This window comes from Vicugna pacos, chromosome 11 (assembly GCF_048564905.1).
Source record: "Vicugna pacos chromosome 11, VicPac4, whole genome shotgun sequence".
Classification (NCBI taxonomy): Eukaryota; Metazoa; Chordata; class Mammalia; order Artiodactyla; family Camelidae; genus Vicugna; species Vicugna pacos.
Window position 1 is genome coordinate 169,829 of NC_132997.1, and position 72,089 is coordinate 241,917.

At 45.9% G+C, this 72,089-nt stretch overlaps 1 long non-coding RNA gene across 1 annotated transcript; it reads right to left on the reverse strand.

Annotated features, from left to right (window-relative positions):
• Window positions 1-32,238: 32,238 nt before the first annotated feature.
• On the reverse strand, window positions 32,239-41,197 carry LOC140699121 (uncharacterized). The gene is made up of 5 exons (XR_012077120.1): window positions 41,004-41,197; window positions 39,461-39,626; window positions 36,137-36,194; window positions 33,260-33,637; window positions 32,239-32,550 (listed from the first exon to the last, which is right to left on the reverse strand). It is a non-coding gene; the product is annotated as an uncharacterized lncRNA (long non-coding RNA).
• Between the last annotated feature and the right edge of the window lie 30,892 nt (window positions 41,198-72,089).

A 72,089-nucleotide genomic window follows, 5' to 3' on the forward strand; every position in this document is an offset into this window, starting at 1 on the left:
TTCCCACTGGAGTGCTCTCCACAACAGCTCACCTGATGAGACCTAAGGGCTGCTTCTTGTCTATGCTTCGAGGAAGAGCCCATTCCCTGTGCCGAAGGCCCTGTTCGCTGGGGCAGCTGAGGTCCTCTGAAGGAGGCTGAAGTTGCACTGGGAAGCAGAAACAAACAGGTGAGCGTCACTGTCACAACGTGTTCACATGTTCTGTTGATAAAATGTGGTGCTAACACTTCGTGGTCATTTGTAAATAAGGGGCCCTCACTTGCCAGGAGGGATGGAGGTACCATATAATTTTTCACAATTCTCACCCAGGATTAATACTAACCCCTTGAGGGTCATTTGCAAACGTGGGTGGAAAGGAACGCTTGGATATTACAGTCCTGGGACCACCGTGGGTACCGGTGAGAGCCTTGCAGATGCTTAATGTCCTACAACCGGGCCAGTCTTCCACAGCAAAAAACTAGGCCACCCAAGTGCCCAAACTGCTGCAGTGGAGGGACACCTGACGGTCCAGCCCCCTCCTTGGACACCCTGAGGAACCTGGACTCTGGCAGGTTAGGGGCAGGGTCAATTCTAAAACCCATGCATTTTTGTCCCCACAATTCAGTAGTTATTCGGTGACAGCATATGGAATATAAACAACAAGGAAACTTGACATGAGGTTATATAATTAGCTTACTCAAGAACCAAAATTTAAATCCAGTCATTCTCCTTCCCACCTGACCTACTTTCCTTTCTCCTGTACTAGCACCAGATTATTACCCACCCAGCCTTAACATGGGTCCTGACTCCACTTATCTCCCTCCCAAACACCACATGAGATGATTCCTCAGCCTGGATGTGTGACCAGCAATTACAACAGGCTTTAGTGGAAAAGAACTGATTGTGCGCTGATGTCAAATAACACTGTAGAATCCTGGTGCCCCACATTAGTAATCATGACAGCTGTTTGCAAGTGACCCCAAAGTTCATTTAAGACTCTCACTGCTAATTTTGCTGGGACATAAATATAAAACTTGTGGACTGCTGGGCTGGACTGCTATGCTGGGTCTCTGATCCAGGAAGCTCAATGTCTGCTCCCTGCACCCAGCTCCCTGTTGTGTTCATGCATTGCATCAAGCAGCTGTTTAGTGTCCATTTTAACATCTTAAACAGTGCATTTCAGTATTGTCTTCATCCACAAATACGTGTACCACACAGTAGTAATGATCAATCTTAGTCTTTGCTTTCTTTGTTCTTAAAGAGTCAGATAAATGGATAGCAAAGATAACAAAGTCATAGAGCGCTATAATATAGTATTTCCTTTATTTCAATGACAGGATTTATTTAAAGAGCTTAGATATAACATCCTTGCATTTATGGCATCATTAAGCGTCTGAAGCTGTTACATTTAAAAACTTCATTTCAAGCGAGATGTTATCAGTTAGAGAAGCGCTCCTGAATCTGAGGGGTTGCTGTCATCTCAGATGGAGTCCCTAAAAAATGTCAGCACTCTGCAGTATTGCCATCATGACAAGAACACAGACAGATGAAATTTGGAAAGCCCTGTGGCTTTCTAGTGCACAGACAGAAAAGGGTATTTCAGAGGGAAAAGCCTGAATTACAGAAAACGATAAATGAAATGATCTAACATGCATTCCCCTTACAAAGAACTAATACTTCTTTGGTCGATAGTAACATCTGTCAGTAATTATGAAAAGAGCTGACAGATGCATAGTACTGAATATTAGCCAGGGCTGTAGTATCATTGACACAGATTCATTAATACCCATAGCAACTCTACGAGGTGGGTACTATAATTATCCCCATTTCATTGGTGAGGAACTTGACAGACAGAGGCTAAATGACATTTACAAGGTCGACAGCAAGAAACCAGCACAGGTGTTCCAGCCTGATTCTACGCTCTTGGCCACTTCTCTCTTTTTTTTTTTTTTTTTTTTTTTTGTTGGTGGGGAGATAATAAGGTAATTCTAGTGGGGGGTGTGGAGGTAATTAGGGTTATATGTCTATTTTAGAGAACGTGATGGGGGCTGAACCCAGGACCTTATCCTTGCTAAGCATGCACAACATCACTTGAGCTGTACCCTCCCCTCTCGAGTCTATGCTGTTAGCTGCTAATCCTCACTGTCCCACATGGTAACTCTGGGGGGACTATAGTTCATTCATTCACTCGTTAAACTCAGCCTTCACGGTGCCTGGGATTCAGCAGTGAACAAGACAACATGCTTCCTGCCTTAAATGTGCTTGTCGCTTCCTCACATATTATCTACATTTTACCCAGGAAGAAAGAAGGTCAAGAAGATTAGCCTTTTCCTGTTAACACCGGAGGATACATGAGGTGCTTTATTTCATTTCTGCCATTTGACTTACACCATGGGGAGGGAAAGCTGCCTTGCAGATCCTGGAGCTCACAAACCTGTCAATCCCAAATTTTTTTTAACACTGTCCCTTACTTGATACTTGATCTGAGAAAAGATGAAGTAAACCTAAAAAGGTTCTAAGAGAGCGTGTGGTTTATACAAGGTAACTAACCAGCCACTGTTTACTATCCTAACAGGAATCTGTAGGCATATTTCTTTTCTTTCTCTTTTTTCCTACTTATGGGCAGCTTTTTAAAACCAAACCAAACCAACCAAACCAAATCACTGACAATTCAACAGCAGGTTCTAAATCACCCCCAAGACAGCAGCTAAACTCAGTTAAGTCTTACAATGTGGCTTCTGGTGGCTGGATTGAAGAATGTATCTCTATCCTGAATATAAAAGTCATTGACGGAGCTCTTCGCAAATAGGGCAATGAAAAACTCTTGTTCCGGTTGTTGATACTTTCATCCACTTGGAGGACTTCCATCAAACAGCTGAAGTTATCAAAGGCTGAGGACCGGGTGTTCAGATCGTTGGGCTTCAGAGGCAATATTATGTGCAGTATCTCAGCGTATGTACAGAGCACCTCCCATAGGGTGTGTACTTTTGCAAATACAAGCTTGTCATCCAAAACCTATATTGGGAGAATGAAAACACAAACCAGGAAACTATTTTCACATTTTTAGTACACAGATTTTTCTTACTTTGCTGGTAGTTAAAGCACCTGTGTAAACACACACACATATGACACTGGTAAAAGTGAAGGTATAATAAAAATAGATATGCAAACCATCATACATTTTTGCCTTAAAGATAATTTCTTTGTTCAAATTACTGAAAAGTTATTTAAAATCCTTACAGTTCATTCATAAAATAACCAATGTTTTAAATGAAGAAAAGCAAACTTGTTAATTTTTAGTCCAAATTAGTAACTAAAAATAGAAACACCAAAATATTCTTTGCAGTGGTATTGTAATGACAATTTTATAAATTTATGAAACCTAGGACTATTTACATATCTGTTCAATATATTGTTAAACAGCCATTAAAAGGGATTTAAAAGAATTATATTTATTGATATGGAATATATAATAAAAGGAGAAAGCATAAAAATGTGAAATATAATTTTCCTTTTTGGAAGGGAAAAATATCTTCATTTGAACAAAAAAAAGTTTAGAAGATTTTAAGATTCTTTATGTATATTTAAGGTACAGATGATTTTTAATTCCACTGTTCTTTCATTTTCAATTTTTGGGGGGTAAATTTTTATAATAAAAAATCTTTAAAAAGTTTCTTGCATAAATACATTAATAGATATATTTATGACTATATTCTCTGGCTATTAAAAAAGATCTCCTAGCTGTGGATCTGAAACATACATTCCATAATGCAGATTCTGACTGACTCGCCTCCCAGCCCACAGCGAAGGCAAGGCTAGTGTGACATGTTTCAAATATCATTCCAGGAAATATGCAGGCTCCCAGCCAATGGCTGCAAGGGGACTGACACTGATCTGGTTGCTCCCAGCTGGAGACCATCACAGATGAGGTTAGATTCACAGGCTCATGTTTCCTCTGTCAAAAAAATCAGAAAATGTTAGGCTTTTACTTTCACCAGGGAACAAGGAGTTGTTATTTTTCATGCAAAAAAATAAAAACAAACCAATTTGAACCTGATGAAAAGACATTTACTCAAAAGAGCACAGTAGCAATGAAGGTGCTCTGGCTGGCAGGGACTTGTTGGATTCCTGTGAGTGCTGGACTCCTCACATGGAAGTCCCTTGGCACTCCAGAAGGCCTGTGGTTGTCCTCATGGGCTTGTGGCCATAAGTGGTGCACAAAAGTCTCTTGCTTTGCCACAATTTCAAAGCCTTTTTGGCTTATGAAAGGTTTTGCCCTCAAATGGAGTTTTCTTGAGTCCAGTCACTGAAGTCATTTACCAGAGTCACAGTCCAGATCTGACATTCTAGACTCTTAAAATCTTGCAGACATTCAAATGTTTCAGGTTTGGATGTGTATTCACCTGTGCAGGCCTGGACCAAATCCGATAAAGACACCCGCACAAGTTCAGCAAAATGCAAAGAAATTTTTCTCTCTGCAAGACTGAAATGTCTGTGAAGGTATAAAAACTTCTGCATCTACAAAAATAGGGAACAAACTCATCAATTACATATCTATCCATAATGCATAGACATTAAAAAAATACTGTATTTACTCTTATTAAATTCTATCTGGTTATGCCAAATTGTGTCCTAAACTGTAAGGAAAGTATGTAAATGTAGAGAATATTTTACCTTTTTAGAGAAAAAGGAACCCTCCTACTTGGTTGGTGGGAATGTAAATTGGTCCAGCCACCATGGAGGACAATATAGAGGTTCCATAAAAAAATGAAAATAGACTTCCGTGTGATCCAGCAATCCCATTCATGGGTATATGTTTGGAGAAAAAAATAATTCAAAAAGACACATGCACCCCCAATGTTCACAGCAGCACTATTTAAAATAGCCAAGACACTGAAACAATCCAAGTGTTCACTGACAGATGACTGGATAAAGAAGTTGTGGTATATTATATATATATGTATATATACATATATATACACACACATATATACACATGAACACACACACAAATGGAATACTGCTGAGCCATTAAAAAATAAAATAATGCCATTTGCAATAACATGGATGGACCTACAGGGTATTATGCTAAGTGAAATAAGTCAGAGAAAGAAAAACAAATATTCTATGTATTAACTTATATGTATATCTAAAAAATAAAACAAATTAATGACTATAATAAAACAGAAATAGACTCACAGTTACACAGAACAGACTGGTGGTTACCAATGGGGAGAAGGAGGAGAGGGGAGGCAGGAAGTGGGTAGGGGATTAAGAGGTAAAAAGTACTACGTATAAAATGGATAGGTTACAGGGCTGTATCATACAGCACAGGGAAATATAACCATTATTTTATGGTGACTTTAAATGGAATATAATTTATAAAAATGTTGAGCCTCTGTTTTTTACACCTGAAACTAATATGATGTAAATCAACTTCTCAATTACAAAATTTTTAATCAAAGTTTTCTTTTCATATTATTTGCAATAAGTCAGAAGCCAGCACTGTCAATAGAAACATAGTGCAAGTCACAATGTTCCAGTAATCCCATTTAGAAAATAAAAAGGAACAAGTAAAATTAATTCCAGTAATAATTACATTTATCCCAAAATATCCAATACACTATCATTTCAAAAGTGTGATTAACACTTTTAAAACTTATTAATAATATATTACATTATTTTTGTTGTACGAAGTCTTGAAAATCTATTATATATTTTCCACTTATAGAACATCTCAATTCACAATAGCCACATGTGGCTGGTGGCTACCATACTAGATAGAGCAGATTACACAATTCACACATCTGATAAATTACCTGCTCTTACTTATTTAAAAAACTTGCAGAAAAGGCTTTAGATATTCCCTCTATCAAACAAAGCAACCTTGACGGGTGGGGAGTATCTTCATTATAAAGTAAAAAATAACGGTAAGAGAGCCATGCTTACATGTATGTTAATGTAACAATACCTTCTTAATTCATTCAGGACTTTACAATCTTTCTTCATATGCCAAGGATTGACTGTCACTGTGCAATGTTTTTCACTATAATCATCTTTGGGATTGAGAGGCTTCTGATGACCCTGCTTTCTGCATCCGTACATAATAGAAAATAACAAAACAGAGAAAAAGACCTTATTAAAGATAATTTAAGGGGGAGGGTATAGCTCAAGTGAAAGATCATGTTCTTAGCATGCACAAGGGCCTGGGTTCAATCCCCAGTACTTCTTCTAAAAATAAAATAAATAAATAAAAAACTAATTACCACACCCCAGCAAAAAATTAATTTATTACTTTAATTAAAAGTTAAAAAAAGATAATTTAGTGCAGGCTTATCAGGCAACAGGAGCTACAATGAATGCCCCCCCATTAATTTAGAAGATGTCTGACAGTACTTCCCAACATAAAGGCTAAAATATAATTGAGAACACTTCCTGATGGTCAGCATCAATTTAACAAAAATGTAGATAATTACGTCCTTGGTGTCAAATTTTTGTCAGAGTTGGGCATAGAAAATTTAGTAAAAATGATTTTGCAGCTATCTTTGAAAGAAATGCTGAGAAATGATCTTTTCTGTTGGAAATTAGCCTGCTTTTCATTCTGCAGTAGGCATAAGTGTTTACAAACCAGGCAGGAACTGAATCATATTTTACATATACTTTAGAAACTGATTTGAATTTTGCTCTCTACCTGCAAGGCTATGTCTTACGTAATTACATAAGCAGGCCACTATACTAAATTTTGTTTCCCTGTTTGCTTAATCCTCACAACAACTCTGTAAGCTGCTATTATTACCCCCATATAACAGATAAAGAGCTTGAGGCAGAAAATAATTTGGGTAACTTGGTAACTGGTGGAGCTGGGTAAGACTGCAGCCAGTCTGACACTCAAGCCCATTCTTGTCACCAATGTCTGATACTGTTACCTACATTCAGCAATGACCACTAATTTCATATTTAAGTGTGTCATTTCTAAAAGTGCAAAGCTATATTACTACTGCTGTGTAAATTATCCTTTTGAGATGTGATTGCCAAAAAAGAAAAAAGATAATATCATGGTGCCACTGAGGGGAGGGCGAACTGCATATGGATGGACACAAGGGGACTTTATGAGGACAAAGATGCACAACTCAAGAAATAGCTAAAATGGTTGACTTGTACAATTATAATGTGTAAATTTTATGGTCTGTAAATTACACCTTAATTCAGCTATTAAATTAAGAAACTGGGATACCAAATTAAGACTAAAACATATATATATATCACACAAAGAACAACAGGCAAAGATCATTATTTACTGTACCATTTTCCTTCATGCAGCTTCCTTTCCTCACCTGTTCCTGAAAGAATGATTCAGTTTAAAAAGTCTTTTAATTTGTTCAGCAAATAATTTTTGACTGCCTACTATGTACCCATGACTAGTCTAGGCACTTGGAATAGATCAATAAACAAAACAAAAGTCCTGTCCTCACGGAGCTTGATTGGAGTCTAGCTGGGATGGGGGGTGGAGATGACAATACACACAACAGAGCAGCAGAGGAGGTGGCATGTTAGGAAAGAGGAACCATGGAAAAATGAAAAAAAGGGCAAGGTAAAGAGAGTTGAGGGTATGGGATGTGGGTGATGTTGTATTAAATACCAGAGTAGGCCACACTGAGGACTGAGGTTACAACAAATACTAGGAGGTGAGAAGTCCCAGGTGAACGGAATAACCATCACCAAGGTCAGCCTGCACCTCGCATGTTCCAGAATGGGTGCATGGCTGGAGCTGCAGAGAAGGGTCAGTGCAGATCCTGTAAGGCCTTGGAGGACGTAAGGACTGTGGCTTTTACCCGGAGTGAAATCGGGAGGCACTGCAGAAGGACGACAGAATCTAACTTAGGTTTTCGAGGATCACTTGACTGCCGGGCGAGAATAGTCAAAACGGATCAGAGATGAAAGGTGGGAAGCCTCTGAGAAGGGCTGTGCAGGAGGAGAGGACAGTGGCTCAGGGCAGGGAAGCAGCAGTGGAGGCAGGAGCCATGGTAAGAAGTGGCTGGGTTTTGGATATATTTTAAAGGCAGTGTTAAACAAGATCTATTGACAGAATTCATGTGGTATGTCAGTGAAAGTCACAATAACTCAAAGTTTTATGACCCAAGCAGCTGGAAGGATTAAGTTTCCACTAACTGAATGGGGGAGGCTGCAGGAAGAACCAGTTTGGGGGATAGGAGGACCAAGAGCTCAGTTTTTACACATGTTGGTTTTAAGATATCAGAGGTTCAAGTGAAGATGTCAAATCAGCAGAAGATTGTAAGAGTCCAGAGTTGGAGAGTAAAAGTCTAGCGGGAGACAGAAATGTGGGAATCATGGGTCACACAGGTGGTAGAGGAAGACATGAAACTCAAGTACTTAAATATTAAGATAACCTGGCATTAACCATAGAAGTTGTCCTTGAGGGCCTGCCTACTAGGTGTGGATATCAGTCCTATTTCCCAACCACTCGAGTTTTAAAAAGGAACTTACAAATGAATTCGTGCATGACACTGCCTCCAGTGGGTGGGGCCAGAGCTGGAGTGGGAGAATGGGATGGTGCACGCTACTCCCTACGGCAGAATGTATGTGTGTGTGTGTGTGTGTACGTATGTGTGTGTGCGCAGGGGGATGAGATACACCTGGCTTAAGAAAAAGAGCTAGTGAGTCTAGAAGCTGAAAGATGAAAGAACATCCAGATCAGGTAGAGGGAACATGGGAAAAACTGTGTACTGCAAGACATATCCCCATACTGCCATTTTCCACCATCCTTTCATCAGGAACACAGTTGGAAAGGGGGGAATTATGTAGATACGTGTGATGTACACAAACTTTCTGACTATGTAACACTGAATATCTACATATGTAGCAAGTTAATGATATTTAAATCTGCTTCAAGTTTAATAACAAGTTCACAACAGAGGGAAAATAAAATACTGAGGACTGGTAGAAGTATCCTAGAAGGCCTTTCAATGCTCAGAATGGAAGCAAAAGCAGCTTCACCCCACAAAGATGTCAATAAGAGTCAAGAATGTTTATAGTTCCTTAAGAAATTGAGAGTTACAACTTCCTGCTTTAAAGAATTAACTTCAATACAGATACCATAGTATAAGCAACGTCTATACTGGTGCTTTCTTAAAGCTATTTTTAGTTCCTGCTTGTTCTGGTGTACTCCAGAAACTCTGCAAAGAAAACCTACTATTCAAAGGCTTAAGGGAATAAAAAAAGAAATAACACTGCATTCTTTTAAGTGTTCTCTGTACTGAAAGTCACTTGCAAATGCAGCACCCTGCCACAGGTCTACATTTTTAACAATAAATTCCTTTGCGCAATTTTTCAATTGCTATGTGACTTTGTGTCAGTCTCTCACTCAGAAGCAGAATGGAGTACCAGAAAATGACACATCATGTGTAAAACTACAGATGTGGGAGATGAACGTGCACCAGGAAACAGCTAAGTGGGAGGGTAAGGTTTACCTTTTAAGTTACCGTAAGTGCAGTTACAGCTGCTCCCTGCTTCCCCTGTGAAGTGGAGAACTATTCTTTTCCAGAAAAGCTCTCATTCTGAGAACTGCCTTCTTTAAAATATTTGGAGATTCTCTTTGAAGGCTCTTTCACTTTTAAGTCTTTCCCCAACTCTACATCCCATAACAAGTGTTAAAATTATCCAATAGCCTATTGTTACAGAACATATTCTACAACAGCTGAGGTTTCCCAGGGTTTGGATCCCAGAACTCTGCTACCAGATAATCCTAAAGCCTTCCTTCCAGAACTGACTCTTCTGCCAATTCCCAGCTGCGGGCAAATTCGGCTTCTCAGACCAGGTAACTTTCTAAATCTGCCTACAAACACTCTACTGCCAGTAAAGGAAATCTCAGACAGGAAGAACTCAATGTCCCTAGTGAGGGTTGCCTCCTTCAAACAATCAAGATGTCATCACCAAGCAAATATTTAAACCTACTACAAAACTTCTGAAGACACCTTACAAACAATATAGTTTGTATAGATGCATACTATTTGCTCTGGAATAGTGATTTCCAATGGAGGGAACAAAGGACCTCATGACCCAAGCAATTTTTTAAAATTGCACACAGCCGTCCCTCATCACGTGAGGATTCAGGCAAGCCCGTCTTACAGGCCTAGGTGTAACAGAATGACAGTACCTCTAGGAGTAGGGTGAAAAGCAGCGAGATAGACTTTTAGTGAAAGGGGGTGATGTAATAGGTCCCATCACCCACTTACCTCCCACCACAGGACAATCATCTCAGATTGAGAACAAACACTTTGGGAAACAGAGGTTGTTTATGATTTTATGGTAGAAATAATGCCCTGAGTCACGTGAAGTTGTGGCTGCAAAATTGAACAGTGGACCAGACATTTTCACATTCAGGACATAAATAGCCCCTGGGTAGCCACCATATCTGCTCTCCCCTTTGCCTGTTCACCCCAAAAGCTGCAGGACTCTCCTGCTTGCAATGACCCCCACCACTTCTCACAAATTCTTGCCAAGTTCACGTGAGAATCTGGTGGTGTCAAAGTCACCATTTGAACTGCTATGAAGCCCCTCAATTACTTTATATCCCTTCTATTTTCTCTGTTGTCTTCCTAGCTACACTTGCATTCACAAGCTGGTTACCGGTTGTGACATTGCCTCTGTAACCAGTCCAGGATATAGGAAGTAGAGATTCAAGTGTAACCAGTCCCAGAATACTTGTCATGCCACTCTAGTTTCCCAACAAAATACTCTGGCATCCCTCATCTCACCAAAAGAACCACCGCATTACTTAGAGGTTGTAAATGTAGAGGGCTTTCTCTATTGGGAAACGCTGTGGCTTGTGGTAGAGTTGTGATTTCAGTTTTTGCAATAGTTACAGGCAAAAAGACATGGTCCGCAAATTTCCTTCAAGCATTTGGAATTTAAACTTTTACTAGATACAGAGCCGGCGGACTAACCGTAATCTATGAACGTATGGTCATATTATCAATTATTGTTCATGTTTGCCTTACAGACATGTAAGAACTTGAATTACACCTGCATCCTGTAGGCCTTTAGAATTGGATGTGAAGCATCCTGTGAGTCAAAAACCTCCTATCCAGTCACAGAACACCTGAAAGACAACATCACATTAATGCCACTGAATACATTAGTATAGCCCATGTATGGTTAAGTTACATCTCCAATTTCTCAGAGCTGGAAAGGAGATGTCTAGAAAAGCTGGAAAAGCCCAAGTACCAAAACAGCTCAAAAGTTAAACAGACTCCTGCACCTCCCAGAGCGGAGGGCGGAGGGGGCATTGGCCACCACTCTGTCCTCCCCCAGGACGTGGCATGTGGGGAAGCAGGCAAGAGTGAGTGGCTGGGACTCGGAGGTGGAGAGGTGATGAAAGCAAGAGTGGAACTGCTCTGGTCCTAGAACAACAGAGCTGTAAAAAGCTCGGCTTCATTTCAACACGCTCCCTCTCCCACTTTCCCTCCCACCTACTTCACAAAAAGAAAAAGTCAGGCATTTTCTGCCCATGATGGTGACTACTACCTGGAAAGGGACCAGGACAAAAACAGGTCATATAAAAGATCAGTCTGATTTTAAAGACTATGTTATAAACAATGAAAAGCATTGTCACATTGGGACACTTATGAGGCTCTCAAATAGGGAGGAGGAGGTTGAGGATCCATTTCCAGCACTTCCATGTCTTTTATCACTCCTATTTCTGACCTTTCCTTTGCCACTTTTTGTAGCACTGCCATCACTGGCAGGTAAAGGGGCAGGAATGTGACTTGGCCATTTGGCCGATGGGGCTACATTTCCCAGCACTGGAATGAAAAGGCACTGGAAGACGATCAGCTGGACGATGTGAACTGTGGTCCTGGCCTGTGCCAAACACTAACCAGGTGACCCTGGGTTAGGCTCTTAGTCTCTCTGGGCTTCCGGCTGTTTACTTATAAAAGAAGGTTTTGTCATTGCACAAATATATCCAATATGAATTGTAAGGTGAAAGTCAAACATAATGACATTTCACCTGCTTGCCTCAGGGAACTGTACAAGCACTGAACGCTATGTGAATGTAAACACAAACTTAAGAAAACTGTTGAGGTAAAGTGCTAAAATGAACATGGAGATAAAGTTTTATGGCTTTTCTTGGCTTTCATTTTTAATTGCAACACTGAATTAACAGTTATTGGCTATAATCCACACCACCACCCCTGCGAATAAATAAAGTAGATAAGCACTGCCTGGATGCCTGCTATTGCCCGATGCTATGCAGGGTGAGGGGTATAAAGGAGGCTGAACAAGGGAGTCTTCTCCAGTTACGAGGTAAGTGAGGAGACACATTGGAAACCACCTGGGAATGGTACCAAGTCAGTACTCAAAGCCAAGATTACAGGCTACCTATCATAAACAGTGCAGGAATACAAAGAGGAGCTAGAAGTATTTGGAGTAAAAAGGGAAGACTCTATGAAGGGGATGGGGCTCCAACTAGTTCTCAGGGCAATTCTAAGCTGTTTTAACTGAGGACTGGATAGGAAAAGGCTGGTGAATCCTGGTTTTTAATAAGGCACAGGTTACCCTAGGAGGCTAAGTTACATAATTATTGGAAAATATAAGGTAAGTCCAAAATGATGAAAGGTCAAGACTACCTGGCTCAGGTCTGGTTGTCATAAGTCTTTGACTTGACTCTAGATGTTGGAGTGTCAAAACTGTAGGTTGACTGAAAAAGGGGGGAGAGAATATCCAAGAATTCAGCAGAAGGAAAAATTAATGTATCAGGGATGAAAGCTCTTCATCAGAGTATCAGCAATCTGAAGAGACACTTGAAACCAAAAACATACAGTTCCAGAAGCCGACAATATGTGGAGGGTGGTGAGAGAAATATAAATCAAAACCATTCCAAGCCTTTGGGTATTCAAGACCGGAAGAATGATTATCCCACTGAATAAGTGAAGACGCTGCAAGAAAAAAGATTAGGAAATCAGCTTTAGACATGATGAATCTGACATATGAGCTAAGAGTAGGAGTTCCCTAAGAAGCTCAATATTCAAGTCTGAAGCACAGATCTAGAGTACAGGCTTAAGATGCAGATGGACAAGACATGATAAACCTCCTAAAGAAAACATAGGCAAAACATTTTCTGACATAAATCTTAGCAACATTCTCCTAGGGTAATCTACCAAGGCAATGGAAATAAGAGAAAAAATAAACAAAAGGGACGTAATTAAACTCATAAATTTCTTCACAACAAAGACAACCATAAGTAAAACAAAAGTAAACAACAACCTACGAATGGGAGAAAATATTTGCAAATTATACGACTAACAAAGGCTTAATTTTCAGAATATATAAACAGCTCATACAACTTAATAACAAAAAAAACAAACAGCTCAATCCTAAAATAGGCAGAAGACCTAAACAAGCATTTCTCCAATGAAGACACAAATGGCCAATAGGCACATAAAAAAATGCTCAGTATCACTAATAAACAGAGAAATTGAAATCAAAACTGCAATGAAGCATCAGCTGACACCAGTTAGAATGGCCATCGCTCAGAAGTTCATGAATGATAAATGCTAGAGAGGCTGTAGAGGGAAGGGTACCCTCTTACGCTGCTGGTGGGAATCCAGTTTGGTGTAGTCATTATGGAAAGCATGGAAATCCCTGATAAAACTAAAAGTAGACTTACCCTATGACCCAGCAATCCCACATCTGGGTATATAACTGGAAAGAACTCCAATGTGAAAAGATACCTGCACACCAGTATTCATAGCACCACTGTATAAAATAGCTGAGAAATGGAGGCAAGCTAAATATCATAACAGATGACTGGATAAAGAAGTTGTGGCATATTTATGCACTGGAATATTCCTCCACCATGAATAGGACAAAATAAAACCATTTGCAGCAACATGGATGGAGCTAGAGATCGTCATTCTTAGTGAAAGCAGCCAGAAACAAAAAAATAACAAATGATACCACTCATATGTGCAATCTAAAAAAAGAGAGAAAAAGACACTGTGAACTCATCTACAAAACAGAAACAGACTTGCATACTTAGTAAACAATCTTAAGGTTACCAGGGAAAGGGGATGGGAAGGGACAAATTTGGGAGTTCAAGATTTACAAATGTTAGCCACTATATATAAAAAGAGATTTTAAATAAAATTTCTTCTGTATAGCACAGAAACCTATGTTCATTATCCAGCAATAACCTATAATGAGAAAGCCGATACAGCCACCAACTGAGGAAACAAGAGAAGAAAGGAGAGTTAGTTATGCTGGGCTAGAGCCCACTTCTAAAACCCTTGTCAGCCACTTAGGCTGCCCCGAGTACACTGAGCCTTCCTCCCAGGGACAGGCTGACATGACATGCGTCCTGCAAACTTGGGGCAGCGGATGCCATCCCCAGGTATGGCCCTAGGGTAGATGGGAGCAAGTCCACCTGCTCCCCTTGGGGCAGCACCCCTCCCCGCAGCCCCCGTCACCTGACTGCACCGCGCCTGCCCCTCAGGAACCCACTGACTTGAAAACAAGTGATCCACGAACCTGGGGCAGCGGCAGGGTGATAGGCAGGGAACTGGCAAGCTGGTGGACTTGCCCCCATCTCCCCCACGGCCTGTCAAGGGCTTGGCCTCTGCTGCTCCAGGCACGGTCCGCAGGTCAGCCTGCTCCCGGGAGGAGGGCGCTGTGTGGTCGAAGGCAGTGGCGGGTTATGGGGTCTGCCCTTGGGAGCCCGTGGATTTGCTTCAAACTCCCCAGCGCATGGCCTGAGCTTGGCCTCTGCTGCTCCAGGTTCGTGGAACTCAGGTTACAGGTCAGCCTGCTCCTGGAAGGTGGGTGCTGTGCTGTCAGGGAAAGGTGGCAGCTGCGATGGCGGGATTGGGGCTGCCCTGTGAGAGCGCGGGGGTTGCGACCATATCCCGCTGCTGCTGCAGCCATCCCAGCACACTCATCGCACCGCGCCCACCTCCCAGGAGCAGACTGACCTGTAATCTGAGTCCCACGAACCTTGGGCTTTAGAGGCCGCCCCCAAGGTCAGGCCATGGGGAAGATGGGAGTAAATCCAGGGGCTCTCATGGGGCAGCCCCCATTCCATCCGAGGCCCCGCGACCGCACCGCACCCACCTCCCAGGAGCAGACCGTGGTCTGAGGGACAATCGGAGATGCTCCGGAGCCGTCCGGCGCCCTCCCACCTCCCTGGGCTGTACCTGCTCTCCTAAACCCGGGTTTAAGCGGCGGCACAAACGCGGGGTTCAGGAACTACTAATAGCGGGGTTACCACGAACCACAGCGGCGGCTGGGACCCGCCGCAGGGTCCTAACGGGACGCGTGGCCAGGACCTCACCTCCGCATCCCTCCCTGTGCTCATCCTCAGCTGCACAGCCCAGGCGTCACCCGCCGGATCCCCGAGCAGCGCGCCCCCACCAGCGCCCCCTGAACTGCCCGGCAGCGGCAGCCAAGCCGAGGGCAAGCGGCGGTCCAGACCCCAGGCCGTGTTCCTCTTTCAGGAGCTGGTCCAGGAGCAACCGGCTGCCGCCAGCTTCCACGCGTTCTGGGCGGCTTCCGGCGTCCGCGCGTCTGTGCGTCTGCGCGTGCGCGCCCCTCCTTCTCCCGCCTGCAGAGCAAACTGCTCGGGTGGGTCTCCTGCTTTACTGGCCCTGGCCACTGGGGCCGGGAGGAGCCAGGTGGGGCCCCTCCTGCTCGTCCCGCCGGGTCTCCATCCCCAGAGCCCTCACCCCGCCACAGACTGAGTCCTGGCACTGAACTAGAACCGCGACTGTCCTGGGCCAGGCCCCACCCCGCCAGCCCCACTTCCCCTGCTCACCTATCCCTCCCTGTTACTACCCTCCCACCCCTGGCCAGGCCCAGTTTCCCACCAGACCTTGAAGACAGGGCTTCTTCTCCTCACACCGAGGTCCGTGCCCTGACACTCCGTCCTGCTAGATCTTAACCTATGGCCCCTACACCCTCATGCCTCACCACAGGACCCCCAGCTTCCTGAAACTGTCCCCCTCACCTCTGAGCCAGGTCAGTTCCACTCTGAGTGGGCCCCACACTCCTCAACCTACACCCCCTCACCATGGGATCCCCCTCACTCTGAGTGCACCCCTACTCTGAGCTCATTCCCTCACCCCTGATTCTGTGGTTGGGGTGGGGAAATCCGGGCTCCAGTAATGATGACTACTGCCACCAGTGGGGGACCCAGCCTAGTGTGCACCTTCATAGTTAATGTCTGAGGCTACAGGGCGAGGCAGGCTGGGCTGAAGGCGGTTCCAATTCCCACCCTGGCACCCTGATCCCTGCACCCTGTGTCTCATCTGACCCGATGGGTCAGGGTGATCCCAGGCTGCCAGCCAATGGCCTGTGGGCCTTGGGTGGTTGATGGTCCTCATGGTGATCTGGACCCCTAGGGCGGAGGCACTGGGCACGCGGACCTTTGGGGTGAGGTAGTTCAGAGGGTCCACTTGAGCCCAGGGATAGACAGCAGATGGTGGGCTGTGTGCATGCGGCTGTGTGCGTGGCCTGGGCTCAGCCCAGGTGGGTGCAGGAATCTTGTTCATTCACACCAGGCCAGAGGGAAGAGGGACGGGGCTTTCAAAGCATCAAAGTTAGGAAGCCAAGACTGGAGAGCAAAATAGGAAGGTGCACTGTCCAGGCCACCATGGATCCCGCCGCTACGCTGGTCCCTTGCATCAGGGGAGACTGGCAGTTGACTGGTGAATGAGACATCCCCTACTGTGATATAGTTTTCAGGCAATTGAAGGGATTTTCACAGGTAATTTTAATCCAATAATTGTCACTCTATCTGCGGGAGATCAGGTCCAAACTCATGGGGAATCTGGAAGGGATCCTGCCTGAACTCCAGCCTGGGACAGTGGAGGACCCACCCAGGAATCATCCTCTTAGCTCTCACCAAAAGTCACTGTAATAGAGAAGAACAAATCTGACTCCATATTGGATATGTTCATTTTCCTTTAACCTTCTGCCGTGTTTTCTAGGCTTAGTCTTGCTTGCTCTGCTCCTTTTGTAAAACAATGTTGCCTTTAGCCTGAAATAAACAGGAGAGCCTATTCTCAGGGCTCTGAACTTTAAGAATATTAACACTTCCGCACTTCTATAAAGATAACAAGTTGCAGAATAGAAAAAGTTTGTTTTGTTGCAGGTTTTACAGGGAAACCATGATCTGACACACGTGGATAGCTGCAAAGATTCCATGAACAAAGAAATCCTACAATAAGAAGTTTGCAACAACCAACCACAGCCCCTCCCCTTTTTAGTAAAGGAGCGTGAAGTCTGACGGGTAAGATGGTTCTCCAAGTCTGCCATAATCTTGGTCTACAGCTGTCTACGTAGACCAGGTCATAGTGCCTCTGTAAAATCTCTAACAAAAGCAAAAGTTATTTCCTATTCTGCAACTTGTTGTCTTTATATAAGTGCAAAATTGTTAATATCCTTAAAGATCAGAGCCTTGAAAAAAGGCTCTCCTGTATATTTCAGGCTAAAGGCAACATTGTTTTACAAAATGTGCAGAGCTAGTAAGACTAAACCTAGAAAAGAGGGCACACGGTTAAAACCAAAAGGACAGATCTTCTATGGAGTCGTATTTTTTCTTTTCTATTATAGTATATTCTATTTTTGTTTTAAGATAATAAGAATAAAGTTTAGCCTTCTCCCATTTTAAATTGTGCAATTTTCAGGAGCATTAAGTGCATTCACAATGCTGTGAGACCAACACCACTGGTTTCAGACTATTTCCTTCCTCAAAGTAAAAGCTTGTATACAAAGCAAACCTCACATCCTACCTCCCCCAGCCCATGACAAGCCCTAATCCCCTTTCTCTCTATATATCTTTACCTATCCTGGAGGTTCCTTATCAAAGAAATCATATAAAAGGTGTTTTTTTTTTTGTCTGCCCACATATCTTAAGTAGGGACGGGTGAAATTTTGTTTGTTTTTCATGTGAATTAGCATTTTTGTATTTTGAGAGGAAAACCAGCTGGATTAAAGATGAGACGTACCCTTTTAGTAACTCTGGCATAATCTCGGGGTAGGCACTGCTGTTCTAAGTGTGAAACCAGAGCCAGAAGGGAGATGCTTAGCTCTTCTTGTGGCAAAATAAAAGCAAACCAAAACAGAAAACAAAGGCCAAGAAAGACAGCTGGAAAGACAAACCACAGCCTGGAACAACTTTCCTCATGACCCAAGGGCGGAGAAAAGCTTCACATCCCTGTGGTCCAAAAACCTCTTGAAGCCCAGTGATCTGAAAAGAAACTAAACACACACAGGCAGTTCCAACGAGAGGCAGTGCTGGTGGCCGGTGTGTGCTAGAGATGCTCGACCTCTCAGGTGAGGACACAGGCAGACAGACAGACTGCAGAGACAGCATTGGCCACCATCACACTGGTAGGTCTTTAGCCCGGTGACAACCAGCCCTGGTGACAACGTGAGCAGGCAGAGGCCCCAGGAGGTCCCCTGGAGGGAAGAGAAAATGGACGCTCCTCTCCGGCAGAACAAGGTGCAGGATACATCAAATTGCGACAGGTGCATCCCTTCCCTAGCAGTGCTGAGCCTTAGAGGAGATCCCACCAACGTTCTTGCACAATTTTCAAAGACAATTTTTCTTCAGTAACATGAATTCAAAATAATCAATATGTCATCAAGGGATTTTCAGAAGTGACCTGCCGTGGGCCCGAAAAATACACACACATAAATACACACATATGCACATAAATATATACATACATATACACATATATACAGGAAAAGAGACAGACAGACTGATACACAGAAAAGCAGGGGGAGACAGAGAAACAGAGAGAGAGACAAGACAGAGAGAAGGAACACTGGAGCTGGTAATGAGTGGAACTCACGCACATTTTCACAAGTCAGTCTACATGTCAGAACCTGGTCCCAAAGTCCATCCAACTTCCAGGGGAGAGTGTGGGGATCACACAATGGCGTGGGAACAGAAGGCAAAAACTAGGAAGCCATTGTGGGGCAGCCCACCACAGAGGCCGGGATGAGACACTGGGCCTGTATGTCAACATAACAGAATGACCTAGGAGGTTGTATGCCAGAGCGGATGATGTCAGAGTTGTATTTAATTTCAGTCTCATGACTGGGAGCTGGGAATCAAGTAGCACGGAAAGTGACTTTCTCCAGACCCCAGGGCAGACCCCGGCTCGTGTGGCATGTGCTCTGCACTCCGCCATCCCTCTGTGGGGTCATTCCTTTGCTGAGTTTGTGCATGAGCTCCCTGTGATGCCAGCCCGTGGGGGTGGCAGATGCAGCAGGTGTTTCTAGGTCTAGAGAGAGGATGGCTTCTCTAGGAAGCAGGGGCCAGAACGATCCCCACTGTGCCGATGGGGGATTGGGGAGACCATGAGAGGCACGTGGCTTGTCCAGGGTGATAGCACTGCTGAGTGGGGAGAGCCAGGTCTGAACCCAGCTGTGTCCTCAGAGCTGCGGCACTGGTTGCATCCAGGACTCCCCAGGGCTATGGGGGAGGCTAAGTTGGTGTCACTGTGTGTGAACATGGCAAGAAGTGAGAAATGAGAGATCAGCAGCCCAGAAAGGCCCTTGGGGAGCTTTGTGTAAGGAGAAAGCTTCGGTAAGTGGACCCCAGGAAGTGACCTCACTTCCCTGGCAATAGAGCCCAACAGAACTTGGAACCGAAGTCACCAGGCACCCACTCTGTAGAGAAGTCCCTACTCAGCTCACCTGGTTGGAGACAGAGGCATGTTCTGCTGCATCCCATTATCCTGAGGCCGCAGTCCCTGGAAAGCCCGCAGCGAGGGGCTGTACCAACGCTGCCGGCGCTGGATCAGGTCTCACTCAAGGTGCCTCTGGCCTTTTGGCCAGAGAGACCCAAAGGTAACACAGGGAGGCCCAGGGCAGGCCAGCACAGGATGGGCCACCACTCAGATCCCACCCAGGTAGCCCCACAGCCCTGTCCTGTCTGGCGGAGGTGGTGCAGTCATGTTGGGGATGGGTTTCTGCCTCAAGCAAGAGCATGTCAGTGGCCTGGGGGCCCGGTAACAACCACAGCCCAGGTCAAAGCTGGCTGGCTGGGATGTGGAGAGCCGGGGAAGCGTCCTGCTGCCCGAGGTGGAGCCCATGCTCTCTGGGTATGTCTATTCCCTCCCGGGTGTCTGAGCTGAAAAAGGTCCCAGTCTGATCTGGCAGCAGAGGGTCGAGTGGATAGAATCAGGAGTGTTCCTGGCCGAGAAGGGCTCTGAGATTTCTAGGCTGGGTCAGCAGCTGGTCACTGTCATTGCATAGCCAGATACCACATACTGAAAGGAATCTGATGAATACGAACACCAACGCCCCCTCCCCAAGTGAAGGGCTGGTGTACTACTCTCCTGAGGGCCAGCGCAGGCTCCAGGTGGGTCTGGATAATGAGGGGTCCCCACCACCAAGGCCCAGAAATCAGTTGGGCAGGCCTCCGACCCAGACATCACCCAGGACTCTCCCAGGGACCTACCCGGGGCTGACGGGTAGCTCAGCACACCCGGCTCTGAGCTAGAGCACCGTGCCCACCTCGCTGCAAGTCAGGTGGAGGACCAGGAGCCCCTGAAGCTGATCCCGAAGGTCAGAAAGTCAGGACTGATGCCTGTGTGTAGGTGAGGGAGGGGTGAGGGCTGGGCCACTCAGGGAGGCTACTGTTGGGACCAGAGAAAAGAATGGCCTCAGACCACCTGTCTGGAAAAATTCAGTCACAGAACACATCCTGTGGGTACTTTCTGGGTGGGAGCTGTCTGGAAAGTTCTGGGAAGGTTTCTGTCTTTCAAGAGACACATGGAAAAGGAGGCTGGTTTATAAATATTTCCTCTCTCACAGCATAAACTTTTCCACAAGACTTAAAACTCTCTCCACATCCAATAGTTACAGAGGAGGCAGGGGCAGGGGAAGATGTCAGAGGCCAAGAAAAGGACGATCTGGATCCAGCAGGAGACCCCGAGCTCCCTCTTGCCGCACCTGCAGCTCCTCCTGAAACTGCTTCTGCACCTGGACTGCTGGGCAACGGAGAACCACTTCAGGCATCATCACCACCTGGGGAAGAGCCCCCTCTGCACCCACCCACACCTTCTTCTCCAAAATGTTCTCCAAAATTCCACTGTCAGTACCCCCCCCCAAACTTGACGTCCCTTCCGCTGGAGATGTTTTTGTTTGGTTTTCTTTAGTTTCCTTTGTTTGTTTCACATCATTTATGGCTTCCTTTATTTTTCTTTTTAGAGTTTCATGTAATAAAATATAGACTTTTCCCCTTTTAAATTGTGCAATTCAGGAGAATTAGGGGCATTCACAATGTTGTGCGACCATCACTACCATCTAGTTTCACACTATTTTTCCCTCAAAGTGAAACCATGGATCCAGAGAGCTCACTCCCCTCCCTCCTCACCCAGCCCCTGACAAACCCAAGTCCTCTTTCTGTCTGCGTGTCTTTACCTCCCGTGGGTGTTCCCTTTCAATGAAACTTTATGAAAGTTGGCTTTTTGGGCCTGCCCACTTGTTTTCACCTGGGGCTGGTGATTTTTTTGTTTTCACTTGAAACAGCATTTTTATTATTTTCAGGGGATATCCAGAGGGACTAAAGATGTGATGTACAAAATGAAGCCCTTTTAGTAACTCTGTGCATAATCTCATGGTAGACACTGCTGTTCCCCCTGGGACATTTCAGCCAGAAGACAGAAGGGAGATGCTTAGCTCTTCCTGTGGCAAAAACAAAACCAAACACATCAAAAAAATTAGAAAAAGCCCAGAAAAACTGCTTGAAGGACAAACCACAACCTGGAAAATGCATTCCTCATAACTCAAGGTTGGAGAAAGGTTTCCCATACCTGTATTCCAAAAATGTTTCCAAACCCAATGTTCTAAACAGAAACAGAACAGACATGGGCAGTTCCAATGAGAGGCAATGCAGGTGGCCTGTGTGTGTTAGAGATGCTTGACCTCTCAGGTGACAACACAGGCAGAGGGAAACACTGCAGAGACAGCACCGGTCACCATCACACTGGCAGGTCTTTAGTCAGGTGACAACCAGCCCTGGTGACAATGTAAGCAGGCAGAGGCTCCAGCAGATCCCCTGGAGGGAAGAGTGAAGGGACGCTCCTCTTCAAGAGAACAGTGTGCAGGACGCATCAAAGGGCCACAGATGCATCTCTTCCCCAGATATTCTGATCCGTACAGTTCATCCCACTAAAACCCTTACACATCTATTCAAAGATGTCTTTTCAAGGGTGTTCATCACAGCACTGTTTGAAACAGTCAGAATTAAAGCAAAACTAATGTTGATGGAGAGGGGATGGGTTCCACTCATTCTGGTTCATGTGGATGAATGAATGCTGTGCAGTTGGAAAAATGGGTGCCCGGTCTCAACCCAACGTCAAGGGAGGCCTCAGGGTGGAAGTATGCAGACCCACTGTCTGCACCCAGAGTCCCATCTGCACGACCACATATGTGTGAAATCAACATAAATGGAAATTGATCTAATTGTGAATGTGTGAGAGAAAGAGATGGAGAGAGACATACTGAGAGACACAGAGATTGAGACATAAGTACCAAATCATCCATGACAGTCACTTCTGAGGGTGGAAATTATAAATCTCTTCTCTTTTAGGCAATATTTCAATTTTTTGTACTGTGTCTGTATTACTCTATTAATTCTGAAAGGATTAAAATCCTATGTTAATGTGACCCATTCATTACTCATCTATGGAGTAATTAAAGTACATTAATCCTATTTTTAAAAGAATTTGAAGCCTTCTCAGGACTCAGTTCCATGTCAGCTCAGGCAGCACAGGTTCTCCAGGAGGTCATGTCTCTTCTGAATCAGCATCCCATAGAGGTGAGGAAGAAGTACCCGACTTGGACACTGAGGACTACAATAGATGAGAGATTCTGTCAAGAGAAATTAAGACCTGCATTCACAGAGAATAATCCCATATTCATGGAGCAGAAGGCTTCATTCTACTAAGATGACAGTAGTCCACAAATAGATCTAAGGATTCAAAGTATGCCTACCGAAATCCCAGGTGGTGTTTTGCAGGAATTGAGAATCAATCTAAAATTCACGTGGAAAATCCAGGGTCTCAGAATACATGAGTGAATCTTGAAAAAAAGAACAAAGTTCGAGGAACGGAAAGTCAGTTGGAACTCACGGTTAATACAAAAGCACTTTAGCTGAAGATACCTGAGATTCAATAGATGTAGAAGGAAACCTGTCATGGAAGCCAATTCTCTCCTCTCCCTTTGCCCTATTATGTTAGTTTGATAACAAAGCCTTTAACTTTCACCATTTAACATGGTAGTTACTTTTCTGGTTGGCTCCTGCGTGTGTATAAATAAACCGTTTCTCTCGTACATCTCCTCTTTACTTCTGTGGGCTCTTTGGGAGGGACCCTGGATGATGGGGACCTTCTCTTTTCTCACCTTCTTTAGTGATATCTTTTATCCACGGTGAAGTGATTAAAAACAAGGAAAGTCTCATTGATTTTGTGTCAGAATTGGAAAATGTATACCTTTGGAGGCCCCCTGGAGGAACAAGGGGGTTCAATACTGCTGGGAGAATTTAATGGTTGTCTTGTCCAAATGCCTAACAAGACGCTAATTGCAAGTTTTTGGTTTTTTTTTTAAAGATTCTTACCCTAAAACAAATACCCTATCTAAACCCCTTGGATGATCAAATAGAAAGAAAAAAAGGAGAATCACGTCTGGCCTAAGAACACTTCCTTAACAAAACGGAAGGACAGGATCAGATTCAGAGCAAAAATTAAAATCCATTTATACAATCAACCCTCCCACTCTTTTGTACACTGTCCTTATGTTTCCTGCCAGATGGCGCCCTGGAGAAGGCCTTTTGCCCGGAACTCGTGCTCATTTTCAGAGCTCGGCCAAGCGGGAGGTTGGTCCCCAGGGCCTGAGAGGGGCTAATTGTGAAATCTTTTCTGCTGAGACCCAGCGGACTGAAGGGAACTGTGTGCTCTGAGGGAGAGAGAGCACACCGAGCCTCTGTGGAGGCATCTCTGAGGTCATCCCAAAGGCACACATCTCTAATTCTGGACACGGGAATTTTTGATTGGCATCTTAGATGGAAATCTCCTCCTGGATAGAAAGAAGCAGATTCAAGATGTTGCAATTGGATGGGCAGGACGGCCTCTCGAATTAGTCGATGAGGAGGACACGCAATTCTCTGCAGAAATAGGAACACCCATCCCTGCTCTGCTGAGTTCATCTACAGAGAAACAGAGACGCGGCTCTAGGGGGAATTCAACACCCACCAACACTTCTTACCGACATCAACGTCCCCACTTTATTCTCCTGTCAGGTCTCTGCACAAAAAGTGCGGCTCAGCCCCAAATGTCAAATACCCATCACCCTGAACCGCTCTGTGTCTGTGTCCAACTCGAGCATTAAGGCCTGTGACCGTTACTGTCAAATCGTGTCCCCCTTTCAGCCCGTCTCCCGCCATCATCCCAGCCCAACCTCGGTGTCTCTCTCCAGGTCAGCAGCATTCTTCCCACTGGCTTTCCATCAGCTTACCTTGCCCTGCTTCCATTGCTTATTCCCCATATGTTACCCACAGCGGTCTTATTAAAGTATGAATCAGATCAAGTCGTTCCGCTTTGCAAAATACTCTCGTGATTTTCCATTGTATTCAGAAGGATATCCAGAGTCCCTACCAAGGCCCTGTGTGATCCGGGCCCTCACCCATCTCTGCAGCCTCAGGTCTCACCGTTCTACTCCAGCCCATCTTCACCGCCCAGACGGTCCCCTCCAGGACAGCTGTGTTTGTAACTCCAAGTCTCGTACTTACACTTCTCCCGGCCTGGGAGGCTTTTCTTGTCTGTTACCTACGTGGCTTATTCTTTTGCTTCACTCAGGACTTTGTTCAAATTATTTTACCCTCAGAGAGGACTTATCTGACCACATTATTTAAAATAGCACACACATATTTCCTTTTCAATCATTTTCTCTCCTAAAATGATTTATGTTTCTTTGTGGCAATTATTAGTACTTGGTAGTACATAATATATTTATTTGCTTATTGGTTTATTGTCTATCTTTCTTACTAGACCTATATTCATGGAACCACAAATAAGTGTTTCAAGCAGTAACTTTCAAACCACCTTTAAATGAATTCTTTTATAAGTTGAGAATTTCAGAGGTTTCCACGGGTTGCTTAGTGGAAAAAAGAGAAAGGATTCAGGTTGAACTAGGTTATTAAGGACCTGGGAGTTGGTTATTTTATTCATAGTAGTGTGTACCTGTTAATCCCAAACTCCTAATCTAGCAAAAGACTGAGCTGATTAATATGTATAAAATCGTTTTTTCCTTTTAAAGTTGGATTGTTTGAGATCTCTTTTCTTCTTTGTATTTTTCTTTTTTTAAAAAAGAATTTTTTCTTATTATTTTTTTACGTTGAGGTTCTGGGAATTGAACCCAGCACGTATACTACCCCTTGAACTATACCCTCCCCTCCAAAGACAACTATATTTATACTTTGACAATACCATACTGAATTAAGAATTTTTTACTCAATTTTCCCTTCAGAGTTTATCACTGAGGGAGAGAGTCAGAGGAAGCCCTGGGCCATCCCTTCCTTCTCAGCGGGTTACTGCACAGCAGAGGAGCTTGGCTGTCACCAGGCCCAGCTCACCTTTCTGCTCTGAGGGCCGACTCAGGCCACTTCTCTAAACAGCGGCGTGTTAGAAGCAGCAGAAAGCCAACTAGCAAGCAACAATGACAAAACTGACCCACATGCAGTTGGACATCATCTGCTCTGAAATAAACCTCTTTAAGCTTTTCTTTCTATTAGTGGATGGTTTACAAAAATATTCCCAAGGAGATGACTCTCACTCTATTTTTCTGGATTTCTTGGGCCTTCAATGACTTTAAATGCAGGCTTGATTTTCTGCACAACGTCTGCATTGAAGGCAGGCAGAACACGTGAACAGATCCTGCAGGCCACGGCTGAGGCCTCGGGTCAAAGCATCCTTGTTGTGTAGAGCCTAAGTTCATGGGACCATCCTCATGACTGCTGTAATTAGTTCTCATCCAAGTGTCCCACCGAAAATGTTTCTAGATGGAAGGTGGTCTGATGCAGGTGAGCAGTGTGTATGTGGGATGCAGATGGCAGACAGACTGGAAGGAGAGACGGGAAATGTTTCCTCAGGCTTCAGTTTGGAAGATTTCTGATTTTCTTATGGACATTAAACTGGGTCAGGCTGAAGCGCCTTTTGCTCTAAGACGGGGTGATATACACGTATGCCTACAACTTCTAAAAAATATGTTGAAGTTGGACGTGACAGCCTAGGGGACAGACAGCTTAGAGTGACACCTACTTCCCAGGATGCCTATGATCTAGGGCTCACAAAGAGGAAAAGAATACACATATTTTGCCTGTGTAGTTCTATGTGAAATTATTTTGACCCTTGCCGGATGGTGTAAGATCAGAGATCATGTAGTCTTTCTTACGTCGCAAAGACAACAATTCTTTTTGATGAGTCAGCAGACTGCTTCAGATGGCCCGGGGTCTGTGCCAGACATTAGCTGTCTAGACAAATACCACACAGCCCCCCATCCCTCAAGGAGATCACAGTGTGTCGTGGAAGAGACAAATTTAAATAGGTTTTCAAAACAATGTGGTAAGACTCACATGGCTTCATATATATTGTATGTTCAGAGGGGCTCTTGCACTGCCTGGGGCTGGGTTCTAGAAGGTAGGGAAGGTGTCAGAGAGGAAATGCTTTCTGCACTGACATCTGAAGGATTCCAGCAAATCTCTAGACCAGCAGAGTGCGTGGTGGGGACGGGATTCTCAGCAGCTTGCGTGTCTCGTGCAGACCCCTGGTCATGTCTAAGAGCACTTTGCACTTAGGGAAGGAAGGTCAGTGAGGCTAGAGGCTGTGGGGAACTAACGGAAGCTGAGGCTGAGGAAAAGCAGCAACTAGGTGATGAGAAGGTGTGACGTTAAATCAGGGAGCGTGGACTTCCTCACACACGCAGCGGGCAATTCTTTGGGGTTTAAGGAGGATAGTGATACAGATTAGTCATTAAATTTGAGCAAAGTGGATTGTTCACTCTAAAGAACAGCACTAGGGAGACTAGCAAGGGGTGGGAATTAATGCAGTGGGAAGCAAGAAGCAGGGACTTAGTTGGGGGATATTAAAGAATAGAATTGTAGTACTGACGGGGGTGAGGGGGTAGAAAAGTAAAGGAAAACTCCCGGATGTATATCACTGAAAACAGATGGGATAGTGATGCCATTGTTTGAAGAAGTAAACCTATTTCTGAGCGAGTGTAAATTCAAACACACAGAGCTTGAGATTTTTATGGGCTAATGAAGTGGGAATGTCTAATTGTCAATTATAAGTATATTTCTGGGACTGAAATGAAATGTCCTTGCTGGAAAAGATTTGACAGTTAATCAGTGGACAGAGAGAAGTTGAAGCCACGGGAATAAATGCCACCCCCTGACAGTTTATCAAAGAAAAGGGAAGGAGGGCCCTTCTGGTTCAGAAAATATGGCAGACCAGAAACGTGAAGACACACTCACTAAAGACAAATAAAATCGTAGGACACAATGCCGCCAATCTTTGTTTTTTTTTTAACTGTCACCTTTATTGTGTTATGATTCCTATATAGTAAATTACGCATATTTTACATGTACTATTTGATGAATTTGATAGATGTCTACACCCAGAAAACCATCACCACAATCATGATAGCTAACATTTCCATAACTCCCCAAGAGGGACACATTTCCAATTCCCATATTTATCCCTTCCCATCCCCTTCTCTCCCTGGTAACCGTAAGTTTGTTTCTCTATGTCTGTGGGTCTGTTTCTCTTTTGTATTTAAGTTCATTTGTTTCTTTTCCTGATTCTAAATATAAGTGATATCATATGACATTTTTCTCTTTTTCTGGCTTACTTTACTTAGCATGACTATCTCTACGTCCATCCATGTTGCTGCAAATGGCATTATTTTGTTCTTTTTAATGGCTGAGTAGTATTCCTTTGCACAAATATACTACTACATCTTTATCCAGTCAACTGTCGATGGACACTTGGGTTGTTGCCATGTCCTGGCTATTATATATAGTGCTGCCATGAGCATTGAGGTGCATGTGGCTTTTTGAATTAGAGTTTTCTTCTGACATATGCCTGGGAGTGGGAAGGCTGGATCATGAGTTAAGTCTGTTCTCAGTTTTTAAAGGAAATTCCACACTGTCTTCTCTAGTGACAATGAAGCCCGTTTTGTGAAAGCAGAGCCAAGCTCAGAAAGAAATGGGTATTTCTAGGGGCCAGACATGAAGCACAGTGAGTGTGGCCTGTTCAAGAATCAGAGGGCAGTCTGCCATGGCTGGAGGAGAGTGACAAGGGAAGTGTGGTACAGGTAGGATTCAGACCACGTGGGGACATGGCAGGCTGGGATAAGGAGCCTGGGCTTCCAGTTATCCCTTGGTAACCATGGGGCACTGGTTCCAGGACTCTCCCCCGACGTCAGCATCCATGGATGCTGACGCTTCTTGTATAAAATGGCATAGGACTTGCATGGAACATATGTGCACACTCCCATATACTTTATATATATATACACAAACATTTTTTTATTGAGTTATAGTCATTTTAAAATGTTGCATCAAATTCCAGCTTAGAGCACAATTTTTCAGTTATACATGAATATACACGTACATTCATTGTCACATTCTCTTTTGCTGTGATCTCCTGTGTACTTTAAATCATCTCTAGATTACTCACGGTATCTAATACAACATGAATGCTCTGTAAGTAGTTGTAAGTGTATGGCAAATTCAAGTGTTGCTTTTTGAAACTTTCTGTTTTTTCAAGAATATTTTCAAACCACAGTTAGTTGAATCTGCTGGATAGGGAGCCCCTAGTTATGGAGAAACCCCAAGCTCTTCCTTTCCACCACCTAAATTTCCACTGCAAGCACTGAAGGGGTCCAAACGTAGAACAGCGCCATCTACCTGCAGGAAACGCTGAGGAATTCCTTCAGCTTATGTAGCGCAGGAGAGAAGGTATAGGGACAACTAGTGGGAAAGGAGGGCCTGCCTGGAGAGGAAGGAGGAAGGACCGCAGTGGAAACCAGCTCTCACCCTTACTGGAGCTAGCTGATAGCAGTGAGGGACGCCGAGGAACTGGAGACACGTCACATGGGGGGCAATCCTGGCCACAAGGTGCAGGGTTCACATAGCTGGAACAAAGTTTGCAAGATCAACATAACAAGGGGGGAGAGGGGCTGCCTCAGTCCCGGGATCCTGACAACGGCCACAGCGCCGTGACCCCAGCTCGTGCGGCTACCCTAGAAAGCCAGAAAATGGAAACTCTGAGCCTAGTTATTGCAGATTCCACCGCAGCCACACGGATAACTAGACCTCTAAGCTGACAAAATGTAACCACCAGAAACAGGAATCTTTCCTTTTCTCTTCATTTGGACCTTTGGACAGGGAGCCACACATCTCTGAAGGGAACCATCTTTAATCCAATAGAGAGCTCACTTTTTCAGGAATAAGCATGGAGAAAAAGAGTGGGGTGATGTATTAAAGCGGAAGTCAAAGCGGAATCCCATCTGAGAAATGGTAAAAAGATGCATCTCAATGAATCCGAGTTATGGCGAAAAGAAGGAGGAAGGTTAAGGAAATCTCTATCCACAAGACAAGACTAGCCAGTCATAAAAAGACAGCACTTTAAATCAAGAAACCTTTTTTGTTTTTTTGGTGATAAAAAACAATGCCATACTTTAAAACAAGGTTTGGGCCATCAACAACACGCTGAGAATTGTTGAGAAGGAGAACATAAAGCTGCATATAGACATGAAAGTGTTCCAACTCCACTGCTCGATAAAACTTAGCCAATCATGTGTCCAGTTAATTTGAAAATCCCAATAAGTAAATAACTCAAAAGTGGGAAAAACATGGTATTAAATAGTGGTAGTGAGCAATGAAATCCAAGAAGTTTATACCTATATTTTCATTGTTAATATAACAAACTGAAAGCAACTGTCTAAAAAGTAGTAACTGGAGGACACATACACACACACACAAATGCACACACACACAATCTGGAACAGCAGAGAGTAAAATATGCTTAGTTTATCATTATTGAGGAACAGGATCTATTAGATTATTTCAATTTTGATATTGGTATAGGAATACTGGTCCAATTACATATAAAGTTATGAACTTAGAGATGATTTATAACAATTTAGAGAGAATTTTCATTAAAATGCAATATAGCTTCCAAATCATTGAAGAGAAAATTAACAATAAAATAATTAGTCAATCCAGCTAATATGGAGTAACAGAGACCATATTTACCATCCTAAAATAAACCACTAAATGGATATAATATATGAAGCAATGATTTATAAGAGAGGTGAAAACGATCATCCGCTAGGACCCTGTCCTGCCACCCCCATACCAAGGCTGCGAGGCCTCCTACTGCCATCACCAAGAATATTCACAAAGAGGCGACATTTCCTTCCTCGGCTCCTACTGCAGAGCCAGTCCTGAGCAGTCCTTTCCCAGGTTTTGGCAGGCAGCTCCCAAAAGTGCTCTCATGGGCCTTGGTCCTTTTTGGCCACTAGCAAAGGGATCAAGGATGAGCAGCAAGCCTCCTTTCTCATCCAAGACCTAGGAACCTATCTGACTTCTGAGCAGCCCTTCACTCTTGTCTGCTATCTGGTACTCTGTGCCCGGCTTCCCGAGTCTCCGGCTTGGGCAGTCTGCAAGCTGGCCACAGCCCATAAGAATCTGTTCCCCCGCCAAGAGGCCACGAGTGATTGTGTGTAGGGCTTCAGGCCTATGAAGCAGCATGGCTTGGACTGCATTCTGGCCCTGGGCGCGCGAGCTCCATGCCCTTGGTTGAGTCAGTTAGCATCTCTAAGCTAATTTTCCTCATCAGTAAAATGAAAACATACCAATATGGAAAAAAATCAGAATCGGGGGAGGAATAAACTTCTGGTGACTGAAGATTTTTTTAATTTTGAATTATACAGCGAAAGACATCATACAAATTTTACTACTTCAGAATTCTAAAGGACAGATTCTACTGTTAAAACTAATGCATGCACATACACACACACGTGCAGACAAGCTGACTCTGCTCCACATACTTCCCTACACACACACGTACATAGACTCATGTACCACACACACACATACCATACACACAAACACACACGTCCTCAGGTGCACACACAAACATAGCATACTCACAACCACAAACATCCCCAGGCGCACGTGCACACAGCCACACACACACTCACAGTCATGTACCACACAATTCTTCAGTTGCATATGTGCGCACAAACACGTCATACACACCTTTGGCGTTATTCTAAATCAATTTACAATTGAGGGCCTCAGTGTCCATCGTTTTATCCACTCAGAAGAACCTGACTTCGGAGCGTGAAGCAGGAGCCCCTCCTCTCTGGAGACGGTCTTTGCCACTTACAGTCTCAGCAGAGCCAACATAACTGCTCTGGACCTTTGGAAGTGCAGTTCCAGAGCATACCTGGGAGCTCACTTCCTATATATCTGAACATTTTAATTGCAGGTGGTTCTAAGGTCCTGCCTTTACAAATATACATTCATTTTAAGGGGGAAGGCCAGGTTCAAAATTAGAATTCCCAGACTCAGGGGAGTCCTGCAAAGAAAGTGAGTGTGCTGGGAGAGGTGATTCTCAGTCTCTGATCAATAGCCTGACCCTTTTCTTCCCAATGCTGGGTCCATCCCTTGCCACAAGGGGCCTTGGATGTGCACAGGGGGACACTCAGATTTCACGTCCTGGTTCTGTGCATACCCTCCATGCAAACAGCTGCCCTTTGGCCTCTCTGTGAGTCCTGGGAATCTGAACTCCGGGGAGAGACGGTGCAGGCACTAGAAATGGGTAAGGGGCTGCTGAGGCAGGGTATTCGGGGTCCTGGGATTCTAGAGTACGGGATGGAGCCAATGACCCTGTCCCCTTGGCCCTGCTGGCCCCACCTGATGGAGGGCGTGGCCAGATGAAGTGTCAGGGCCAGGGGGACCCTCTGCAGTGCAGGACCCAGGGCAGCGGGTCCCCTTGCCGGGGTCTAAGGCGAGAAGCCATAAGGAAGTTCTGAGGAGGATGTAAGGTATCCTCATTCCCATTAATAAAAAAATCTTACCACAGGCGTGCGTGCGAAGGGTTTTATTATAACAAGGGAAGGCACTTGCCAAGGTCTGGCCATAGAGGGCTGGTGGGTTTGCAGGTTGATGAAGAACCGAGAGGCCGTTAGCTTCCCCTGGGTCTAAACACTGCCTGAATTCCTCCAGGTGATACTTAAATGCAGTGAGACATGGAACCCTCTTAAGTTGTTAAAATATTCATGGTGAGCCATTCAACTCTCTCCTCATTCTTGGCTACCAAAGCACGATAAACACAGGTGGGAATCTCCTCAGCCTGTTTGTTGGTTCACTGTCCATCTGGCGCCCCCTCTTGTAGGAGCTTGTATCACATCACCCAGGGCTGACCCATCTCAGGATTACAGCTGATTTTCCGCAGGTGGCATCACTTGCTGGTGACACGAAGGAGGCATGTTAGCCACCTCCCAAACACTGAGGCTTCACCTGGGAGGAGCCTGCAGACCCCCAGCCCAGCCTCTGCACAATGATGCTCCTCAGTGTCACTCCCGGCTTGCTGCCCTGGCCTCTAACTCTGGCCAGAACCTCGCTGGATTGTTGATAACTGTCACCCATGCACCACGTCTAAGCTTGGGATCCAGATGTGACCATGGTTCTTATTTTCTTCCCATCGATGGATTGTTTGATCTTCGTGTAATCGTGTCGGCAGGAAGGCCAGTATCGCCCTCTAGAGGCCTCCCAGAGCCGCCTCTGTCTATAACTGTCCTAGCGCCCCAGGGAATCGGGTCTGAAGCCTGGCACTCAGACACGAGGATGACAGCTGGAGAGACAGGAATCCACTCCTGCTGTGGCTTCTGCTGAGGCTCGATGTGGCCATGAAAACAGATCCCACAGGCCCTGACGTCACTTTACTCGCTGCAGGGATGCTCCTACACTGCCGCGTTCCCCCCAGAGACCGAGGGCTTTCTGCTTGTTCCCGAAGGCCCCACCCCCGAGGGTGCACTGGGTCCAGTGGAGCGTCCAGCCTGGTTCGCAGCCAGCCCTTAGGGCTTTCGTGGGGCCTGGAACATCAACTACCCTCCACTTAGGGGCCCGTTTGTCCTTTCCAGCCAACAGACCTAGGTCATAAGCACTTTAACTCACCTGAGGGTGTTTTCCTCACTTCAGGGGCACTGAGGACTGGGTTTCTTCACACTCCAAGTGCCCCCGGTCTGGATGCAGACAGTCTGGCTCTCCCCCAAGTCCTGCAGGTCCCGGCCACACCTGCTGCTGGTCATGGAGTCTGCTGTGTTCTCTTCCAGGACAACAGGTGCACTCTGCCCCCACCCCGCCCCCACCAGCGGTGGCAGAGGCGGCGTACAGGCAGGTGAGCTGGGGCCTGAGACCTTGCCCGGAAATCAGTGCCCCAGAGGCCGCTGGTGACTAGAGGGACCCCGGGGCAGAAGGCAGCATGGGAAGGGAGGAGGAGGAAAGTTCAGGATAAGGAGATGAAAGGGGGAACGGATAGCACTGTGAAGACCTCTACCATAAAAGGGAAGAGAAAAGACAGTGAGAGCTGGAGCGGTGTCGGCGTTAAAAGTTGCGGGCTATTTTTTTTTAAATTTTACTAATTAACAATATAATTGATAGATTTCTTACTTTATTAGAGATTATGTGCCATGTCATATAACAGGATATAGTATGTTATTATTTATTAAATAACACATAACAGAAGGTATACTAGCATATTATGTTCTGTTCATTAGCAGATCATATATAATACATATGTAATGTTTATATACATAATATATAATTTATGCATCTATATAATATATAACGCATAACAAATAATGTAAGATTATGATTAACATATAATATAACAAGATTACATAACAATAATGATGTAATTTTACCCATTGTATGTCTCGGTTCATGACACATTCTCATCTTAGGTGCCTGTCAGAAGTATTTACGTATTAAAATTAATATTATAAGACACAGTTATGAACATATCACCTAGCATCATAACAGGAATATTGACATTGACATACTGTGTCCTTTTTCCCTATCCTGCCCTTGGCCTCTTCTCACATAAAGTAACCAGCATCCTGAATCCTGGCTTACCCTTCTCTGGTGTTATTTTCATACACACAATATTTAAGATCAGTTAAAACAAATGAACTGCAGGTACATGCAACTAATTGGATGAATCATACACTCTATGTTAAATTGAAAAAGTAAGCCCTAGAAGGTAGCCTATTGTGTGCTATGCTTTTAACTGTGTATATATATATATATATGTCAACTAAACTCACTAAATTAAGAACAACTACAGCTAGAGTCCAGGTGGGAGAGAGACAGATAAAAGGTGAGGTGAGCAAATTTGCTGCAGGTGAGCGAGTTCCTTTCCAGTAACATGTCATTCTCTCTGAAGCAGGAGGCAAGGCCATCTGCTGGGAGTCAGGGAAGAGACAGAGGAAAGCTTAGAGGTGTGCAGAGAGCAGAGAATGTTGACACAACTGAGTGATAAGTGGGGAAATGTGCTCACTAGAGAAATCCTGGAGGATTGCCTGGCAGTGGCAACATGCTGGGCATTGATTTGTAGTCTTAGAAATCTGTGCTGGGAGAGCCTGCTGCCTGCAGGCTCAGAACAAATAGAGCTGGGTGAACCGAGATGGAAGTCGTCCTGGTGAGGAAGTGGAAAGATCAAGGGTCAAGGGGGTTTTGTTTGTCATAAAGAGAGTGCTGACTGTGGATGCAGAGCTGGAAGGTGGGGAAGTGGAAGAAAGAGGAACGTGGACAGGCAGGAAAGCAGAGGAGTCAGTGCTTGATGCCCCAGTGAGGGTGAAAGAGGGCCAGGGTGGCAGGTGGAGAAGCAGCTGGTCGGCTAGAGGTGGGCACTTGAAGGAGAGAGGCTTGACCCTGGAAGGAGACAAGCCCGGGTATGAGCCTGGGGATAGGGTGAATGTGGGGTGGCTGGCTCAGGCTGACGGAGAAGAAGACCCTAAAATTCCAATACTGGGTGGTGGAGGGAGAATGAACTTTGAAGTCTTGCTGGTAGGAGGTGAGGGAATACAGAGCTGGTGGTCCAGGTGCTCCTGACTGAGGCAGATGAGCAGGGAGGCCAGGGTGGCAGGCACTGCTAGGAAAGGATCTGGGTTTTCTATGTGCTCCCGAGAGGAGGAGCAATGATCTGAAGTTGGAAAGTGAGCACAAGGAGGTCAATCCAGGCACCTGATCAAACAGGGGGTTGTGTGGGGGCAAAGCGTCAACTCCAGAGATGGTTACCCAGGAAGCAGGGACCACGGGTGAAGTGAGCAGACACTCAGAGAAGAGAGGGAGAAATGTCTTCTGGGTGTAGGGGGAAGAGAGGCCCCAGGAAAAATGAACACAGAGGCACAGTGATGAGGATGGACTGGCTCTATACTGACACTTCGGGGGTGGCTGGAAGTTTGTCCTGAGGGCTTAGGTTGGGGAAACTACTGGCCTCATGAGGACACCCCTCTCAGGAGCCTGGACAGAGGCTCTCGCTCCTGAGAGCTGTGTGGCCACCACTATTCCCGGAGGGGTTCTGCCTCCATCGTCTCTTATCAGACTTTCCTGCCCAGTCCCAAACTGCCAGTGAGGGAGCCTGGGCCTCGCAGCTGCTTCCCGTGGAGGGACACAGGCTCCTCGGACAAGCAGGCTGATCTTACTTTTCTCCGTAACTCAGGGCCTAGCAAAGTCCCAGCCCATGTGTGGGCCATGTAGGGGCTCGGATACTTACCAAACTAACTCAAAGCAGTAGAATAGCAGAGCTGGAGGAAGTGACCACTGAGCTCAGAGAGTTCACTGCCCACACCCCCATTCTACAGATGAGGAATCAGAGACCAAGCGGTGAAGCAGCCTTTGCCAAGGTAACGCTGCTCTTAAATGCTGGTCTGTGTTGGGCATGCCAAGTGATGAGCTGCAAGGGCTGAGAGGGGCCTCTGGGGCCAGACAGCTTGGGTTCAAATCCCAGCTCTGCCATTTATTAGCACTGTGATTAATGAATGTCCTTACCTTTAAAGTGGAAGTCATAGTGGTGCCAACTCATTGAATTGTCGTGAACACAGCGTTCCTGCAACAGCAGGACAGAGTTCTGTAAGGGTTTGTTGTTGCTTTGTTTACTATTAATGTCACCAAGTGAACCGTGAAATGAAGAACAAAGGCAGCAAGAATTTTTATTTTAAAGGATTTTAAAATCCTCTGATGAATGTTTCATTTCATGTATTCAAGTTTGCATTTGACCCTTATTAACAACTACACAATGGATGACTTTTGAGGCAATCTTGCTTCATGTCTTTAATTCTCACTAATGACCCAGGCTATTTAACAGGCAGCAGTTTCTTTTCCAGGAAGAGGGACAAAAATTTAAAAATGACTCAGTGCCTCTCGGTCCCCAGTGAGTTGGTTGTGACCTGTCAACCCAGCTTTGGGGAAGTGCCCGCTCCCCCTGGGCTCGCTGAGCTGCCCCGCAGCCTCCAAGGGGCACCATATCCCCACGCGAATCCAGTCTCTTGGTTCCTATCTTTGCTTCAGATCCCTCAAGGACTGCCCATGACCCAGGGCCCCATCTGCCCCACCAACCTTGGCTGCTGGACTCCAGGACACTATCCTGGGTCTCAACCATCCTCTGTTCCTATGTCCGCCTCACTACTCTACAGTTTGTCCTTCAACTGTGGGCTCCTGTGGCTCGCCACACAGCAGGGGTCTCCCCTTCATCCACCTTGGGTAACTGCATTGTCCTGCACTGTGCCTTGTGAACCCGTGTGGACGCAGGAAGAATAGAGAACAACAAGTGCTCAGTGGGGCTGCCTTTCCCACAGCAGGAGCCCTAGAGAGCTTTCTCCCAGCTGGTTATTCACAGGCGCTGAAGCTGTGGAATCTCGATCTCACCATTTTAAAGGGCATCATCACTAATTACAAAAGCAATCATTTCTTCAGAAGCAAAAGGAGAAAAGACTTTGTGTTCCCACCTAAAACTTTTTTCCTCCACCTTCAGATGTTTCTCATCTCTGGGCAAGGGTAGAAAGCAACTCACAGAATATTATTTTTCAATGTTTTTTCCCACTCTGAAGATTGCTTTCCCAGAACCGATGAAGGCTAGAATGGTTTAGCTTTCCTGGACTGAGTATTCAGAAGCCTGGGGGGGGAGGTGAGATAACTCAGCAATATTGAACCTAACAGAGACATTAAAAGTTCTATTCTAAACAGAAAGGAAGCAGGACGCTATAGAAACAGGAAAACCATAGTTGGAAATGCAATAACGAGTTACAAGAGAATAAACATAAAGATGTAAAAATGAAAAAGGACATCAAAATAAAAAAATGTGGGAATTGGAGAGGGGAGCAAGGAAATATAGATTTTTTTCCTTTTTTTTTTCGTCGTTATTCTTAGGATGTGTTGGAGCCTTCGTGATTATCAGTCTAAAGGAAATAGATATAGTAATGGGTTGATATATTTGAAGAAAAAGGTAACCACAAATCAAAAGCATACAATAGAGTTGCAAAAAAACCAAAAAGAAACAAACTCAAAATGGCTTAAAGTCTTAAATATTAGACAAGACACTATAAACTTCTAACAAGAAAACATAGGCAAAACATTATTTGACATGCATCTCAGCAATGTTTTCCTAGGGCAATCAAAGCAACCCAAGCAACAGAAATAAAAGCCAAAATAAATAAATGAGACCTAATTAAACTTATAAACTTTTGCACAGCAATAGAAACCATAAGTAAAACAAAAAGACAACCTATGGAATGGGAGAAAATATTTGCAAAAGATGAGACTGACCATGGCTTAATTTCTAGACTATATAAATAGTTCATACAACTTAATAAGAAAAAAATAAACAACCAAATCCAAAAATGGACAGAACAACTAAACAAGCAATTCTCCAATGAAGACACACAAATGGCCAATAGGCATATAAAAAATGCTCAATATTGCTCAATTATCAGAGAAATGCAGCTCAAAACTACAATGTTATCATCTCACACCAGTCAGAATGGCCATCATTCAAAAGACCACAAACCATAAATGCCAGAGAGGCTGTGGAGAAAAGGAAACCCTCCTACAGTGTTGGTGGGTATATAGTTTGGTGCAGCCACTGTGGAAAACAGTATGGAGATTCCTCAAAATACAAAAACAAACAAACAAACAAAAACTTATCATCTAATCCAGCAATCCCACTCCTGGGCATATATCCAGAGGGAACCTTAATTCCAAAAGATACCTGCACCCCAATGTTCATAGGAGCACTGTTTACAATGGCCAACACATAGAAGCAACCTAAAAGTCCACTGACAGATGACTGGATAAAGACGTGGTATTTAGATATAACAGAATATTACTCAGTCATAACAAAGAAGGAAATAAGGCCATTTACAGCAACTTGGATGGAACTGGAGATTATCTCATTAAGCGAAATATGTCAGACAAAGACAAGTATCATATGATATCATTTATATGTGGAATTTTAAAAAAAATGATACAAATGAAATTATTTATAAAACAAAAACAGACTCACAGACTTATAAACCAAACTTAGGTATTTGGGATCGACAGATACAAATTAGTATATGTAAAAGAGACAAACGACAAGGATTCACTGTAGAACACAGGGAACAATATTCAGTATCTTGCAACCTATAATGGAAAAGAACGTGAAAAAAATAGGCTATGTGTATGTACAACTGAATCACTATGCTGTATACCTGAAACTAACAAAAGAGCTTTATATCTGAAACTAACAAAACATTGTAAATCAACCACATTTCAATTTAAAAAAAATTGATAAGCTCTAAATACCTTTATTCAAAGAAAATCTTGAACTCTTCCTTCTTAGAAAACTTAAAATGAGTAGCTTGAGCAGGACCAAATTATACTGGATGAGCAGTTACATATCTTCCCCAGCACGTGGCCCATGCTACACACACATCATGTTTTCCTACAGATAATAACAGCCCTGAGTGCACAGGGAGCGAGTCCTTCTGGGACAAGGCCTCTATGGCAGTGGCCTCCTTGTCACCGCTCCATCTCACCAGGAGGCCAGGGTTTACAGGGGTGAGGGGACATAGAGCTCATACACTTCAAATTGATTTCCCGAAAATACTATGGAAAAATCAAATTCACCTGCAGTGTGGGAAACATGAGCAGGGCCCCTAAGCAGAATGAAAAGCCCAAAGTAATATGGCCGATGTTCAGATCAGAACCAGAACAACGACCACCTGGCCCCAGTTAAATGACCACCACCTCACCAGCAATAAACTTCTCGTACTCAATGTCAGGGATGTTTCTGTTGAGACTTAGGAGGTCAAAGGAGTCGGACCAGGGAATCCAGACCTGGTTGATGTCGGGGCTCTGCCAGTGGTAGAGGTGGCCCCAAGGGGATAGCACCAGTAGCAACTCCTCCATCTTCAGCAGGGTCTTCAGGAGGAAGGCAATGTGGATGCAGACGTTCCTACTGAGGCTGATGCCCTCTGGAGGGATCAAGTCACACAGAAGGTACCTGGTAGGGAGCAAAGGAGAGCGGATCTTCAGGGTCAGGCCTCTGCACAGGAATCTCGGCTTAGATAGAACAGATAAAACGGGAATCCCTGCACAGCCCATGGCCTAGACTCCAGACATATTCAGCAGCTTCTGGTTTGTAAAGTGGAGGCACTGCCCACACATCTCCATGTCGCCAATTACTTCAATTCCGGAACAGTTGCGGAAGACATCTTGGCGTCTGTCTAACACCACTAAGCACCTGACTAGTACCTGAGCACCCGTTCTCCAGGGGCTCTCAAACTTCTTGTTCTACAGAACCCTATACACTCTTAACAATTACTGAGAACCCCAAAAGGCTGTTATTTATGTGAGTTAAATCTATCAATATTTCCTGTGTTAGAAGTTAAATAAGACGTTAGAAAAAGTGTATGAATTCACTTAAAAACATTAACAATCTACTGTATGTTACCATTAATATTCTTAAACAAAATATAATTCTATTTTTCAAAACAAAAATCATTAGTGAGAAGAATAGCAGTGATTTTAATTTCTGCAAATCTCTTATGGACTGGTGAGAGCTGAATTCTCCTATCTGCCTCTGCATTCCCTGTTTTGTGATATCACCGGCCAGGTTTTCCCTGGAAAACTCCACAGGAACTCGGGAGAGCAAGAGTGTGCAAAAGGCAGGTGACATCCTGGCGTTTCTATGAAAATGGTCTTGCACCTCAGTGGCCGTGGATACACTTTGATAACTGCTGCCCTATCCTAGGCGAGACTCTTCTGCACTAGAGCCAGGCAAGGGTTCTGTAATGAGTTACGGCCTCCACACCCCTCCATTCTCTGTGTCTCTCAAAACCTCCATTACTGCAGATGAGGATGTAACCCTCAGCCGGTGCCTCTAATCCCAGAAGACTGCTAACTTCAAGAGAAAGGGTCCCATCTACCACCCCAACACCCCGCATAGTTTATTTTGAGTCAAGCCCTAGATAACTTCTTATTGGCACTGACCCTTGTCTTATTCCTGAGGTTGACTGAAGGAACCAATATCTGGATGGAACTGAAATTTCCCTGCAGATAAACAAGGCTGATAAACCACCCCATTCCAACATCTGATTCTGGGGCTCTTCAAAACCCGGGTAAGGCCTCGCTTCATATAAGATGGGTCCTCCGCCTGCCTTTCCCGGGGGGTTCTGGGAGGCCGCGGCCACCTATGGCGACCCAGACTCGCGGCCCCAGCCCCAGGGCCTGAGGGGGAGGAAAGCTTGAGGCTGTGCCCAAGCCCTGCCCCGCCTCACCCCAACACGCTCCCCGGCACCACAGCCCTCCCTGGCCACCACCCCAACCCCGATCCCACCCCGGTTCATGTCCACCGGCCCCGCCAAAGGCGCGGACGTACGTTTACCATCTGTGGGATGCCGCCCCAGACAGGATGTCGGCCGCCTACTGACCAGGCCAGAACTAGTTGCCCGGCCAAGCAAGCCATCATCCCCAGCAGCAAGCATCGCCTGGTCCCTGGCATCTACACACTTCCGGAGCCCGCTCGCCACCCCAGAAGCGCACGCCGGCCCGCGCGGCGCGCGGCGCCTGTAACCATGGCAACGCCGCGGGGCCCTCCCCTAGCGCTTGCGTCGTGCGTCCTCCCGAGTCTAGATGTGGGAGGGCAGAACTTGCGGAGCCAATGGGAGCCAGGGCGCGGCCAGGACTTGGGTAGGGGGAGGCTTATGGGATAGCTGGGCGGGGCCGGGGAGGGCGGGGCCGCGCGGAAGTCCTGACCTACAGGTGGCGCCGACCGGAGGCTGGGGCGGTGCTGCCATCAGTGGGCTGGGCAGAGGGGCAGCGAGGCAGCGGGGCAATGGGGCAGAGGGGCAGTGGGGCAGCGGGGCGGGGGCACCCTCACCTGCCCATGTGTGGGGATCAGCCTGGGCTCCGCGGCCTCCGCTTGCACTGGACGTGGACTCAGGCTACCGGTGGGCAAGGTAGAGGACTGAACCCAGGCACGCACGGCTGGCCAGGTAGGGCACCTGAAATGCAGATCCGCCAGGGCCGCTCCGGCCTTGAATAAGCGCTTCTAGGCAGTTTCCAAGATTACGGGATCTGTCATAAGAGGGGAGGTAGGTCTGGGGAGTCAGATGCCGGGTTGGGTGAAGTCCCAGAGGAGAGCCATGGTGAGAGGGTGCAGAGCGGCCCCTGTGCTGGCGGGGCTAAGAGTTTGGGGTATAGGGTGGGGGTGGTGTGTGCCTTGCTCTGTGGTCTCCCCAAGAACCCTCACTCCAGAGCAAGGGGCTCTGCTCCCCCCACCCCTCACTGCACTCCCTGCCTTCCCCAGCACCACCTGTGGTGTGGTCATGTCAGGGCAGGGAAGGCCCAGAGAAGGGGCTCATTCAGGGGCAGGGGCCAATGTGCAGGGATGCTGGACCTGACAGCGATGTGGTGCTTCGGAACTCCCCTGGGATGGGTTTCTAACCAGTGGGATGGAAGGGCCTCTCCTTCCTGGGGTGCAGTTGGGGGAACTAGATCCATCATGAATGTCAGCCCTGAAAATGGAGGCTACGCTACATCCATTTCTAGAACGAAAAATCAGGCCCCTCCAGCCAAGGTGACTTAGAAAGTCATTCAGCAATGTTCAGGAACCCCAGTTTAGGCTTTCAGTTAGAGCTGAGCCGCTCAGGAAGCCAGATCCCTATCCGTGGCTCCAGGAGTAGGCTTTCTGCTTGGGGACAGGATCCTCACAAACACCTGTGTCTTTGTGGGTCACTCCCCTCTGACAAGCTGGGAGGCAGGATGCAGTTGTGGGAAATCGTGTTTCCATGAGGAGAGGGCCACCAAGTGGTGGGGGCACAGGAGACAGTGAGAAAGAGTCCCGCAGCCTTTCTGGAATCAAAATACAGGCAAAGGTGAAAAACTGCATAATTTGTTTCATTGAATAGGCTGCTTATGTACGTTTGGAAGGCCAGGTTCAAGGACTCTGCATCCCTCCAGGACAATAGCCTCAAGAGAAGAACAGACAGAGTAGGAGGAGATGTGGGGTTTCTCCCAGGAATGAGGCAGAACAGGGATTTCTGCAGATTTGCAAGGAGACCCCGACCACTGTGCAAGGGGTTACAAACCCAAGTGACACCTGTCGTGTGTGGCTTCGGCTCTGGATCTGGCCTGATCATGTATTCTTCCAGGTGAGTTCCAGAAACTCAGAGGGTAGACTTAGAAGGGCTGAGCTTGGAACTCGGTGTGGAGATGGAGGGTCCTTTATCCTGAGTCCCCTCAGCTTAATCACTGTAGCTGAGTTCCAACACCACCCAGGCACCCAGGGTGGCCGTGGCAGAAGAGCAAGCCTGGCAGGTGACCCAGGAGTCCCACTGCTGTGCCCCTCCCTTATCTTAGTTCCCTTTCACCCCGGAAGGTGTGATTGTCTCATGGCATGGTGACAAGCCATCTCTCTTCTCTGTCAGGTGGGGTCCCCAACCCCGCTCAGCCTTCTCTCTGCATGGATGCTGAAGGACCAGGCTCACTTGAAATTCTGAGATTGAGCAGTAAAGTGGAAACAAAGAAACCAATGGAAACAAAGAAGCAAGTGATTGTGGCAAAGCTCCCCACCACAGAGAAGCTGCCCTGAGTGGAAGGGAGTGTGTGGGCATGCCCGTTTGTTTCCTGTCTCCCAGTGCTCTTCGCTTTCTTATTGCAGACCTGCATGGTTACAACAAAATGATCTGCAAAACTGAAAATATTTACTCTCTGGCTTTTACAGAAAAGGCTGACCAGCCTCTGGTTCCCGTACCGGTCAAGTGATTGGAGTACCTTTCCAGTTTGGAAACATCTGGGCAGGCCCAGGTTTGCAAAATCCTTTAAGAGTAGTTACGGAGATTTGCTTCTAAACATTTTTATGGCTGTATACTTCTGAGCTGAGGTTGTGCTGTGTAATTCTGAGCCGGGATTTTCTCAAACTGTTTCTCATTTCTTATACGGTCACCGCTAAATTCCAAGGGGAATGGGATGTTAAGGAAGCCATGGAGTTTAGGAAAAAGATACAGACTTCATTTCCATTTAAGCATCGATGTATCACCATCCTAGGCAGTATCGGTTCTGTGGTATTGATAGGGGAATAAATAGCAACTAAATTTAAGAAAATAGTTGGTCATTGGGTACACAACTTCTTCTTTTCAAAGTTTTTGTAATGTTTGCAATTTAAGATGACCATTCCTGAGAAACAGGCAGCCTCTTAGAATGAAATAGCATTTTCCCTGAACTATATTCAATTTTTATTTCATAGACAGCAGGAAGGGCGATCACACATCCAACACTTGGGGTCCTCAATGATAAAATGTAACTTTCTGGGAGCACGCTCCCCCCGTCTCCCCTTGCTCTTTTCAGTGTCCCATTGTTCCTGAAGGCTCTTTTGTATCTTCTGCTCATGACTCCAGTAACTCTTCCTCCTCGTCCCTCAGCTGGTAAGTTTACTTTTCTACTTTGACCAAGCAAACTGAAGCCAACAGAAGAGAACTTTCACCAGCAACTCCCAGCACATCCGCTTGCCTTCTGATGTCTGTGACCTCACTCTCGCTGCCCCACCTCTTATTACAGGTGACATTGAAAGCCAGATCATCCAAAAGTTGCCAGGGGGGCCATCCATCCAATCTTCTCCGGGCTGTCACTCCCACATCCAACCTCTCTGTCACTACCTCATTTATTTTGTTCTCCTGCTACTTGTCTCTTGTCAGTATATGAAAGTCTATCCTCTTAAAGAAACAAACAGCACTCTTTGACCCTAATTCGCCCCCACCAATTGCCACCCCATGTCTTTGCAGCAAATCTTTAGTGAGTAGTTTAAACTCACTGTCTGCATATTCTCTTGAGCCATCCCCTTTTGCACCCACTCTGGCATTTCCCCTGATCCCTCACTCTATGGAAACTGCTCTGTCAAGGCCATCAGTGACCCCACATTGCTAAATATAGTGGTCAGCTTTTAGTCTTCATCATGCATGGCACTTTGGCAGCACTTGACCCAGCCCTTCCATTCATCCTCCCCCGTGTTCCTGCTTTACTTGGCCTCCAGCCCATCGCTCTGCTTTTGATCCACTGGCTGGTCTTTTGCCAACATCTCCTCTTTTTTCCAAACATCACTGCGAAAGAGGCCCGGAGTAGGGTCCTGGATCTCTCCACTATCTCTCTGCTATAACTTTGGTGGAAGCAACCAGACTTGGAAATTGACATGCCATCAATTTCTCGATTTGTCCAAAACTCCCTGATTGGCTCTTTCCATTTGGAACTCTCTCCCTGATACTCATATCCTTTTTCTTTCATTCATCTTGCTTTCACATTCATACATATGTTCTAATGTGTAAATTACTTTTCCAAATTTTGAATCAGTCCATACATATCATGTAAAATGCTCAGATTTCTATTATTTCCACTAAGATGCTTATTCTACTTTAGAACCTTTCTGCATTTCTGTATTTATGTCAATAAAGTGAATAGTATTTCTACAAGCCTCATAGTGAAACAGTGTGTTTGTTTGGGGCTATTATGTAACATGAAATAATGATACATCAACATAGTCCTTTTTCATTTAATTTTATGTAACACCAAGATGAGGTTTTTGCACTGAAGACTGGTTTTATTGAAATTTTATCTACGTTATGGACAGTCAGTTTATGTGAAAGCCCTCATTTCTCCCCTTTTCTGATATATTTTCCATTTGGCTATTATAACATATACCTTGGCATGAAATAAAATTCCAGATTCATTCACATAATAAAATTAATACATTTAAATTATATTTTTTAATGTTAAAAAGAAAGAAAAAAAAACCCAGACTCCTCTACCTATTAGGCATTTCTGTGGCAATATCTAATAGACTCCTTAACCATGACATTGAAGAACTGAGCTGATTCCAGCCACTTTCCACCTGCTCAGCCCCATCTTGTCCCAACCCCTGTGGATGGAGAGGACATCCATCCCATTTTCCAGGTCCAGATGTTGGAACCATGTTCTTTCTCTCTCTTTCTCTTACACACACACACACACACACACACACACACACACACACAGCAAATCCAGCTTGTTAGAAAATTCTGGCTACTCTTCATTAACCACCTAGTCCCTGTTCCCCACCCTCCTAGGAGCCACCTTCTGCCCCTTCTTGGACACCAAATAGCCTCCTTCTTCCATTTTTGCTTTTCTACAATCTCATCTATACAGGGTCAGAGGGAGCCTATTAAAGCATACATTGAGGGGGTGGGTGTAGCTCAGTGTAGAGCGCATGCTTAGCATGCATGAGATCCTGGGTTCAAACCACAGCACCTTCATGAAAATAAATAAATTACCCTCCCCCCCAAAGAAACAAAACAAAAGCATAAATTGGACATCACCCATCCCATCAAAACTCACTAATAGGGTCACCATTTCATTAGGAGCCAAAGTCGTCCCAAAGTCTTCCGGGACACGGCGTGCTCTGCCTCTCCGCCCACACTCTCCCCATCACTCTGGAGACCTCTGGCTCCGGCTCTTCCTTCTTCCTCCGGATCTATGCTGCTTCAAGTTCATTACTCCGTGAGATCTGCCAGGATTGCCTTATTCCCTCCTGCCTGCCTCGCACCCCACCACCATCACCTGAGTTTGCTCATATCACTCTCATTTTTCCCCAAGCTCTTGCTACCCCCATCATGCTGCCTGTTTCCTCTGCTAAAACTCTGAGCCCCCAGTGATGTGGAGTCGTGTCTAATTTGTTGACTAATAAAGCCCAAGACCCTTGGGAATGGGTATAGATACTAGTTTCCCATATGTAGTAGGAGCTTATACAGATTTGCTGAATGAATGCAGAGGTCCTGGTCCAATCCGATGGAGCACTTCTGTGTCCTGCTCAAAGAATAACTCTCCTTTCCCCCTGAGAGGGGGTGACCACTTCCTTGGTGATCAAAGGCAAGATCTATTTTCTTTATGCTGTTAACCTTAGGCGGGGTGACTGGGGGATCTTCATTTATATTTTAAAATTTGATTCACTCTGCAGTTTGTATTCTGTCTATGTATCCTTTTGAGAAACCATTTATGAGTGATCATTCTTCCATCAGATTGAACAGGATCCAGGGGGAAGTACGAAGCCTGTCCCATCAGCCATCCTGTGTGTCATGTCCTGTGACCCAGTGGATGCTCAGCACGTAAGTGAAAGGACAGGAGTGAGTGAAGAGTTGGGAGCATCTCATTATTGTGGTAGCTGCACTCTGTCTGATTCCTTGAGATTTGGGTGAAAGTTTACAAGTGCAGAGGGGAGAGGCCAGGTCCTCTGTGCTCTTCCTGAGTGCCCTGGTCTTACCCATTCCCCCAGACCCCTCTGGTCAGCCAAACCCAGGAGCTGGGCCACCGGCGATTGTGCTGATCAATAATCCACCTCACCCAAAGTCCGGGGGTAGGAGCGGCCAGCACAACTCTTTGTAGACTCTGGAGTCAGGTCCTTGGAGGAATTCCTCACTGAAAGATGTTTTGGAAATTTTATTTTTCTCTATAGACTCCAGCTGAAGAAACAGATTGCCTTTGATACATGAAAGGTGAGGACACCTACTATCCCCCTGGAGCCCAGGTGGGGCTGGGAGTCTGCTGTTTGTACAGCCGGTGGGCTCGAGTTGATTTGGGCATCCCTGTGCCTGAATTCCTGCAGTACACTCGGTGGTAAGAACGGGGGTGCCTGGCAGGGAGGGAAGCGGGTCAGGAGACTGCACAGCTGGGGAGACGTTAATCTGGGTTGAGCTGGAGCCGGCTGATGCATGGCATCTCGGTGCAGGGAACTCTCCACACTCAGAGAGGTTCTCACTCCAGCAGGGTCCCTTTTATCAGGGTGCTGGGCTGTCAGCAAAGCAGGGTCCCTGTGAGGATCATGGTGCCTTCAGGCAGTGGGAAGTGAGGGGAACAGTGGCACTTAAATTAACTGTGCATCCGAAGCCAACCCCCGTCTCTTTCAGCCTGGTTCCTAATCTACAAAACTGGAATGATCTTAACCATCTGGAAGGTTCGTTGATGGGCTGGGACACACTAGACAGCTAGGAGCAGGAATTCCTCTGTCCCCTGATTGTTAGCCTTTCTTCCCACTATTTGCTCTCACAAGCTCAGACTCTCTGTCTCTCTCTCACTCAGTTGTAACTTTATCTCCTGCTCTGGTTTCATTCGATTCCCACCCTCCTCCCAATCCCCAGATGTGTGAACTTGATTTCTGTGTGTCAGTTCCAGATTCCCAGAAAAGATGCTCTGTCCCCTCTGGATTGGTTGTCCAACCCATCAGTTGCAGCCAGAGGAGAGAGTCCCTCTGTGACCAGTGGAGGGGCTCTGCCCAGCCCCCAAGCCACCACTGTGGGAGCACATAGCTCTCCAAGGAGGAGGTACTGGCTGTGACATGGTGTCACTAAGTGTGAATTTACGTCTCCTCTTGAACCACCTTCATCCTCCTAAACAAAGATGAAAATTAAACACTCCCGAGATTTGTGTCATGGAACATTCAGGGTGGGGGCTAAGAGGGCTGGATTCCCTGCTGAGTGTAAGGGGCTACAGTGACGCTGCAACGAGAGCCTGTAAAGGGAACAGCACCGGCCCCACCGGACACTTAGGGCGCTGAGTCTGCGTGACATTGAGCCAGGCTTCTGACCACAGCTCAGGGGTTTTGTCCAACCCGTTAGTCTTTGAAACCAACCAGCTTTGGATTCCTCAATCCCTCCATGAGGTTTTACCTGAACCACCAGCTTCTGTATCTCTGAAGACAGATGATGAGGACCCTTCACGTAAGGCATTTGCACAGTCCTGTGCGGGAATTTGTGCTGCACGGTCTGCCCGGCGAGCTGACGGAGGTTGGCATTTTACTGATCTTAGAAATGGTCTGGTTTCCTGATGCACTTATTTCACTGAACAAGCAACAGAAGCCACCTCTGGCTGATGAAAGCAAAAAAAGGGACTTAATGAAAAGATACTGGGAGGGTGCATGGAGTGGCCCGGACCAGAGCCGACCTGGGGGCCGTAGGAGATGTTGGGGAGCCCCAAGCACCAGGCTGGGCAGGGTGCTACCGGGCCCCCTGCTGCCCCAGCAGGGACCCCTCTCCTCCTGACCTTCCACCTCACCGCAGGTTCATGTCCCTGCAGGGCCAGTTCACACGGAATCCACCGGCACACACCTCAGTGGGGGTTGGCCCCGTCTCAGCTGAGGGCATGCCTGTTGTGTGGAGAGGCCCAGTTAGAGTATGGAGGGTCCCCTAGTTTTCTGAGTTAATGTGCAAGTCAGTGCCCGTCACTCAGGAGAGCCAGGCTGGACGGACCTCATTGTGGTGACTAGGCTGTCTGAGTTCACTTATTAGTTTTTAGGTTGGAAGTCCCAAGAGGGAGAAAAAGTGGAGGTACTAGTGCTTATTTTATATTTCCCATGTGCCAGGTGCGGTAAGCAAGCCACTTCAGACAAAGCCCAGAACAAACACATAAATAGTCCACGGAGCAAGTCGTGCAGTCAGGCCTCTGCGGCCCCGAAACCCGTGTCCCATCAGCTCCGTAGTTACCAGTGGAAGTTGTAGGGATTCATGGGACTGTGTGCTCCTGTGGGGGCTGGGATGTGTGTGTTTAAATCCATATCTTCAGAAACTCGGCTAGAAACACAGCCACTGATTGTCTGCATGGAGGCAGAGGAGGGGAGGCTTCCAGCCTATGGTCCAGATTATGAGGAGCTCAGAAGTTGCTCCTTCTGTCCTGAAAACAATACCAGAGCTGAGGGAGCTGAAAACCCACTGCTCTTCTTAGATCCACAAGAAAACTGAGGAGGAAAGCTGCTCCCAACCCAGAGAGGCAGCCGGGCAGGCTTGGAGAGTCACAGCTCCCAGGGAAGAACCGTCTTTTGTAAGAACCCCGGGGGCAGGCAGATTTAACAGGTCCCTGAGGCCAGCAGGATGCTCAACGTGGGGAAGTCTGATTGTGACAGCTTCAGGGGACAGTCAGAGGGGCCCTCTGCTCTTTTTCATGCATTTTACCTCCAGGCCCGTACCTTGTTCTCAGAGTGAAGACTATAGGAAAACTCATGCTTCCTGCCAGGAAAGGAAAAAATAGCTCTATTGAAATACACCCAGAACATTCTCTTCCACTGTGGGGGGTTGTGTTTTGTTTTGTTTTGTTTAAATGAGAAAGTGTTTTACCAGAGCCTAACCTACCTGGGGGATGGGAAATACCTTCTGTGTCACCCAAATTGGGTTGGGGGGAAAGAGACACACTTGTGGAGGTCACAGCTCAGGGCACAGGCTCAATGAGAAATAATCACAGGACTACAGATGCCCTAATCTGTCCCACTCCCCCAACACCTTATCTCCATGTCAGTAGGTCCCCTGTGTAATGACAGGAATAAAATTAAAAGAAGTAAATGTCTCAGGAGTGTCTAGGGAAAACCCAAAGACAGCGGGGAGATGAAAACAAGGACACACAGGCGGCTTTAGCCTCTCGCACCAATAGCTATAGCAAACTACACACTGCCCAGCCCCAGTAGATAAACAGAAAACCCCACAGAAGAAACTATTTATTTTGGTTTTCTTACCCAATGCATTCCATGGTGCATCCTCGCCTAGAATTGAGTGAAAGCAAGTCCATCTCAGAAGGGACATAACTGAAGAGGGATGGCTTTCCAGACTCTGAAGGGCAGAGAGAGCACCAGCCCGGTTTAGAGAAAGGTGAGGGGTGGGGTAGGGGGTGGGCTACCTTCTTCCCCAAATAAGGAACCTTCCTGGGGCCAGCACAGTGGGAGGGAGGGCCATGGGGTGGGAGCAGCCAGACCTCTTCCTGAGAAGTTATAGGATGCCTACAAGGGACCATTCAGGTACCCAAACTGGGTCCTGACAGTGGGAGCCAGTCGGTCTGCTTCAGAGCCCAGGGCTGAGGTGGGCGCACAGTAGGCCGGTCGAAATGTTACAGAAATGACAGGCCAGCCAAGAAACAAGTACCACTCGAAGGGTTGGAGTACTCAAATTTATTACACCGGCGGGCTCAGAGGGGCTTCTGCTCCGAAGCTCTGAGCACCTCCAAGAGGTGAACATGAGGTTTTATAGGGTTAATTACAAGTATGGGGCTATTAGCCAATAAGATTCAAACAACAAAAAGCAAGGAATTAGTACACTGGAGCTTATCAACTTGGAACAGATCACGTTACTGACTATTGTTGAGCTTGGATTTATGTGTTAGCTTGTTAGCCCAGTAAACTGACACTAAACTTTAGATTTACAAGTTAGCCTGGCAGAGCTTATATCAGTAAACTGACAATTATCACACTTAGATTTGTGACTGAGCTCGTTAGCCCAATAGACTGACACTAAACTTCAGATTTATGAGTTAGCCCAGCAGAACTCAGATCAGTAATCTGACACTTGTTACACTTAGATTTGTGACTTAGCTTGTTAGCCCAGCTGGGCTTTTCCTTCACATTACTTGGCCGGATCCATTTCAATTCTCCGAAGCCCTGTGTAAAACATGAAGCATGAACGGCCTGGTGAGTACAGCTCTGCCCTCAAGACCGGTTTCAACTCATCTCTTCCCAAAGAACAGCATCTCTGAGCCCGTCCTGGGTGACCTCACAGAGATCACCCTAGTCGCCCAGGCTAGTGACCGGGAACATGTACCTTCCTGCAGCCAACCCCAGACGTCCACTGATGCATCATATACTGGCAAAGATGTGAGTCCCTGTGCATTGGTCTAAAGGCAGAGGCTCTGAAACAGGCCCAAGAGGTGGTGTGTGGGACATGCAGGGGTGCAGGAGTATACGAAGTTCAATGGTGTAAATGGTGGCAGGGGTGCAGGGGCTTTGGGGGTGCAGGCAGTTCAGGGGATGCGGGGGTGCAGGCAGTGCAGAAGTGCAGAGTGGCAGGGGTGCAGAGGTACAGGGAGTGTAGGGGTGCAGGGAAGTGCTCAGGCAAGTGCACATCATCATAGTCAGCCTGACCACAGGAGGCTAGTGCAATGGTTTGGGGCGGCGGAGGCGGCGGCGGCAGCGGAGGTTGGGGGCTTCCCAGGGAAGCCGGTCGATTTCTTCTCTTCCCTGCAGCGTGGCCTGGGGGGGCCTTGGCCGCCGGAGATTCGCCAGATGTTGGTCTCCAAGTAAGCTTGATCTGGTGGGGTGGGGCGGTTAGGTCAGCGGGCGGCGGCAGCAGCAGATGGGCTGAGCGGAGCTGCCACTGGCGAACTGGTGGAATAGCTGCGTTGTCCCGGCTGCCGGGCCTGGGAGCGGCGTCTGCTGCCCCAGGTCGCCGGACACGCCTGTCCCACTTGGGGAGTGGAGGCGGCGCAGTTAAGGTGCGGGGCCCACGGGGGGGAGGGGGGTTGCCGCGGGGAAGCCGGTCAATTCGCTCCGCTCTCCCCCGCGGCGGAGCCAGGGGCGGCCTCTGCTGCCCTAGAGGCGGGACGCCGGTCCCTAGGTGAGCTTGCTCCTGGGAGGCGGCGGCGGCGGCGGCGCCAGGGGGAGAGGGGGCCGTTCCAGGGAGCTGCTTCATTTTTTCTCTCCCCCGCGGCCTGGCCTGGGGGCGACCTCTGCCGCTGGAGATTTGCCTGAGGTCCGACTCCAGGAAAGCTTGCTCCTGGGAGATGGGTGCGGTGCGGTCAGGGAGCTGGTAAGTTGGTGGCTGCGGGGATAGGGAGGCTGCCCCGGGGTAGCTTGTGGATTAGCTCCATGTCTGCACCGCATGGCCTGCAGGCGGCCTCTGCTGCCCCAGGATCCGGGACACCACTGTCCCACTTAGCCACCTGGGGGCGGGAGGCAGGGTGGTCAGGGTGCAGGGGTGGCGGGCGTCGGGGACCTGCAGCGGGTAAGCGGGCCCATTTGCTCCCATCTTCCCCGCGGCTTGTCCTGGGGGCTGTCTCTGTTGCCCTGGGTTACGGGACACGTGTATCCTAGTCGGCCTGACCCCGGGAGGCGGGCGTGGTACGTTGGGGTTGGTGGCAGCAGCGGCAGGTTTTCCCATAAAGCTGGTCCATTTGCTCACATTTCCCCTCGTGGTTTGCCCTGGAGGCGGTCCCTGTTGCCCCAAGTTCGCCGGACGTCTATCTCCAGGTCAGCCTGCTCCCTAGAGGAGGCCACCGTGAGGTCAGGGGGCAGGAGCGGTGGCTTCTGCGGGGTGATGGGGATGCCTTGGGTAGTTGGTGGATTGGCTCCCATCTCCCAGATGGCCTGGTGTGGGAGTGGCCTCTCCTGCTCCAGATCAGCAGACACACCTGTCCCTTTCAGCCTGCTGGGGGAGGGGCGCCCTGGGCGGTGCCTTTAAGTTGAGAGGGTGGCGACGGCGGGGGTAGAGGACCTGCAGCGCGGAGCGTGTCAATTTGCTCCCCTCTTTCCCGCGGCCAAACTTGGGGGCGTCCTCTGCTGCTCAAGAAGCCGGATGCCCGTCTCCAGGTCAGCTTGCCCCTGGGAGGCGGAAGCGATGAGGTCGAGGGGCAGGGGCACCCGGCCGTCGCAGCTGCCTAATGGGGCCACTTCTCCTTTCCCCTGACCTGGCCTGGGGACGGCCTCTCCCGCCCAAGATTCGCCTGACACACCACACCAGGTCAGGTTGCTCCTGGGAGGTGGGCGCGGTGCGATCAGGGGGTGGAGAGGAGAGGTTTGCTGCCTATTGCCAGCTGGAGGATAACCTCCCATCTCCCTGGAGGCCTGACTTGGGGGCGGCCTCTGCTGCCCCTCGTTCCCAGGTCACACTTCTCAGGGTCATATTGCCCCGGGGGTACGTTAAGTTGCGGGGGCGGCGGGGTGATGGCGAGGGTATGGAGCCTGCCACTTGGGACCTAGTGGTTTAAGTCCCATCTCCCCAGCAGCTAGGCCTGGGGGCAGCCTCTGTTGCCCCAGGTCGCAAAGCACAGTTTCCCTGACAGCTTAGCCACCTGAGGTGGGTAGGATGTGCTGAGGGGGCAGAGGCAGCCGCCAAGGCAGCGACGGAGGGGGCTGTCCCAGGCCAGCTGGTCTATTTGTTCCCATCTCTACCTTTGCTGCCCTTGTTTCCCAGGACGTACTTTTCCAGTTAATCCTTCTCCTGGGAGGTGGGCGCAGTGCATGCAGCCCAAGGTCTGGGCTCTCCCCTGGGGAGGGGAAGAACTCTCTTGTTCTCCTTTGTCTTTATTCTTCAGTGAAGTGGTTACTGGACCCAATTTTAATCCTGAGAAAATGTAGCCTGTGTTACGGAAGAGCTGCTGGACAGTGTGGTTTCTAGGTGGGTTTTCATATCAGCTGATTCCCAAGGCAGGTAGGAAAGCTATTACTCTGAGCTTCTTAGAGTGGAGTTGGGGGACGGCCCCCTGTCCTCACCATACTTTTTAAAAATGTGTTACTCCCCTCTTTTCCCTAGGTGACATTTTAGGTTATTGGGTAACAGATGGCTGGCACACTCATCCCTGTTCTAAAATATCTTTTAAACTTGGGTGAAGTGATAAGTAGGGGAAGAAGATGATTTACTGAAAGATAAGAATATTTAAATTTGCATTAAAGCTACATTCCGTCAATCTTTCTCAAATGATTTTTCTCTGATTCTAAATCCACGACCTAGTAAATGTTATACTCCTGTGTAAATCATTGATCTTCACATCACATTTGTTAAATGGTCAATGAGATTTGTTAAGTAGATTATTCCTGAAAGGAAAAGCTCAGGCTTTTCAGAATTCCTTGTCTGATGTCACCCAGGCAGTCACAGTAGAAGACAGAGCTGACATAAACATCCCTCAGCTGCCTGAACTGCAAAGCTTCTGGGATTACTGATCCCTGAAATGCAGGTGACTCTTGATGATAATCTGGGGGATGGTTTACATGATCAGATTCTTCCAGTCCTGTAAATGCGTTCCGTGGCCCCAGCCCCGGGAGAACTGGTCATAAGGGCTATATCGTGAGGGGTGGGATGGGAAGGCATGGTGTAAGAGCTGGAATCACTGAGATTCCACATTCGTGAAACAGAGACTCCAGAGCCTAATTGATGTCAGGTTCTGTTCTGGATTTGAGAGTGTGTTCAGACATGATTCTTGCCCTTCAGGAGTCACTGCCTGTGTGCAAGTAACCTTTACACAAATCTGGGAAGGATGGAAATTAACTAGATGGGCTGTTATGGTTCTCAGTGTGCCCAGGCTCGCTCTTCCAGGCACTCGTGGGAGTAAAGAGAGTTATGTTATTCACTCATTCACAGATTTATTACCCTTGAATTGATCATTTATCCCATAGTAAGTGAAACAAGGGGTCAGGAACCTGAGTTTTGTCCCCTCTCCTATCACTGATTGTATCTGTCAGTCGGGCGCCCTGCGTATGCATTGTGAAATGGTGGTATATCTTGCCCAATGGGACAGCACTGACAGTTCTGAGAATCAGGGGAGTCTCGTGGGTAGGACAGCACCCTGACACACATGGCAACCCCCTCACCCCGTGAGACAGCATTGTCGTGACCCGATGTAGACGGCGGTGTTAAACCTGAGCGTGTTTAGTTATCTTGGCGTCTCTGAAAATACAGACTACCTGTCTCTACCTCTGGAGACTCGGAGTGACTGTACCCCAGAATTCTGCATTTTAAGAAGCACTTTAATTTTGATGAAGATTATCTGAGTGTCCCATTGAGAAACAGTGTTGTGCGATACAGCAATATTGAGGATTCTCAGGGAACGATGTCTTTTCAGGATGGTCCAAGGGCCCTCACTTGAGACTTTTGCCTTGGGTTAAATTGTATGTGTTCAGAAGTGATGTCTCTCACTTCCAGTGCTTGTAAGCATGCTCTGTGCAGGGACTTACACTCAGTAAGTGGCAAAAACTATGATTCTTCAGGTCACCGAGCTAGATTGTGAGCGATCTTTTATTTTGGTTTTCTTTATAGCAATGCAGATTCTCCCGAGAAGAGATTCAGACTGAACAGCTTTGTGTCAGACTTTGGAAGACCGCTGCTGCCCAAGGTGTTCTCTGGCAGCACAAAGACGTATCTCGGTCCCTCTTTCACTGTTACGTCAAGGAAGAGGACCACTTGGATAAGGCCAAAGCTGGTATCTCAACCATTACCCTTGACAGTGATATTCGGCTCCAGGAAGCCATCAGATGCAGCAGGTGGCCAGAGGAGGAGCCAAACTGGCTCATGAAATGTGACATCCCCAACTTCATCAACACGGACCAGAACTCTTCCTTTGGGGAAGATGATCTCCTGATTTTGGAACCACTAATTTTTCTAGAAGATAAGCCAGTTGCTCAGACCTCACACAAAGACTTGAATTGAGAAACGTGCTTTGTCAAGTGTCTTTCTGAAGATGTGAATTCTGTCTCTGTATGGCAGGAATTCCCCTTTCACAAAATTGTATGTGTTTGTGTCTGAGAGAGAGAAATGGAGACAGACAGAAAGACGGAGACAGAAGAGCTCCCCCTCAGAAGAGAGCTAGTTAAGGTGAGTTTTTGTGCCTTTAAAAAACATTTGGGGTTTTGGGGAGGACAAAGTATTTACATTGTGTCATTCTCCTAGTTGGAAATCTTGGCCCCATACTCAGTGTTAGCAGCCTTGAACGGGGGGTGGCAACTGTGCGTTTCCTCTGGCGCTGCCACTCCCACGCTCTGCCTTTAGCATGTTGCTTTGCCTGTCAGGGCTGCCACCCTCTTAACTGTAAGGTGAGGAGTCTGGAGTAGGTGATCCATCCCAGCTCTGCTGTTTTGCAAATTTCTGATTTCGTATTCGGATGAGGCTGAGATACACCCAGAGAAGTATAAACCAGGCCCTACCTCCTGCCTATTGCTGGGACATCCCTCAGGTCTGTGCCTTCTACTCAACCCTTTACTGAGCCCAGCTTTTGTCAGGATCCCAAGTGCCTACCGAGATGGCATGGGACGTCTCTCGTGGTCATGGTGGCCATCATTTCTATTGGTTGTGCTGAAACAGCTCTTCTGAGATCCCCAGGCCACCCTTGCTCAAACCTGAGGACAACTCTGTCGTGTCTTTCCTAGGAGGAGGATCAATGCATGGTGTACATTATGACAATCCTGTGCCCAGGAATGCACGGAAGGTTGTCAGCTGAGTGAGGGGAGGTGCCTCTGTGTCCCTGTGTCCCTGTATCTCTGTTTGCTCACAGTGCCCTGCCACAGGCTACTGAGCAAGAAGTGTTATTCACTATGATGTGTGTTTTGCAGACGTGTAGGTGATGGTCGTGTGGCTCCTGTGTGGGCTTTGAGCTAGGATGTTGAAGAGCTTATAAATACCTCATCAACATGTATTCGAGGTGGCGTGGTGCCACACAGACTTGATTCATGAAGGCATCATGCCTGCACACTGGTTTGGAAACAACTTGGTTTTGATCAGTCACACTGCATGCATGTCTCCCTGCTAATCTCCGGGTGGTTTTTTCATTTTAGATTTATTCACCCAATGTCTTGCTTAAGCTGAAAAATACTTTTATTTCACCAGAATATTCTCTGATTCTTTGTTTTCACACATCCAGTTTTTAAATTCCTTTAAAAATTGTTCTGTGTTTATAATGCCTCCTTATTTCTATCATCTCTATGTTCCCAGTGGTCTGAGCCATGCATCAAATTTTATGTAGGAACTGTTCCACCAAAAGGAATCCCCTAGCCATAATACCTTTTGAGGAAAATACTGTTATTTAAGACTCTAACACTAAATCTTAGAACAAGCATGGAACATTTCTTGTAGTTAATACATGTTCATGCAAAAAGAAACTTGATATTTTCATTGAAGAATGTTGATTTTAATAACTTTTACTAATGTGAATATTATTATTCATAATTTAAGTAACCAAATAAAACCAGTTATTTATTATTAAGATTGAAAACTATTTACACGGTCTCTCGATTAGAAGACTGAAGTGTATTTAAAAGATGGAAAAATACCCATGACACCATCTTTTTTATTAACTAAATATCAAGAACTGAGCAGGGTTAAGATTTGACCACCTGCAAGCTACCAAGTTAGCATGAGGTAGTTTGTGGATGCAGCCAGAAGACAGGACACTCCTCCAGGATCAGAGACAAAGGACTTCCTGCCAGCACAGCAGGCAGCCAGTGGTTCATGTTCGTTGGTTCCTGAGTTCCTTTCCTATTGCTGTAGTAACAAAGGACCACAGACTCAGTGGCTTAAAGTAACACACATTCATTGTCTCACTGTTCTAGGGTGCAGAAGTGCGAAGTCAATGTCAGTGGGCTAAAACCAACGTGTGACCAAGGCTACCTTCCACACCGGGGCGCTTGGGAGGGATTCATCTTCCTAGCTTTCCCAGCTTGCGGAGGGGCTCACACTCCTTGGCCCAGGGCCCTGTGTCGCTGTGACTTCTGCTGCCACTTCACATCTCTTTCTCCGACCAATATGCCTCTCTCCTCTAAGGAACTCCGTGATGACGTTTGCTTTCCCACAGTGATCTGTCATCCCAAGGTCCTTGACAGTCACACCTGCAGAATCCCTTTTTCCATGCACAGTGACATATTCCCAGGTACTAGCGATCAGACCGTGGACATATTGGGGGCCATTATTCTACCAAGTTCTTCCTTTTGGCCCCAATAGTTCTTGTCCATCCCACATGATAAATGCATCCACCTTATCCCAACACCCTCCAGAGTCTCATTTACTACACCATCAACTCAAAGTCCAACATGAAGTCTAACTATTACCAGCTCAAAAGCCTAAATATTTTTATCCTCATCGCCTAAATCAGGCATGATTGTGACCCTGGGTGTGATCTTCCCTGCTCAAAATCCTGCAATGGCTTCTCATTTCACTCAGTGAAGAAGCGAGAGTCCTTATGGTGACCTTACAGCTTTCCTCCCCCTCCCTAAGCTGAGTTCATCTCCGGTTTTCTCCCTGGCTCACTCCGCTCCAGCCACACTGGCCTCCCTGCTGGCCCTTGGGGACATCAGACATGCACCCACAGGCCTGTTGCCCCGGCCGGTCTCTGTCAAACTCATATGCTGAATCCCCAGGACAACAGAACATGACCCCATTTGATAATAGGGTTGTTGCAGAAGTCATTGGTTAAGAAGAGGTCATTAGGGTGGGCCCTAATCCAGTATGACTTGTGTCCTGATAAAAAGGGTCAATGTGCACACAGAGACACGTGTACATGGGAGATGACGTGATGAGATGTGGAGAGAAGATGGTCGTTTCCAAGCCAATGAGAGAGGCCTGGACCAGCCTCTCCCTCCCAGCCCTCAGGAGGAACCAGCCCTGCTGATACCCTGCCTGCAGACTCCCCGCCCACAGGGCTGTGAGACAGGGAGCCTCTGTGGTTCCTGTCACCCAGTGTGCGGTGCTGTGATAGAGGAAGCTCAGCAACTAGCACCCCCTTCTCAAGGTCCTCAGTGAGACCCGCTGTGGCCATCTCATTTTAAACTGGAAACTGCCTTCCCCTTGTCTCTGCCCCAGAAACCCCCTCTCCCCGATCATATTATTTCTATCACCTTCTAGAATACCATATATTTCACATGACTGTCACGACTGTAGTTTATGTTCCGCTCTTCCTCAGTCCTACAGTTACAAGGATCCTTTTTTGTTCACTGAAGGACCTCAGGTGGGTTGGACAGTACCCGTGGCATAGCAGTCAATACAAATTGGCTGGATGAAAGGAGGGATCGTTCCTTACATTCACAGTTGAGTGAACGAAAATTCCGGGGGATAGATTGTTTCGCTCAGGCACCGAGCTGGTTTGTGTCAGGCCAAGGTCGGTTTCAGGTACCTATGAACCTGAGGGAGACTTGAGTGATTCCCTTTCCATTGATTAGTATTTCTCAGGTGTCTCTTTTTCTGGCTGTAAGTTTTGACCTGTTTCTGTTATTCTAAGCTTTCAACCAGTTTTACGATTTAATTCTGCGTTGTCTCAGGTAAACAAATGAAATCTGTAAATCTTTTAACTCATTATTTATTTCATCTAAATACATTGTGATTAGTGATGATGTTTTGTTTCTGGCATCTTGTTTTGTGATTTCTATTTGCTTTGCTCTGCTTTTCTCCTGCCTGTTATACACCTTGCAGTCATGGTTAAGAGCATGGCGTCTAGAGACAGCCTATCCGGGCTTGGTTCCCTCCCTTGCTAACCATGTAACCAGGATACGTAATCCCTTTGAGGCTCACTTTCTTCATATACAAAAAGTGATACTATCCACCTCAAAGATTGTGAGCATTAAGTGGTAAAACAGATGAAGAACTTAGAATAGTGACCGGCCTATTTTGTATTGTTCATTTTGACTTCTTTATTTTTATTCTCTTTTTAAACAATTACTTTAGAGATTACTGTTGAATTTTAATGAACACCCTAGATATTGAAGATTAAAATGTTCCTTAACCCATACATTGAATTTTATATACCAAATGATATCTGTATCTTGTTTCCATAAGTTCTGTTTAGTTCTTTAAAAAATTGATCTGTTTATTTTCATGATGTCCTGATTATTCATTATGTTACATAAGATTCATTTTATCTAAATGATTCAGTCATACTCATTTTATGCTCTCTCTTAGATTGCTTCATAATTTTAGGCTCTGGACTATTAATCGTCCTGTGTCTTACTGTTAGCTCTTTCTTCCCTGTGGCACTTATTTCTGTCTGTTTACAGTTGTGTGTCTGTATGTGTGTAGAGTTGTGGGAGCTTCCCTATAGTGAGTACAATTTTTTCCTATGATTGTCCCTGACATCCTGGTTTTTAAAGTTCCCATAGAGAACAATTTTGTGTTGCTTATCCTAAGGCTTCACGTGATATGATCAACCTTCGATTATTATATTTTTTGGTTTGGGAATTCCGGAATTTTAAGTGGAGTATCAATTTGGATTCCACATTCATATATAGCAGGGGCATGGAGATTAGATTTTTTTAAGGGGGACTTTGTTTTTCCCTGCAGAACCGATTGTTTCACCCCTTCCCTGTGTGCACATGTGGAGAACTTTGAGTCTTATTAAGTGAAGAGGCAAGTCTTCCAATACGTCTTATGCAGAGGCTTCTATAAAGGAAGACTCTTCTACATCTAGTATGGACCCTTTTTCCTAAATGGACCTTGTATCCCTATTTATGTGCAGATGAAAACCCCATCCATCCAGGATGCGGTGGCATCAGCTCACAAGATTACAATTTTGGCGTTAAGTGTTCTCTTTGTATTGTCACCTGGGAACTTCTCTCTCCATAGTTAGCTCTGTGTTACTTTTGTTGTTGTATTTTATCCGGCATTACTGAAAGTTTTACTTAAAAGGGATCCTAATTAGCTCTGTTTACCTGTTTCCAGAGCTGAAAGCTTCAGTTCTAGAGTATTTGAGTTTTCTTAAAAATATATTCCAGTATATTTCTCTGGTGAAAGTCTTGACCCTGTTATATATTCTCACATCATTTCCTTATTTTCTTGAATATATTAAAAGTATTTTATAGCCTTTATTGGTAACTCTGATGCCTACATCACCTGGGCCTTTTCATCCTTTGTCTAATATTTCTTATTCTCATTTTATCCATCATATAGCCTTGACATGTTGCATGTCTAGAAATTCTTTATTACATGGCAGACATTGCAAATGAAAAATCCATATCTTACCTTCCGTGAGAGTTTTTCTACCTTCCCGTTAGGCAGAGAGGGTGAGGGACTGATCATCTCACTCCAATCAGGCCCTGAGTTGTGTCAGGACAGAAGTGCCTTTTTTCTTAAGACAGCTTTGAGGTATACTTGGCAAAATAATTTTCACACGTTTAAATTGTACAACTTAATATGTTTTGACATAAGTATATCCCGAAGAAACCATGACCACATTCAAGACAGTGAACATACCCATCACCCACAAAACTCTTCTCCTGCATTTTGTTGTCCCTCCCTCCCTCCCCGTCTATTCTCCTGGAAACCATTGATCTGCTTTCTATCACAACATACTGGTTTGCATTTTCAAGATCATTGGATGAATGGATTCATGCAGTATCTACTCTATGTTGTCTGACTTCTTTCATTCAGTGTAATTATTTTGAAAGTCATCTGTGTTGCTGTATTAATAGCTTATTTTTCTTATAGCAGAGTATTGCTTAGTGCTGAGTTTTCCTGAATAGTTTATTGTGAGCAGTGTTTGGTTAGACTATCCTTTGTTTCTCCGTTTACTTCTTGATGGATGCATGGGCTATTTACAACTTGAGCTATTATAAATTATATTGCAGTGAATATTTGGTTACAAATCTTTGTATGGACATATGCTTTTATTTTCTAAAGCATCAGATGAGGAATATCTGGGTTATATGGTAGAGAGGTGTTTACTTTTTTAAAGAAACCGTTAAACAGTTTTCCAAAATGGTTGTGCTATTGTAAATTCCTCGTGGTGTGTATCAGTTCTGGTTACTCTATTTCCTTGCCAGCACTTTGTAAGGTCGGTCTTTCTAATCGTATACATTCTAATAATTATGTGTACTAGTATCTCACTGGTTTTTAAAAGCATTTCTCTAATGACTAATGGCATCTTTAATCAGCATCTTTTCATATGCTTATGATCCATCTGGGTATCTTTACTGAAGTGTGTTTTCTGACCTCATTCATTCATTCAGGTGTTTGCATTATTATTGAGTTCTGAAATCTTTTTATTCTGGATCAGACACAAAGAGAGAACTTTACCAGATATATGATCTGCAAATAGCTTCTGTCTATGGCTTCTCTTTTCATTTGCTTTGCAGTGTTTAGAAGAGCTTTGAAGAGTCTTCATTTTTGTAAAGTTCACTCTACCAGTTAATTTTTAAGATAGATGATACTTTTGGTGTCATAGCAAAGAAATGTTTGCCAAACCCAAGGCCATAAAGCTTAAGCCTATGCTTTTTCTCCTAGCTGTTTTATAGTTTTAGATTTCCTATTAAGATCTATGATCCACTTTGAGTTAAATTTTGTATATTTTGTGAGGTATGGATCAAAGTTCATTTTTTTTTTTTGCATATCACTTACAATTCCAGCACTACTTGTTGAAAAGTTCCTTTTCTCCACTGCATCCTTTTTGAGAATCAGTTGTGTATATAAGTGTTGGTTTATTTCTGAACTTTCTATTCTGTTCCATTATTTTATTTCCTTGTTTTATACCAACACCATACTTTCTGATTACTGTAGCTTTATAAAAAAAAAAAAAGGCTGAAAATCAGATAGTGTAAGTCTTCCAAATTTGTTTTTCTTGTTCAAAGTTGTTTTGGATATTTGGGATCCTTTGCATTTTTATATGAATTTTAGAATCAGTGTTTAAATTCCTTGCATCCTGTTCTGCGAAAATTCCACCCATGTCTTTGGCCATCTCCAAAGCCACATTTTCTGAAGAAGTCTCTCTAGATCCCAGGTGAAAGGAATTTCTCTTTCGTATGCGCTCCATTCACATTTCATAATATTTGATTACATTTATTCATATTTGGCTGTATGTGCTTGTCTGATCTTTCCGGCCATATAGTAAACCTCTCAAGATTAGGAATCTTGACTTGGTTCCCCCTGTCTGCTGAGAAAATTAGTCTGTGCTTTGCAGGAGTGAGCTCTGCAGTAACAGGCATCTGCAGCACACATCTAGCTCATTGCTTGCATATTGTCAAGGAATCCTGCAGATTTAGAATTGTTTATTAATTGTTGTCTCCAAGACGGCTCAGTCTTTTTTATTTCTATTACTACTGCTGCAGTTTGAAAGAACAATGGGCTAATTATTTTCCAAATATCAAATCATACTCTAATTGTGTTGTCACTCAAATTATGTGCTGCTGTGTCTTAACAACCTGCTTAGTATTCACAGGCTCCTTCACTCATGGAACTTTTGGGAGAATGACATATCCTTAGAGATAGCACTACTGACTTTGGCGACCTGAGCAGCAGTATCTGAACTCACTCCTGCTGTGTTTCCAGTGTCCCCTCTAGCCCTCCTCCAGCCCTCCATGGGGGGAACTGTAGTTCTGCCCTCGAAAAGTCTGTTGCTTCTCAGGAAGACTTCCCTATGAAACATAGTCATATCCTTCTTGTGGGGACATTCAGTCCAGTAATCTGACAGCGGGGGAAAAAGTTTAGTCTGCTCTTGGTAGAGCCTAAACTCTTCCATACTTATTAGAAGCAAATCCAATGAGGAAAGTGTGTTGGCATCTAACAAATTAGCGTAAATGTCTGATGAGGAAGATCAGCTTCCCCACCCCACTCAGGCGTCATGTTGATGTGACACTCACCTTGCCTAACATTTTCTTCTGTGTGCAATGTAAGTTTCAAGACATTATGAATGGCTTTTTGTTTTTCTTCCTTGGTCTTTCCACATTAACTGTGTCTGGTGAGATTATATGAATCCTGCTTATTGTCAGCCCAGCACTTACACTTTTTAAAGGATCACATGTTTAAAAGGCTAGTGGACAATTTGTTAGAAGAAACAAGTCCTAAGATTTTGGTCCTAGAGTTGAATCTTGGTTAGGGGTGAATGAAAATTCCCATTAAAATTTTAAATTCAGTGTTACAGAGTTTTAAAAATAGTTAAATATTAGTCAAATTCATTAAACACTTTAGCTGTTATTTAACTTTAAGCCTGTTTCTGGGGCAATTTTGCAATGATTCCCTCTCTTTATTGATTCCCTCTTTATCAGAATCCTTGAGAGGCCCCTGTCATCACTATCAGTATCATCATCATCATCATCATCATCATCATCATCATGGAACTGACTCCTCTGGAAGATTATAGGAAAATAAAGAGATGGGTGGGGTTATGTGTAGGTCAGATAACAATAACAGTTATCAGACATTAGATGGAAGATATCTATTTTATTTAGAGATGAATGTGGTCATGAAATCCTGATGTGGTGAATGAAGGAAGCAGTGGGAACAGGAAAGTCAATGTAAAGGAGGAAGAAGTGAGTGAAGAGGGGAGCATAGATCCTTGGTTAGCCGATCATCAAATTGGTGTGAATGAGGGGAGTGTGGTGGCAGAATCATGTTCCTCCCCCGCCACAGGGTAGCCAACTGTCACATGTTTCTATACATGGCAAAAGGGATGGCAGATATATTAGGAGAAAAATCTTAGAGGATTTCTGTCTTATAAATTGTCTATTAGCCTTTTAAACCCATGATACATTATTAAAGATTAGTGGAGGGCCACAAATAAAAAGGATTCATATAATCTCACCACACGTACTGAAGGTAGAAAGACTAAGGAAGAAAAACAAAAAGTCATTCATAAGTGCCTTGAACCTTAAATTGCTCATGAGAGGAAATGTCACACATGGTGAGTGTCACAGCCACATTCATAATGCCTGAATGGGAGGGGAGAAGGGGAACCTGAGATGAGACAATATGGTGAGTAGCCTGGATTGTCCAGGTGGGCCCAATGTAATCACAGGGGTCCTTAAAATGGAGGACATAGCCCAACTGAGTTTAAAATCAGAGAGGGGTGTAGCCATGGAGCAGTGTTCAGAAAGGCTGCTGGCCATGAAAATGGAGGAAGTTGTGGGGCACAAGCTAAGGAAGGTGAGTGACTTCTGAAAACTGGAAAATAAAACAAAAACAAGGAAACATTCTCTTCTAGATCCTCTACAAGGAAGGAACCCTGCTGTTAACTTGAATTTAGCTCAATGAGAACTGTGTTGGATCTGTGACCTCCACAGCCATAAGGTGATAAATCTGTGCTGGTTTAATTTGTTAAGCTTATGGAAGTTTGTTACAGTGGTAATAGAAAAATATCATAGTGAGCGGTAGTGTAAGGGATTAAATTTCTAGGCTGGGGTGTGGAGAGGATTCTGACATTTACACCTAAAAACAACCAGGTGCAGTGGGAAGGTGATTTAAGGAAGACCTACCTGGCATGGCTGTTAAGAGGACTGTTTGGTGTGAGGAGATCATTGGAGTAGAGGAATCAATTAAATCTCTACCAGAAAAATAATGAATAAAATCTAACAGGGCTTCAGTGTTAGTGGATGCAGGAATCAAAATGGGCAGAGAGATATAAACATTACTTTGAAACTAGCTACAGGTTTGATGATTGCATGTTGGGGAGAGTTAGCCGATGTGTGGACTGAATGTTTGCATCCCCTCAAAATCCATATGTCGAAACCCCATCTCCCAGGGTGATGGTATTGGGAGGCAGGGCCTTTGAGTGATGATTACTAGGATAAAATGAGGTCATGAGAGTAGAGCCTCATGAATGGGATTAGTGGCCTTATAAAGGGCCCCAGATTGCTTGCTTCTCTCCGCTCTCTGGCCCATGAAGATAGTGGGAAGACAGCCATCTTCGAGCCATGAAGGCTCTCCTCTCCCAGATACATTAACCTCAGCCTCCAAAACTTAAGCAACATGCTGGTTGTTTAAGCCACCCGACCCATGGTAATTTGTTACAGCAACCCTGAGTGACGAAGACAGTGGAGAATGCCTCTGAGTTTGACACTGATTGCCTGGAGAATGCTGAAACCCAGGGAAGTGGGCAGCACAGACGTTTACTCATTTAATCCTGGCAACACCGTACGAGATAGAGTCTATATATTCCTCGCTATTTAAAAGGGAAGGAAAAAGAGGCACACATAACAACAACAATAATATTTCCAAGATTCACACAGAACCCCCTGGAGGCAGAGTGAGAATTTATACTCAGGAGGCTGACCCCAGAGCCCCTGCTCATAACTACTAAGTCAGATCCCCTTGCTTATGTGGATCAATTTTTTTCAAGTGTGATATGAGGGTACTGTGTCCAGTAACTTATAATTTCAAAATAATTCACTGTAAGGGAATCATTAGTTGCAGGCATTGCAAACCACAGAAAGCTAGACATACAAAAATAACTCATTAGGGCAAGATAACTAATAATGTTTTTAAATATTATACTTGCTGAAATTTTGCAATAAAATGTGTATTTATAATTCTTTCTGGCTAAAGAGTAACTTCATAATCCTGAATGTGGCTGGTGGTTCCCATGGTGGATAGCAAGGGCCTAGAGAATTTAAGTGACTTGTCCAGCCTCGCTCAGTAAGCTCGTGGTGAGATCAGAGCTATAGGCTGGGACTTTTCCTTCCTATCCAACAAGTCCCTCATGGAGTCTTAGAAGCTTCTCCTTTGGTGCCCAGCTGTCTATCCGTACTTATGACATGTTGTCAGGTGTCCCAGTCTGCTCCTGAACATCAGCCAGTAACCACTTCTGCTCTTTTCTGGCCAGGTAATACATTCTAGCAACTTCCATTGACTTCTTGGCATCAGATCTTACCTGGAAAGGTAGTGGCTAGGGATGCAAATGTGTCCACATGACAGGGTTTTCATAAACATAGCAGGAGTTGTCAAGAGAAGAAAACATCAGGAAGACGAGTGGAAGCAGGTCATTTAATATACCAAATGGATACTTTCTATGTATGTTTGTGTTTCCGACTCCAGACTTGCTCTGCTTGTGCATTACAGGCCAATAAATCGGGAGACCAGATTTTGGGGCAAGAAATAGTGACTTTAATTTGGAAAGCCAGCTGAGAAGATGGAAGTCTAATGTCCTGGAAATCATCTACCAAAGTCAGAATTCAGGCTCTTTTTATATTTAAAAGGGGAAGGAGGAATGCTTGGTTGTTGCAAACTTGGTTTATGAATTCTTTGTTGTTAGAATCTTTTGTTCTTGCTGCTCTTCACCTGCGTCACATCCATGTAAACCTCCAAGAAACAAATGTTATTTTCTATTCTGTAACTTGTTACCTTTATATGAATGGAAAAGTGTTAATATTCTTTAAAATCAGAGCCTTGAGATTAGGGCCTCCTGTATATCTCAGGCTCTAGGCAACATTGTTTTACAAAAGGTGCAGTACCAACAAGACTAAACCTAGGAAACACGGCACAGGGTTAAAGTCAAAAGAACAGATCTAATATGGAGTCAGATTTCTTCTTTCCTATTTCAGTAGTGCCATGGAGAATGCACTTTGGGCAGCTTGTTATAAGGTCCTGGAGGCTTTCTCTCTCAGCCTCTGGGCGCCTCTATTGTAAACCCATCATAGCTGTCTGGCCTGCTGGAAAACCACTCCGACTGTTTTGCCCGGAAGATGTGTTCTGTTTATAACTCATCTCTACTACTTGGAAAACAACTCAAGAAAAACTAAGTTGGCTTTCCACCAGCCCTGGGCAGGGGTGAGTGATAGCATGTTATTATTTTATAAAATAAAAATAAAAATAAAAATATTAAAAAGAAGTCTTAAAACAGCACTCGGCACATAGCAGAGAGACAATAAATGTTTCCTGGCTTAAATTAACAGTGATGGCTCAGTAATTCCTTGGCTAATATATTTGCTGTGCTAGATACTCCTCTGCTCCATTACAATTTCTTTTTACCTGAAAAAGAAATACATGCATATGGTTTAAAAAAAATCAAAGAGAGCACAAATATACAGAAGTGAAAGAAGTTTTCCCTGTTCTTTTCTCTGTTCTTTCAGCCCTCTCTGGTAATGCCACTGTTTACTATCCTTTGGGTGCTTTTCCAGATATGCTATGAACATTCCCACCTATGTATGTAAATTCCTTTAAACTTTTACTTATTTTTAACTTATAGGGGTATAAAGCCTCAAGTGCCTTCTGCCCAGGTAATAGAAAAGAACAAATCTGACTCCATACTAGAACTTTTCCTTTGACTTTTAACCTGTGCTCCGTCTCCTAGGCTTCATCTTGTTTGTGAAACAATGTTGCTTAGAGCCTGAAATATACAGGAGAGTCTGTTCTGAAGGCTCTGACGTTTAAGGATATTTGACACTTTTTCATTCATAAAAAGATAACAAGTTGCAGAATAGAAAATAACGGTTGTTTGGCTGGAGGTTTACAGAGATTTGACTCAGGCAGATAGCTGCAAGAATAAAGTATTCTAACAAAAAAAATTCCTACACCAAGTTGAGTTTGCTACAACCAAGCACGTAGGAAAGGAGCCTGAATTCTGACTTGGGGAGATGGTTTTCCAGGACAATAGTTCGCCATCTAGGTCTACAGAAACTTGCTATTCCATGCCCCAACACCTGGTCTCCCAAATTATTGGCCTGTCCTGCACTGAGGAGAATGAATTTGGACTTGGTAATATTCCTATTTACCTAGTAAGCTGGGCACTGGAACTGAGGGCAGCTCTCCCACACCCAGGAACTTACTGTGAGCCCTTGATGGTTCCCCTGTGGTGGGGTATGGTTTACTCAGGAGGGATGGGGCCTATGCACCAACACTCAGGCAGTCGGCTCACTCTGGGGCTCCGATCTTGTACCAACCCGCTCCCCACCAGCCCAACACCTGGGACAGTGGGGCTAAGGCAGAGATCTTGCCTGCATGTTTCCCAGATTGTAAAAGGGGAATATGTACTCTTCCCAAGGTAGTTCTGAGCGACAACACCCGCGGGTGCTTGGTTCCCAGAGCAACGGGAAACCCAGCTCCGCGGGGGGGAATCAGGTGTGATCCCCATAAAGGTTCTGCAGAGGCCTCGGCTGGAGGGCTGGATCAGGGAGGTAAAATTTGAGATTCGGACCTTGAAGTGTTAGAGAGGGGTACAGAGGCAGGATTGCCGCCTGTTTCGGGGTGTGCCCAGAGGTAAAGCTTTTTCTCTCCATCTCTGCTACTCCCCTCCCCCCTCCAGATTACTCCCTTCTCTCTGCACCTCCTGTCCATCTGTCTACCTCCACTTTTCCCCTCCTCCCCTCCTCCTCAGATCTTCTCCCTCCCTCACTTCCCCAGCTTCTCTCACAGAAACCAGAGGATCACTGGCCCTCCTGCGCATGCGTAGTCGGTGCCAGCTGGACCGTGGATTGGAAGCTCCAGCTCCGAGCCGGGGATCGGCCCCAAAGGCTTCTCAGCTCTGTCGCCCTGTAGGCCTTTGGCTCCTGCCCGGGACCGGGGCCTCCGGCTGTGGAAGTGTAAGGTGGGGGGCTCACGGGAAAGGTTCAGGCGGCTGCGGGAGGGCGGTCTGCGTGTCACAGCCCGCGAGGGCGCGAATCAGCGTGTGTTCAGCTAAATTGCTCGGACCAGGCCCCTCTGCCCGCACCACCTGCCCCGGCGCCCCGGCCACAGCTGTCCAGGGCCATGTGTGCGCCTGCCACCTCTCACCCAGCCGGGATCCCCTCAGTCTGCTGTTGGCGTCCCCTTCCCCTCTCCCGCCCGCGAGTCCTCTCCTCCGGGGCTTCCTCTCCTCGGCTGCCGGCCCGTCCCCACTACTGGGCGGGCTGTGTCCCGGTCGGGCGAGGTCTGCGGACCCAGACGGGGGCGGGCGGCTGGGGCTGGGGCTGGCCTCCGAGCGGGGCTGCAGCCCGCGTCCCCCCCCCCCCCCCGCTTTCCCTCCCCCCTGGGGCTGCCCTTCTCTCCCTTTCCCGCTCCCTCATGAGCAGCTCAGTGGCGTGGGCACTGCTCCGTGGGCTGAGAGCCTCAGGCTGTAAATACCAGCTTCTCCTGGTGAAGTGGGCAAAAGGGAGCGTCAGTGCTGAGGGAGCTTCCGTCTTCTCCCTCAGTGTTTCTGCCCCAGGTTAAGTACCTTGAACACTTTCAGGTGTTATGATGGCAGTGCCTGTTGATGTCACGTGTTTTTATAGTGAGAGAGATTACTGTGTTGAAAACAGGGCTTGGTTTAGTTGAATATGAGCTGAATGCATGAGTCTGTCACATCCTCCAGGCTTCCCTCTCCTGTTACGGAAATGACAGGCCAGCCAAGAAACAAGCACCACTCGGAGGGTTGGAGTACTCAGATTTATTACGCCGGCGGGCTCAGAGGGGCTTCTGCTCCGAAGCTCTGAGCACCTCCAAGACGTGCACATGAGGTTTTATAGGGTTAATTACAAGTATGGGGCTATTAGCCAATAAGGTTCAAACAACAAAAAGCAAGGAATCAGTACACTGGAGCTTATCAATTTGGAACAGATCACGTTACTGACACTTGTTGAGCTTGGATTTACGAGTTAACTTGTTAGCCCAGTAAACTGACACTAAACTTTAGATTTACAAGTTAGCCCGGCAGAACTTATATCAGTAAACCAACACTTATCACACTTAGATTTGTGACTGAGCTCGTTAGCCCAATAGACTGACACTAAACTTCAGATTTATGAGTTAGCCCAGCAGAACTCAGATCAGTAATCCGACACTTGTTGCACTTAGATTTGTGACTTAGCTTGTTAGCCCAGCTGGGCTTTTCCTTCACATTCCCCCCTCTTGATGCTTTCACAACCCTTGTTGGAGTAAGCATCATCATTTACCTGTTGCAGGGGCTCATAATTGGAGGCTAACATCTGAAGTTTTATAGCCTCTATCCGCTCACTGACAAAGCGGGTCAGGAAGTTTAGGACACAGGGCCCAAACAGCAGAACTGCAAAAATCAGGAGTAAGGGACCTATGAACGGTGCCAGCCAGGAGGTCCAGCCCCAGGGGCCTGTCCATGGGCTCTTATCTAAAATATGTTTTTTTTTTTCCACTCGGTCTTGTAACTCTTGAACCATCCCTCTGACAATTCCTGATTGATTGGCATAAAAACAACACTCTTTATTTAGAAAGAGGCATAGTCCCCCCCTCTTTGGCCGTGAGTAAGTCCAGACCCCTCCTGTTTTGTAAGACCACCTCGGCAAGAGAGTCAATCTGATTCTGCAGAGTTCCCAGGGTTTCTGCTATTTGTTGGAGATCGTGGCTGAATTCACCTGTAAGCTGATAATAGTAATAAGAGGAAGAGGCGATGCCCCCGATTCCTGTGCCTACCCCTGCTGCCACTCCGAGCCCCACTAGCAAGGGGATCAATTGTATAGCTCGTTTTATTCTCCGTGGATGCTGGTGAGTTATGACAGGGATGGGCAGACTTTGATTATTAGGCATAATGTCCATTCGGGGAGTGAGATAAGCCAAAGCATATAACCCTGCCCATCTGGCAGGGAGGCACCGGTAGGCAAATTCACCACATACAAAATAAGTCCCGTTATTAGAACACCATCTTTGTGTGGGTTGGCACCCTAGACCCATACAGTGAGAGGTTTTAATACATTGATTTATAGTTAGATTGCCCTCTAAAGGATTAGTTCCATTGTTGAAATAACATTCTGGTGCCTTGTAGGCGAGCTGTACCCAGTTCAGCCTGGAACTCCTAGTGGTAGAAACGGCATCGCTATGAGTTGTGGTGAAAGTCTTAGTGAGGTTTGTCAGAGGTAAAGCCAGGTGCTGGATGGGGCCAGGACGCAAGCATAGCCAGCAATCTTTAGCCAGGTCTGGATTGGAATGATTGAGAATCCCATGGACTGCGGCTAACAGCCCATTTATTTGTGGATCCAGATCCCGAGGCTCGGCTAAAGATGGAAGTTTTATTGGCTTCCGGGTAGGTAATAACTTCCGGTGTTGCCTCTGGACTGCTTGTTGGACTGCTTGCCAGCGTGCCTGGTCCTGTACGCCCCCTCCATCACTCATCCCATAATGTGTTTGCTTGGTCCAGCACACCAGCTTGCCGGGTGTGCCATAGCATTTGATGCTAGATATATAATAAGCCTTAATTGTGCCAATCCAGTAGGATTTTCCCTGATATGTGCACTCTGAAGCGGAGTCATAGCATTGACTCGGCTGATAAGTATAAGCTGAAAATACAGGCCGGTATATGGACCACCTGTCACCCG